Here is a 66,846-nt window from a genome sequence, read left to right on the forward strand (position 1 = left end):
GGCCTAAGGGGTTCTGTGGAGGCCACCCTGTGTTTCCCACTCAAGCAGCCATCAAAGCCTGCTCAGCCCCTGATTTGTCTACCAAGAGGTCAGCATGCTGCTGTGTTCTTGTGAAGTTGCTAGACAGCCCAACATAACTGCCATTTGCCCCTGCTACTTTCAGTCCTCTGCTTGCCCTGGGAGCTCTTCCAAGATTCTTGAGAGCACCTCAGAGATAAGAAACGATCCTTTCAAATGAAATAATTTGACTTTTTTTCTTTTTTTTTTTGCAGATATCATGAGCTGAAGATGAAACTCCATAGCTGATATTCCTTGCCACATCAGCCCGGCTGCCTTTGAAGACACAATTCATTGCAAGCCCGAAAGGTATGATCATAAGACCAAGTAGAAGAAGTCATCAAAGATATAACCAGTGCTCACATCCCTTAATTAGAGGACACATGATGTAGCCCAGCACAGTGCCAACATAAAAGGACTTTGACACAGCACACTCTTTTTATTGCTGGTACTGGCAGAGTCACCATCATTCCCACCACAGCCTGATCATACAGCAATGGGCGCTACCTGGTAATGTATTCTCCTCGGTGTAATTCAGATTCACATTGTAGCTATTCTGAGGGTGAAAAAGCGTTGTCTGTTTTTTTCTCAGTTGCTTTCCTCTCGTTTTTACCATAGAGGCAGCTACTATGAACACCAGGATTATTTCAGAGGGCATAAGGTATGTCTCACAGCGTGAGACCTACTGGGAGGAGGACAAAAGAATGCAGCAAGTACTCAGATGGACGGTGAGATCCATGGCTCACACTATTAGGTAGAATTTAGGCTCTAAATTCTAAAAGCCTGGCAAAGCATCAGAAATTTTATGTAATATTAACTGGGTATTACAAATACATCTTTGTCCAGGGCAAGAGTCTCTAAGGCAATCAAAATATTCCTGTTTATTTCAAGCTATGCTTATTCAATAAGCATTCATACTAGAAATCTCTAGAAATTCTGGTTCACAAGACTTAGTCAATAGTGGCATCTGGGTGCAAAAGCTAAGCAATAAGGAAACAGTAAAAATATAGAAATATTTTCTTAGTGCAAACTCTTAAGATTAATTCCCTTTATGTGGCAACTGGCCTGACAGCAATTTTCATCATGTTGTTCTTCAGTTATATCATTTTTTTACCATTAGCATTTCAAAAATGGGTCATGCTGCTGCTTGACCCAGTCTGTATAGAGGAGCACAGAGAGCCCTGCGTGAACTCTGGCAGGAGCTGGAACTGGGAGTCCCCTCTGTTTTCCTGCTGCAGCCTGACATTTGTGGCCCTCAGACGCTAAGGGAGCTCATCGCAGCAAAGTAAATAGGAACAGACGTTCATAACAATGTTATTAATAAATAACAATGGTATTTTACACAGGCACAAGACGTGGTTGTTGGTTGCAGTCCTGTTTTTGACCCAAGCAGCTGCAAACTCAGATGATGTCACCACATGGCCAAAGAGTGTAAATCCAGAGACATTCATAAATGTTGTAAGTCAGGATAATATTGGATGTCCTCTGTCTGAATGTTTGTAGATATATATAACTGGGTGAGAGAGGGCCATAGAGGGATGCATGGTGTGTGGAGACAGCTGCAGTAGCCATGTGTACTGGTTTTGTTGAGCCACATGGCATTGCACTGTCTCCACACCATCATTAACAAGACCTGAATGAGTCCTCGTCCTCCCTGCAAATTAAGTGCAATTAGTAGAAGCAGGTTAGTTAGAGCCAGCAGCAGTCCCAATTTGGACTGAATCAGACTTCTTCCTTGAAGGCAGGAAGTTCGGCAAGTTTCTCTCTCTTCTCTCTTGTTCAGACATGTGGCATTCACTTGTGCCCCTTGACAAGGCAGGAGCTCTGCCAGGAATTTAAAACCCCACTAGTGAGTCCAAAACCCAACACCAGAAGTACTTGAACAGGCACAGACCCACAAGCACACTGTGCTAAGGGTCTCACACTTGGTCTGGGGGTCTCCACACAGACCCTGCTCCTAGCAGACCCAGCAACACAGCTCTGCAGGCTGCAGACTGAGACAGAGACAATTGCTGAGCAGGGAAATTGCTGAAATTAACTTCCTCCAGCAACCACATGAAAAAGTGGGCACGGCAATGCAGAAGGAGGAGCACTGCTTGATTTCACCAGACTGAAACATCCCAATCTGTTGAATTTTTAGTGCAGATAAAGCTGAGGTGGAGCCCCATGAGCCCCGTGACAAATGACAGGAGGCCTTTCTAGCTGAGCCATCTCAGAATGCTGTGTAGGCCTGTGATCTTATCTGCCTTGACAGCTGACCCAGAGCACAGCATAGTGTGTTTTGCTCCTTTGTGCCAGCTGTCAGAAAACTCTTGTTTTCAGCCCTCACTTTCAGAGGAATCTGCATGCACATGCCACACTCTGGCTTGCTGTATCTCAGCTCTGGGCCCACCTGCCCTGCTGTTCAGATGGGGACCACAGCCAGCAGCACACAGAACATCTTGTCCCACATATACCTCACTTTCCTGCAGTGGAAACCTTTGGGTGACTTTCTGGAAGCACACCTTAGGTGAAAGATTCTTTCCCAACAACAGGTTTCTGAGTTCTTTTGGCTAGAGAGAGAGAGGACAGTAAGGATAGTGATACTCAGTGTGGAGACATCTCTCCACTCTGCTCTTCTTGTTCGGCAAGGGAATCCCTGCTGATGAGAGATGCACTTTGTGTTCACTGAATGTCCTAGCTATGTCAGGCCTCCACCTTGTTCTTTCTTTTCTCAGAGCCAAATGATCTGCTACAGAAGGTACCCCAGCGAGGAGTACGAAATCCTCACTCACGATGGTTACTATATCAGACTGAACAGAATTCCTCATGGGAGAGAATATCCGAGGAACGCAGGTATGGCTCTACTTGGCAAGCAAGCCAGCAAACAGGTGCAACCTCTCAGACATACTGTTTGACATTGGGGTGGCCCTCTATGAAGCCACAAGTTGTGTCCCTTCCAGCTCAGGATATTCTGTGATTCTATGGTTCTATGATTCTAATGAGAAGCTACCTAAGATTCAGGCGAAGGGATCAACCTTACCAGGCCAGTATTTATCAGTAATGCAAAAAATACCAAATCCATGGCCCTTCTCCAATTTGCCATCAAAACTTCAGCAGCCAGCACTGGAAAGTGCGCAAACAGCACAGGAACCTCTTTTGTTATCAACCAGCAACTCAGTTTAAAGGCTCAAAGGATGCAGACATATCTTAAGAAAGCTCCTCGTTGAATTTTTTCCCCTGTAAATCTGTGTCTTCGAGATCTGTACTACCTCAGTGACAAACCTGTAGGTCCCAGTGTATGCGGTTGCCACAATCTGCCTGTGTCTGTGGTGCTGAGCTCATAGGGATGAGCACATGGGACCTGAAAGGTTTGGGACAGACGTCAGCAGCTCTTCAGCCTGATTCAATCACAAGACAATGCCCTCTCTCTAGGCTCTCCAGATGTCCTATAAATGAGTATTTCACGTGCTCTAACAGTGCAACGAGGAGGCCACAGTAGTCTGAATTTGGTAACAGTAGAGGAATTTTCTTTCACATCTAGGCCCCAGACCTGTCATATTTCTTCAGCATGGGCTATTTGCTGAAGGCAGCAACTGGGTTGAAAATCTGACTAACAACAGCCTTGGCTTCATACTAGCAGATGCTGGCCATGATGTGTGGCTGGGGAACAGTCGGGGAACACACTGTTCCCGAAGACACCAGCGTCTTTCCCCTGACCAGACTGAATTCTGGGATTTCAGGTAGGCTGGAGTGGATTACAAAAGCTGGCTAACTCTCCTGTGTGTCACCCACCTCAAGGCAGAGGTGGGTGCCCCCACACGGGCAAGTCAGAGCATCTAGTCCTGTGCATGGCCTCCTCCAGAGCTCCCAGAAGAGCCTGAAGGCAGGGAGGCTGGAAGCAGCTGTGCAGACCTGCCTGGTGACATAATGTCAGCATCTCACTGCAGCCTCCATAGGTCTCCACCCTGCAGAATCCAGGTCTCCCCGTGGATCTCCCCAGGCCATTCCTCCCAGCAAGGTGCCTGCAAGTGGCCATGTCTCTCCCTCTTCAATATGTAGTCTCCAAGAACAGGGACAGTGGGCTAATGAAGGGGCCATGCATGGCCTCCTCCACACACAGGGTGCTCTCTGGGAAGCCAAGACCTGCTTGGCCTCCTCCTGCTCAGGATACCTTTCCCACTCCCAACACAAGAGGTGATTGTCTTAAGTTGCTCTGGGGGATGTTCAGGTTGGATATTAGATTCTCAGAAAGAGTGGCGAGGTTTTGGAACAGTTTGCCTGGAGAGGTGGTGGAGTCACCATCCCTGGAAATGTTCAAGAAATGTGGAGATGTGGCACTGAAGGACATGGTTTGGTTGTCACGGTGGGGATGGACTGATGGTTGGACAAGATGATCTTAGAGGTATTTTCCAACCTTACCAATTTCTATGGTTCTATGTTTCCTCTGAAATAGACAGCACATAAGTCTGGGAAGCGAGTTTTCCTTCTGCTCAGAAACAGTATAAGGAAGTAAGGAGACATTTTAAGCTGCTAATGCCTGCCCAGCACTCGTCTCCAGACTTATAAACATGCTTGCACTAGAAAAGTTAATGAAGTGTGTCTGCTCTTACACTGCATCATGCTAAAAGGCACACAAGCAGGAACTCTTGTATCCAGCATCCTGATCTGCAGAGCCAGATCTAGATCTGCAGAGTTGTGTGTTGCAACTGAAATGCTGTATTGTATTCCTGGCCAGGCTCTGCAGATTCCTAACAATGGTTATAAGCCCTTTTCAATGAAGAATGAGGCCATGGCAAGAGAGATGCCTTTGGACTGTGTGTAGTGTCACCCATTTCAGGGCTCACTTTGGTCATGGGAACTTTCTGATGGGAGTCTACCTTCAGATGTCAAGCCTTTCTGTATACATGCCTTGTAACTCATGCTCTGTCCCTGTATTGCAGTTTCCACGAAATGGCGATGTATGACCTCCCAGCAATGATCAACTTTGTCCTGCAGAAGACTGGCCAGAAGCAACTGTACTATGTGGGCTGCTCTCAGGGTGCAACTATCGGTGTGTTATAAGGGGTTGGGCATCGCCTTTCTAAAACAGGGAAGGTGTTGCCTGGACCACCTTGAAAACATTCATTTTGCTATTTGTAAGCAGAAAGTGCAGGGAGGTACTACCTGTGTGAGCAACAAAGCAGGCATGTGAGAACATCTCAAAAGTCCTCTGTAACACAACTGCAGTGCCATCCATAAAAGAGAAATGGAAAGACCAGCGTGTTCCTACAGGAGTAGGAAAGCATTCAGTGACCACAGTCAGGCCCTAAAAAGCAAGTTCCAGCCTGGAAAGCTGTGTCACACTATTCTGCACCAAACACAAGTGCATTTTGCATGGAGTTCAAGGCTAGTGCACTCCAATCACAGTGCTTTTTTCCACCAGCTAGGCCAGCATGGGTATGAGGAGGGACAGTGGCACCCTTTGGAAGTAGACACTTGGAGGTAACACTACTGTTCTTGTCTCCTTGTGAATGCCGCAGGATGTCCCATTAGTGGTAGTCATTGAAGTGTCTCGTCAGCCACAGGAATAAAAATGTTGTCTCCTTCTGGCTAGCACTAACACTGAACAGAAAGCTCGGAGGCACAGATTCCAGATTCCCAATTCAGACTCACGTCAGATAAACTGACATAGGCAGCAGGTCCATGCAAACCCTTGGGCTAAGTACCAGAACAAAACCCAGCAAGTCTCAGATTGTTTTTCTGTTTTCTCAGCATTCATAGCATTTTCATCCATGCCAGAACTGGCTCAGAAAATCAAAACCTTTTTTGCCCTGTAGTGACGATTAAGCATGCCAAAAGTCCTGTCTTGAAAATGTCATTCCTTCTTAACAGAAAGCCCAATATGCTTCAGGTATGAGATCTATCCCTACTCTAATCCCCTGAATGCTAGCAATGGGACGCAGTCCCCAGGCCATCTGAAGCAGCAGAAAGCAGCTAATTAATTGCTACTGACACAATAGCCTGGGGAAGGGAAATGTAAGCAGTTACCTTCACCCTTTGCTTCCCCAGATCCTACTGGGCCAGACAGATGCCTCACTGAGGATGAGGAAGCTGTGGAGATTTCTTCCCAACCTGTGCAGTCACCCGCTCCTGCACAAGCCCTGTGCCAACCTATTGTTCCTGCTGGGTGGCTTCAACCAGAAGAACCTCAACATGGTGCGTCCATCCATCAGTCCAGCAGGCTGAAAGCGAGGCTCTCAGACAGGTCTGGAGGCGCACGAGTGGCCACCAAGGGCGAATGTATGGTCACTGTGCTGGGCTGGGTATACTTGAGGACCTGCTGAGCATGGGCTCTGGGACAGCACACTGTGGGAACATACCCCCACGGGGACACCTGGTGTCCTTCCTTGAGGATTGCAGACCTCTGGTTTCAGGGAGGATGGCTGCTCTCGGTGGTGGCAAGCCTAACACTGCTGACTCTGCCAGTTGTCATCTCCCAGCCCTGGAGGAAGGGACATTTGGTAGGGCATGGGGAGCACTGAGGCTAAACGTTAATAAAAGCTTGTTCCTTTTTCCAGAGCTGTGTAAAAGCAATTGATTTTTAATGGAAATTATGTTTGTGAACCTGACCCAACTCTCTAGGCAGCACAACTCAGCAAAAGCTGTTGGAAACCTGGCAAACACTGTCCCTGTTCCTATCCACCTCAAGCGATATCTTGAATGTGCTTCCTTGCAGACCCGGCTAGATGTATACACAGCCCACTACCCTGATGGCACATCTGTCAAGAACATAGTACACTGGGCCCAGGTATGTCCTCCAACTGGCTTCACACCTTGGCTGGTCCCTGAACCTGATGTCTCCATGTGTGAGAGGTTAGCACGCATTGTGCTAGCAACTTGTGAAGGAGGAGAGGGATGAAGTTTGCAGAAGGGGTTCAGGATGCAGGCAGAGCTGCTCTGCTCCCCATTATTTGCTCTTTTTCACCACACTGAGATGTGTGCACTGGGCTGCCCTGCTGCAAGCCAGCCCTTCAGAGTCTTTGAGGTGTGGGATCCACATGGTAGCACCCAGGGGCCCTGCCACATGTCTTGCTGCATGCTTATCCACTCCGTCCAGGTGAAGACATCGGGAGAGTTTTAAGCTTTTGACTACAGCAGCAAAAACCAAGCCATCTACCACCAGGTAGGTGTTGCAGCGGTGGTGTCCAGGATGTCTGCATCCAAACCTACAGCCAGGCTCACACCCAGCCTGTCCTGGGACTAGCTGAGCCTGTAGGGTTCCCCAGATGTTTCTCATGCTCCTCCAGGAGAAGCCTCCCTACTACCAGTTGGAGAAGATGCCTGTGCCCACGGCGGTGTGGTCAGGGGGTGAGGACTGGGTAGCTGACCAGAGGGATGTCCTGCTGCTGCCACGCATCACCTGCCTCATCTCCTAAGTGCACATCACCGACTGGAACCACTGGGACTTCATCTGGGGCCTGGACTCCCCTGGGCGCCTCTACAGCTGCATCATGGACGTGATGAAGGGGTCCCAGTAGGGCAGGGCCCAGCTCAGCAGTGTCCCCAGGAAGCTGGGGGGGATGTGAGCAGCCTCTGATAGTGGCACATTGGGGACGGCTGAGCCGAACTTTCCTGGGCAGTGTCGGGGGTGCTGCGAGGGGCCCTGGCCCCTGCTCGCAGCCAGAGGCTCAGGTGGGTTGTGGAGAACCCATCTCCACCGGGGCCGGGTGCCAGCTCCTCTGCTGTGCAGCGGTGCTTCACATGTCCCCGTCTCGCTGGAGATCTTGCAGAAATGTGGCGCTCCCGCCCCCTCCCCCCCCCCGAAAAATCAAACAAACACAACACACAGCACCAGAACTTGAAGGGTATTTTTTTGCGCGTTGTCAGAACTCAGCGCTGAGGAGAGGAGAAGGCCTTCGACAGCGGCAACGCCCGAGCTCGGCGCTGGGGTGAAGGTTCAACAGCAGCGCAGCCCCACGAGATCCGGGGCGGCCTCGCAGCGGAGGCGGGCGGACGCCATGGAGCGCGGCGGCGGCGGCGGGCGGCGGGTGCTGGTGGTGGGCGCGGGGATGGCGGCGCTGGGGGCGGCGCAGCGGCTGAGGGGCCCCGGCAGCGTGCGGTTGCTGGAGGCGGGAGGCCGCGTCGGGGGCCGCGTCTGCAGCATTCCCTTTGGTAGGGAGCGGAGGGCTCGGGGTGAGGGGGGGGATTGGCAGAGGCTCTGGGGTGACGCCGTCCTCCTCCCGCAGCCTCGGGGCTGGCGGAGCTGGGCGCGCACTGGATCCACGGGCCCTCGGAAGGGAATCCTGTCTTCCGCCTGGCTTCCAGCTACGGCCTGCTGGGCCCCGGGGCCGCCGAGGAGGAGAACCAGCGGGTGGAGGCCAACGGACGCCCGCTGCTGCCAGACGTCACGTACGGCAGCTCAGGGAAGGTGCTGAGCCTTGAGCTGGTGAGCGGCACTCACAGGCTCTTCTCTGAGCTGCTGGGCTCGGCCCAGGCTCTCGCGGGCACTGAGGAGCCGCCTTCCACCAGCGTGGGGCAGTACATGAGGGAGGAGATCGCCCGGCTGGCCGCCGGCTGGGATGAGGACGAGGATGACAAGCGGCTGCGGCTGGCCGTCCTCAATGCCTGCCTCAAGCTGGAGTGCTGCATCAGCGGCACCCACAGCATGGACATGGTGGCCTTGGGGTCCTTTGGGGAGTATGTCTCGCTGCCCGGCCTGGATTGCACCTTCCCAGGGTGAGCGGGAGCAACCGGGAATGCCCCAGACAGGGTTACAGGGCTACGAAGGAAGGCAGCTGTGGTCCCATCCTCTCCTACAGTGGCTACAGCAGCCTGCCTGAGTGCATACTGGAGACCCTGCCCAAGGGCACTGTCCTGCTCAACAAGCCAGTGAGAACTATCCAGTGGCAGGGGTCCTTCTATGAGGAGGGGGACGTGGACAGGGATTTCCCTGTCCAGGTGGAGTGCGAGGATGGCGACTCTTTTCTCACTGACCACGTCATCGTCACTGTCCCACTGGGTGAGGCTGGCAGGGCCCCGTCCAACTACTGCACTACCTCACTGTGTCCCTGGGGCACTCAGACTGGTTGCAGTAGAAGGGGCCAGCCTCACCTTCTCTCTGCAGGTTTCCTCAAGGAACGACATCAGGACTTTTTCCAGCCTCCTCTGCCTAAGCAGAAGGCAGAGGCAATTCGCCGCCTGGGCTTTGGCACCAACAACAAGATCTTCCTGGAGTTTGAGAAGCCCTTCTGGGATCCCGAGCAGCAGCTGCTGGAAGTGGTATGGGAGGACGAGTCACCTCTCACCGAGCCCAGCACCGACCTGGAGGCCAGCTGGTTCAAGAAGCTAATTGGCTTTGTGGTCCTCCAGCCGCCAGAGCAGTAGGTGGCCCAGTGCTTTGGCCCTATGCACTGTTATTCTGGGAGTCTTTCAGGGCAGTGTGGTCTGGAGGAGGTAGGGCCCCTGGGTGCACGGCTCTGTCCCCACCCCCCATCATTGTTCCTTCTCCCCGCCAGGCTTGGGCATGTCCTCTGTGGCTTCATCGCTGGCAAGGAGTCAGAGTACATGGAAACACTGAGTGACGGTGAGGTTCTCAGCACCATGACCCACGTCCTCCGCACGCTGACAGGTACCCAATCCCCCACTTCCCCAACACCTCCACAGGAAGGAAGAGGCCCAGACGGCCATGGGCTCTTCCTGGTCCTGACCGGTGCCCCATGGCCCACAGGCAACCCACACCTGCCCGCGCCCCGCAGCATTTTGCGCTCTCGCTGGCGCAGCGCTCCCTACACACGAGGATCCTACAGCTACGTGGCTGTCGGCAGCTCTGGGGAAGACATAGACACACTGGCACAGCCACTGCCTGAAGATGCGTCTGACCCCAGGGTAAGGGCATGGAGGGTAAAGGCGTGGGACTTGGGATGGCTGTGCTTCCAGCAGGAGTTGGGGGGGTGCATGAGCACGTATCTGAGGAGCACAGAGCTCTGCGCAGGGTCACTTGGGTCCCCTGGCGCGGAAAGGCGGCATGGGGGAACACCTCACCTCTTCAAAGCGGGATGGTGGGGCCCACAGAACGCATCCCAGCATCCCTCCGGCACGGGCCACTTCCCCAAGGCCTCAGGTGCTCACAATGAGGGCCGGAGCGTGCTTAGGGACCGCCCCGGGCACGCGTTGCTGCAGGCGGGCCTGGTGCTGGCCCCTGGCCCTGGCCCTGACCCCGACCCCGCAGCCGCTACAGGTGCTGTTCGCGGGGGAGGCCACACACCGCTCCTTCTATTCCACCACGCACGGGGCGCTGCTGTCTGGCTGGCGGGAAGCGGAGCGCCTCAACCAGCTAACGCGGGTCGCGTCCCGGTCGTAATAAAGACGCCTTCCCCACAGAACTCGGCCTCATTTATTGCCCGAGGGCCGCTCCTCTTCTACGGACCGTCAGTACCAGTTGGTGCCGGCAATCATGAAGCGCGTGTCGTCCAGCGGGGCCGTCACGGGGCCTGGCTGTGCGGCGGCGTCCGGGGCGGGGTGCGGGGCGGCGGAAGGCTGCGAGGGAGGCTGCGAGGGAGGCTGCGGGGCCGCAGGGGGTGCGACGGGCCCTTGGCCAGCACCCCCCGCCGAGCCACGAGGTTCCCCACTCGGCTGCGGCTCCGCCATGACGCCGAGAACGCGCGGTGCCAAGGCTGGGTGAGGCCGCGCCCTCTCCCCGTGACGCATCCCCGCCCTTCCCCCACCGCACGCCGATCCACTTCCTCCTTCCGCTTTCGCGGCCGGAAGCGGCGCACCGGAAATGCCATGCGGCGCTGGGCGGGCGCGTTGAGGGCCGCCGCCGCCGCCGCCTCAGGGCCCCGTTCGGGGTCGGGCGGGTTCCGGGCGCGCTTCGATTTCGGCAGCCGCGATGCGGCCTCCTGGTTCCCCGGGCACATGGCCAAAGGTGAGAGCCCGGCAGCGGCGGGGCGGGCCCTTCTCGTCGGTGAGTCCGGCCGCCGCGGTCAGCGGACGTTGTGTTGCAGGGCTGCGGCAGATGCGGGCCTCCCTACGGCGCGCCGACTGCCTCGTCGAAGTACACGATGCTCGCATATCCTTAGACATCGAGCTCTGTGCTGTGCCCCGCTGCCAAGTGCTTCCAGCCCCTTAGCCTCCCGAGCAGCACCAGCCCCCTGCACAGCATCGAGACTGCCTGCCAGCCCCCTGCTTTCTCCAGGACATGCTGTCCCCGTGCTCCACCGCCCTCCGGATGTCCCGGTCTAGGTTCAGTGGCCTCGCGCCCCCCCCCCCGAGCTGCAGCAGCCCCACAACCCCCAAAATGGTGGCACCTGTTTTTTGTAAAGTCTCAGACTGGTCCCCGGCCCTGTTTTCCCCTACCTCTGCCCCTCCACGTGGTTATTTGCATTCTGTTCTGGTCCCTGTACCCATACCCCTTTGTCCTCCAGGTGGTCTGCTCTGAGCCCCTTAACCCTCCAAACCAGCCTTCAGGCCCCTGTTTTATCTATGATTTTCTCCAGCACACAGTTGCTTCAGCCCCCTTTTAACCCCTGTACCAGTGCCCCTTCACCTTGTTCTAAGCCCCTTAACACCACCAGCCCCTCAGCCTCCTGTTTTCCCTTATACTGCAGTTGCTTTCCTTAGCAGCCGCACATCCCGCTGTCAGGCCGTAACCCTGTGCTGCAAGAGGTCCTGGGTATCCGCCCGCATCTTCTGGTGCTGAACAAGATGGATCTGGCTGACCCATACCAGCAGACAGTGAGCACTGGGGGCATGAAGTGGGCTGGAGCCCTGCAGGGCTGCAGTGGGACCATGGTAGTGAGCCACTGTACCCACAGAGAGTCCTGGAGCAACTGAGGCAGCAGGGGTGCTCACATGTCATCTTCACTGAGTGTCAACAGGACAGCAATGTCAAAAAGGTACTGTGCTGCTGCTGTGTCCTCACTTGGTCCTGAGGCCATGGCGAGAGCCTCCTCCCCACTTTCCACAGATTGTGCCTCTGGTTGCCAAGCTAGTCAGCAGCAGCCCACGCTACCACCGGGCTGAGGTGAGGAAGGGCAGGGAGGCTGCAGCCTGGGGATGTCCCCTGGTGGAATGCAGCCCCTGCACATGTCCTCCTTGCTTTCAGAATGCTGAGTACAGCATCATGGTGATCGGTGTGCCCAACGTGGGCAAGTCATCACTTATCAACTCCTTGCGGAGGTTGCACCTCAAAAAGGGTACACTCGAGTTTCTGTGGCATTTGGAGGTTCCTGCTCCAGGCATCATACACCACCCTCACTCTCTCCTTTTCCTCAAAGGAAAAGCCACAGCAGTGGGTGGTGAGCCAGGTGTCACCAAGGCGGTGCTGACCCGGATCCAGGTACTATCCCTGATTGTGGGTGCTGGCTGTGGGGTGTGGGTTTTCTCCCATGAGGCACCTCGTTGCTTTGCAGTGAGGCCTTGGCTAAGAGCCCCTGCTGAGCCTGTGGTGTTGGTGGTGGGGGCCGCAGGTTTGTGAGATGCCCCTGGTGTACCTACTGGACACACCAGGTGTGCTGCCCCCGAAGCTGGTCGATGTGGAGACAGGGATGAAGCTGGCATTGTGTGGTACGGGGCTGTGGAGCTGGACAGTCTGGGGCAGGCTGTGTGGAGAAAGCTGACAAGGCTGGGGGCTTCCCTCTGGCAGGAGCCATCCATGACCACCTGGTGGGTGAGGACATTATGGCTGACTACCTCCTGTATGTGCTGAACCGTCAGCAGCAGTTCGGGTGAGTGGAAAGCAGGGCATGGCTGGGGCACTCTGAGATGGGGGTGGGAGACCCAACTTCTCTGCAGGTACATGGAGCGCTATGGGTTGCCTGAGGCCAGTGATAACATCAGGCATGTGCTGAAGTACGTGGCGCTCACCCTGGGCAAGACGCAGAAAGTGAAGGTGCTGACAGGCACGGGTGAGTGTGGGTTTTGGGGATCACTGGGCTATGAGCTCTGCTGAGGATTGTGGCAACCCCCTCTTTACCTTCTACAGGGAATGTCAATATGATGATGCTCAACTACTCGGCTGCTGCCTACGAGTTCCTGCGGGCCTTCCGTGCTGGGCACCTGGGTAGGGTGACACTGGACTGAGGGTCCCGGAGTACAGCAGGGCATCACACATCTCCTCCAGCTCCAGGTGGTGGCATGGTATGATTAAAGCTGTGTTGTACCTGGATGGGTCACCTCGTTGAGAACTGCTGCATCCCCCCCCTGTTGGGACTGGTGGGAAGGGGAAGGGGGAGGCACAGCCTTCCAGGGAAGCTCAAACCCTGCAGGTGCCATCCGTAGCCCCAGGTAAAAACACGGAGGTCTCGGTGATAGGTGTTACAGCTGTCCCTGTGCCTGCAGCTGGGCCATGTCTAGCCACACGCAGTGTCACCCAGCTTTATTTCCACGACGCTGCTGAATCGCTGAGTAACACAAGGGTCTCCGTAGGTGCCATCAGTGCTGCAGGATGGCAGCGAGGGGACAGATCCAGGGCATGGCCCAGCCCCATGCCACCTGTCCTGGTGCCACCGATGTCCAGGCTGTCCTGTTGCCCTCGTGGTACTCCGTCTCTGCCCGGGCCTGGTGCAGTGCGGCCCCAGCTGCTGCCCCAGCTGCTGCTGCTGCTGCAGCCACACGCAGGGCCCCGCCGTAGCGCGGTAGGCCCCTGTGCCGGCTGCGGGCAGCCCCCCGTGCCATGCCACGGGCAGCCCCCCGGGAACCCCCACGCCCCCCTTTGGCGGCAGTTGGTTGGCAGAAGGTGGCAGCAAGCAGCAGCAGCACCCAGCAGCAGGCCACACGCTGCCTCATCCTGCTGACCTGCACACAGGGAAGGCTCTGCTGTGGGCAGGTGCCCACCTTGCTACATGCATGCACGATGCATCTGTGTGCACCAACCCCAGCCTGTGCATGAACGCACGGAGTCCGTATGAGTGCTGTGTATGGCAGAGCCATGCACACGCCTGGCTCACAGCACACCCATATGTGCTGCGCAGTGCAGTCACATCATGCATGGGCTGCACACGTCACATGCACTGACATGGGTTGTACAGGCATGCAGGCAGCCAGTAGGTCTCCCTATGCCTTGCACGTGCACCTGTGCATGGACGCATGGTGCACGCATGCAGCCCTGGTCACAGCCTGCATGTACGTCAGTTGTATGTGTGCCACGTGCACCAACACAGGGATTACATGTGTGCCACATTCACAACGTGCACGCTGATTGCACTGACACATGGATTACACACATATGTCATATGCACCAACATATGCATTACATACACGGGCGTGGATGGCACGTGTGTGTCACGTGCATCAACATACATGGTACATGCACTGACATGAGTTGCACAGACACGTGCAAGCCACGGTGCTGTCACCAGGCCTGCACGTGCACCTGCCCCCAGAGCACAGTGCTCACACATGCTGTGCCGCCCTGCACGCATTGCACATCCACATGCACTCCCTGTTGTGCACGGTGCAGCTACAAGCACAAGCTCCGGCGCACCCGTGCATGGCCAGCGCGCGGCTGTACGCACCTCTCCGCGCGGGGACCGCGCATCCGCGCAACGATCCCCTGCACCTCCGTCCACCACGTCCCGCGTGGGTGCCTCTGCTCCGCGCTCTCTGGCCCGGGGCTGCCGCCGGCTCCGCTCCTCTCCGCTCGGAGCGGTGGGCACGGGGTCGCGTGCCCGACTGCGCGCCCACAGGCGACGTGAAGCGCGGCCACGCGTGGGGAGCGGCGGGGCGGGGCCCGCGTCGACCAATGGCACACGCACGCTGCGGGGCGCGGCAGCGCCGACCAATGGGCGCCGGGCGGGGCGGGGCGGGGCCGGGCCGGGCGGGGCGGGGGTTGTGGGCGTGGCCGCGCAGCTCTGCGCCTCGCGGCGAAATGGCGGCCTCGCTGCGCGCCCTCGTCCGCCGCGGCGTCGGTGTCTGCGCCGGTGCCGCACTCCGCCCCCTTGTGGCGGGGCGGGGGTACAGCGACGGTGAGCGACGGGTCGCCGGGAGCGGGCACCGGGAGGGGAGCGCTGCTGGGTTGGGGGGGGGGTGCCGGGGTCCGGGAGCGGGCGGCGGGCCGGGGCAGGACACCGGCACCGGGCGAGGGGCACCAGGAGCCGCCCCCACGGAGTGAAGGTCGCCCCAAAATGGCGCGCGGTCACCTGGCTGCGCAGGGCCCCCGTTCCGCTTCCTGCAGGTGCAGAAGGCCGGGGCGGGCGGCTCTGTGGGGCTGATCCGGCTGCAACGGCCCGAGGCGCTCAACGCGCTCTGTGAGGGACTGATGGCGGAGATGAAGCGCGCACTCAACACCTTCGAGGCTGACGGGCAGGTGGGAGCTATTGTCATTACCGGCAGTGAGAAGGCCTTTGCAGGTACGGTCCCAACTCCTTATGGTCCTATCAACGGGGCTTCCAACGCAGCCCTTTGGGGGGCGGGGCCCTGTGCAGCACTTCAGGGACCCCCACTTTGTTCTTGCAGCTGGCGCCGACATTAAGGAGATGCAGAACAAAACCTTCCAGGAGTGCTATGGCGGTGGCTTCCTGGCTGGCTGGGACTGCGTAGCCACCGTCCGCAAGCCCACCATCGCTGCCGTTAACGGCTATGCTGTGAGTGCCCCTTCTGTGTCCCCGTGCCCCCACACCTGTGCTGCTGCTACACCAGAACCCCGCTGTGCTTGTAGCTGGGCGGTGGCTGTGAACTGGCCATGATGTGCGACATCATCTACGCTGGAGAGAAGGCACAATTTGGACAGCCCGAGATCCTGCTGGGAACAATCCCAGGTGAGCATGGAGCTTCACGTCCACAGCAGGTTGGTGAAAGCCACGTGCCTGCTCCCATGCCCACCACTCCATCCCCAGGTGCTGGCGGGACGCAGAGACTGACCAGGGCGGTGGGCAAGTCACTGGCCATGGAGATGGTTCTGACTGGGGAGCGGATCTCGGCAGCAGAAGCCAAGGCAGCAGGTAGGGATGTGGGTGAGGCTGGGGGCACAGTGGGGACCCCCACACCACCTCCCTGCTTGCCCCCAGGCCTGGTCAGCAAAGTCTTCCCCACGGACAAGCTGCTGGATGCGGCCATTGGCTGTGCTGAGAAGATCGCTGCCAACTCCAAGCTGGTGGCAGCTATGGCCAAGGAGTCTGTCAATGCTGGTACAGGGTCGGGGTGGGGATGAACCCAGGGGCCTGGGAAGCTGGGTTCCAGGCTGCACAGTGTCCTCATCTTTTCTCCATCTCCTTGTCCACTTTTCCAGCCTTTGAAACAACACTGACAGAGGGGAATAGGACAGAGAAGCGCCTCTTCTATGCCACTTTTGCCACCGTGAGTACAGGGCTGGCCCTGGGAGCACAGGGAGCGTGGGGCTGTGGGACACCCCAACCCGTTCTTTGCTACCAGGATGACCGCAAAGAAGGGATGAGTGCGTTCGTGGAGAAGCGCAAGGCCAACTTCACCGACAGCTGAGCTGTGGGACCCACAGACAGTTCCCTTTGCTGCCCTTCACCCACGTGCCTCAAAATGAAGGATGGGCCTATCAACACTGCAGAGGGAGCCAACACCCAGCACTGAATGATGCCCACACCGGGCAAGATCCCCAGCAGGGTTTTGGCTCGTTATTGCTATTAAAAAGCTTTCTTGGTGCTGCCGGTGCATCAGCGTCCTTCTTGGGAGCCTCCAAACTGAGAAGCACTGGAGATAGCTTGAGAGCCCTTCCTGGAGCCAGGCCTTTCCATGGGCTGAACTGAGGCTGTGGTGACAGTCTGAGCCCCCTGGCATGCTGGGTTCCCCTATTCCTGTCAGAAACCAAGCACCCCCCAGTCTGCTTAACAAGGAGGTTTATTGGGGGCCCATGGGGAAGGCAGGGCTGCAGCTCTGCTCAGCTGTGGTGGAGGTGGTCACGATCCACCTCGGGGCCACTCTCCACCTCTGCTGACAGAACCAGGCGTTCTCTGCGGGGCTGAGTGTCGGTCTTGGCTTCGGCCGCAGGGTGGTAGAGATGGTCACGGTCCTGCTCTGGCCCCACCTGGACCCGAGCAGGGTCTGAAGGAAACAGAGGCCATGAAGCAGCATCCTTGGCAAGCTTGGCTTCCTCTGCCACCTGTGAGGGCTGGATGCTGTAAGAAAGCAGAGGTGGCCCATGGGGTAGCAGGTCATGAAGGCTGGACCCATGCTGGCAGTGCTTGCTGAGGGCTGAGTGGGGGCATTTGGATTTAAAATGGGGACTGCTTGGGTGGTCATCTCACAAGTGGCATGAGCACCATGGCAGCACTGCTGCAAGGGAAGCAAAGGCAGCTTTGAAGCAAAGCAAAACCAGAGCCACGCAGCTTGGAGGGTTTGGGTGACTTGAGGGGAAATGCATGAGCAGAGAGCCCCTTAGCTGCTGGGAATTCAGAGCAGCAAGGATGATGCATGCCCTCAAAGGACCCAGTGTTTGCCCGCTGCTTTCCCCAGCGCAATCCTGGCCACAGTGCAGCACCCAGTGGTGTGGGCAGTGTGGCTGTAGCCCCTCTTACATCTCCTTAGCCAGGTTCTGCTCCACGTCCACGTCCTGCCTGAGGCCACCAAGAGCCTGCAGGAGAGAAGGGCAAGATGAGGGTCAGCCCTGTGCCCGACCCTGTCCCCAGCCCCCAACTGCAGGGGACACCGCTGTGGGCTCACCTGTGTGCCTCCAGCGATGAGCAGCAGGAGAGCAGCACCCAGCAGCATGGCCGCACCGTGTGGACCCATGGTGCCTCTGCCTGTGCACAGCCCTTGCACTGCCCTTTGCCCATGGGTGTGGTGTGGCCACGCATGCGATGTGGTTGCGTGGGGGAGTGGTGTGGGTCGGGTGGGTGCACCCCATCATGCACGTCATGTACACTACTCAGTGTGTTGCAGCAGTTGAGTTAGCAACTGCTGAGGGCTGCAGGGCTGTGAACTCATTCCTCAACACCAAGGAAGCCAAACTAGGTCAGCTGAAATGAACTGAAAGGATAGCAGTCATGCAGCACCACTGCTATCAGGTTGCTGAGCACTTGCCCAGCTCCTGTTGTTGGCACTCCTGCCCCCCTGTGCTGGGCAAAGCAGGGTTTCTCTTCAGCACAAGGTTTCTTCAGTTCCTGCAACTGAAGGAAAATGGATGGATTTGGTGCTTTCAGGCTACAGTTCCTTCACTGATCCATTTTTGCCCTGTGAGACGAGTCTTAATGCATGAATGTTTCACAGCATGCCAAGGAGGGCTACAGAGACAGAGGAGGATCTAGAGGGCAAGGCGTGTGAGGAGCTGCTGAGGTATCTGGGTCTGCTGGGCCCAGCACAGAGCAGAGGAGCTGAGGGGAGCTCTCATGGTGGCTGCAGCTCCTCATAGGGAGTGGAGGGGCAGCGCTGAGCTCTGCTCTCTCTGACAGCAACAGGGCCTGAGCTCGACTAACTGTTTCAAGCAGAACAAGGCGTTTTAAAACCCACAAATAAATCTGTAAAAGCTGTTCCCTGCTCACATTTGCAAAGATTTTTCAAAGCCTTTTTTATCCCTTGTTCCTTCCGGTGAGGATGGACAGAAAATAGAAGAAGCAATTACAAATCCAAAACTTCTTGGGTCAATGCCATACCAACAGCCTCTTGTGATTCCTTTTTCTTTCTTTTTTTTTTTTTTTTTTTGTGGACCATTTTCTGAATGTCACAGTTTAAGGGGACCACAAGGACAGGTGGCTGTGAGCTCTGTGCTTTGCTGTCCATGGTGGGAACATCTATAAGAGGGTACACGTGCCTCAGGTGGAGCTTTCCTCCCAGGAGAACAGGGCTAAACAGGAAGCAAAAGGCACAGGGGGAAATACCCTCCATCATCATTTGACTTGGGGGTGTTTTGGGGGGATCTCAAAGACTCGCTCTTGTCTGCCTGGCTCCACCTATGTCTCTGGGCAGCAGCTGATCAGATACAGAAACTCAACAGTAGAGAAGCAGACAAATTTATCTCTAGTTTGATTTCAGGGGAAATCAGAGAGGAAAGCTTTTGTGTCTTGATAAGGATAAATACAAGCCAGGCTCTTCTCTGAATTCCTGTCAAAGGGATGGAGTACACAGACATGAAGGGACTGTGGCAAAGCACCTCCTGAGGCATTTACATATCCCAAACTGCACCACCCCACTTTTCTCCTTTTCACTTTCCCATTATGGAGCAGATCCTTGCATGCAACAGCAAACATTCCTGCTTGGACACAGTGCCTTCCATAACAATTGCTGATGTCTTCTTGTCTGTCCTATGCAAATCTGCTGCGCTGACATTCAGATTTTCTTACGTGGGCCTTTAAATCCTCGGGTGGCGCCTTGTCCGAAGCAGACTGTGGATGGGATCCTGGAACAGAGACACAAGTGAACAAGCACTTGTGAGATCTTTGCCCTCTGTTATCAGCAGAAGTCCTACTGTGACCACTCACCTAGCAGCAACAGTCATGCTTTGAAAAACAAAGCTGACTTAGCCCAGGAATGCAAGGCAATAGTGTTGGGAGATAAAAGAGTAATCTTTTGGGGGACTCGGTACCAATGCAAAATTGACTAATCTCTCCAAGATACAAGCTGCAAGTGCAAAGGTCTGGCTGCACCCCAATTTGCTTGGACAAGCTCTCTGCATTGGCCCGTCTCCCAGGACACATACTGTACTCATCCCGTAGCACCCCACCTCCCCCTGGCGCACTGGGATGTTTTGCACCTTGCATGATTTTAGGCTCCCAGAGTCTACATCACCTATGCCCACTTCAAAATACAGGGGAGATGCTGGTCATCTTTTCCACCGATGGGCACATTTATGTGCTGGTAGCCTCTCATGTTTCTTTACAATGGGGTGTCAAGCGTTAGAAAACACAACATGCTGCTGGGAAGTTACGGCGTTATTTTTGCAGAAGTGAAGGATTGCAGAGAGCAGAAGCAGCAAGAAAAGTGTGACCTTTCAGCAACCAGGAGGGTCATGTCAAATTCAAGACAGCATTTCTTTCTGGCATATAAACTGTTACTCCTGAAAAAGCAGTTCAGTTTAAAATGTCCCCTTGGCGGCTCCTTGGCATCATTGTGACCCCATGGACAAGGAAAGGGGCAAGTTTCTGTTGGATAGACCATGTGGCATTTCAGGTACAACAAACTCAAAGTACAAGCATCCATTTGCCAACTGGGATGGTTCAAGGAAAGCCATGATGTCCTGAGAGGCCATTAAAGTGATCAATAAATGAAACTGATTCAGGTGCTACTTCAGCAATCTTTTAATCACATACTACCTCATGCAGGTTTTATGGTACAGTCAGCTTCCTGGGAAAGCCAAGTAGGATGGGAAAGCAACACAAAGCATGAAATACGTGTGTTTGTGGTTTGGGGCTTGGACTCCAACAGTTTATCTTCAGACCAGTGTCACTGTGCAGTACCCTGGGAACGGGCTGGCAGAGAAACAGCAACCTGCTGACAAAGCTCTGCAGTGATTGCTCACACTTCACGCTCTTTTGTTTTTTAAAAGGGCTTTTCAAAAATAAATAGAAATATCATCTTTTCTGTCCCCAGCACAAGACACCCAGAGTGGTGTTGCACTACGCAATTAAGACAATATAGTCCCAGCCCCAGAAACTGTTGCCTGTGCAAGCATTCAGCTCAGACCTGGATTTATAGAGATGTTTCCCTGGTACCAAAGCACTGGCTGCAGGCTGAGGGACTTCCACGCTCTCACTGGGCACTACTTCCATGTGCTCTGCCTGGAGTTGCTCCGACGTCTCCACACTGACATCCATCAGCACGCTCGCATCATGATTTGTGGGACAGCTCACATGCTTGGCACCACTGCAGAAACAAAATGTGACATCCCTTCTCAGCAGCTGACACGCGAGCACGGAGCAAAAGAAATTAAAGGGATTTAAAGAGGTCACATCAGGCCTGGGTGAATTACTGCATGAAAGAGGCACCAAGATTTGGCTGCACAAAACTCCTGCCACAGAGCGAAAGCTGGTGGAGAGATAAGCAAAAGTACTCAGTATTAACGCGTTATAGTACACAGCTCAGTTCCTAACTGTTGCTCTTTAACCCATAAAGCTGAATGTATTAATGGGCTCCCAAATGAGGCTGGACAGAACCTTCGGTCCAGCCCTCTGCTGTAGATAGCTGATGGCACGAGCAGGTTACCTGAGCAAGCTCTGGGACTCCCCATCCAGGCATCTGTGGTAGGGCTGCACCACTTTGCTGGGCAAGGAATTTTCTCACCACCACATCCTCCGTGTAACTGAAGACTGTTAAACATCAGTGCCTTTATTATCTGTCTATGTCCTGGTTATACTAGTATTCCTTAACATGGCATCATGTGAAAGGCTGCTAGGTGCAGAAACGCAGTGCACTGTGAAGCTGTGTTCCTGCTTTTTTTTTTTTTAAGCAGTCTCGGGTAAGTTCTGACTCTCCAAGAGGAAGGCACACTGAGATGTACTACATTTCCCAAGAGCCTCCACAGGATCCCCGATTCTGAGTGATGGGGCTTCTGGGTTCTGGAAGCGCAGCAAGCAGCACAGTCATACCCTTCTCTCTCCCATTTGAGTTATATGTTGCATCTCTCTTTGTTATTATTATCTTACATTCTTTTACCACTTGTGGTAAACTTGTTCTCTCTCCTTATCTTAATTGGGTTGTTTTTCTTCCCTTCTCCCAAAAGAGGAGAAAGGGGCTCCCTCGTCCTGTTGTGCTTGAAACCACAAAAGTATAGCAGAAGCAGAACTTGAAAAAAGTAGAACAGGAGACATGGACCTGCTACAGAACGACCAGAGGAGGGCCACAAAACTGATCCAAGGGATGGAACACGTCCCCTATCAGGCTGAGAGAACTGGGGCTATGCAGCTTGGAGAAGAGAAGGCTCTGGGGAGACCTGAGAGCGGCCTGTCAGTATCTAAAGGAGCTGTAAGAAAGAAGAAGGTAGACTCTTTAGCAGGGTCTCTACGATAGGACAATGGTTTCAAACTAAAATAGGGGAGATTTAGATGAGATAGAAGGAAAAAAGTTTTTTACAATAAAGGTACTGAAGCATGTTACAGGTTGCCCAGAAAGGTGCTGGTGGTGCCCTGCCCCTGGAGACATTCAAGGCCAGGCTGGACAGGGCTCTGAGCACCTGACAGAGCTGCATGTGTCTCTATTACAGGAAGTTGGACCAGACAGCCTTTAAAGGTCCCTTCCAATTCAGATGATTCCAAGACACAACTCTACGAATGAGTGGCCAGAAAAGAAAGCTATCTGCCAGGTTTACAGAGCCTCCCTATGCTCTACTCACACTTTTTGGGAGCAGGAACATTGCAAATACTTGCAGGGAAAGCAGGAAACACACACAGTGACAGAGATGTGCTGGACTTGAAACTGCACAGAGGGAGAGAATGAAGACACGCTTCAACATTAGGGGAAGGTAAAACATTGTCACACAAAGTCCCACTGTTTACCTAGTCCTACAAGAAGCAGAAAACTTCACTACTGGGCTCTTAAGACAGCAACTTGCTTACTCCAGAAAAGAGTGGGACACACAGACAAACACGGTATCACTTCTCCATGGGAAACACAGCTGTGCAGAAGTTCCGCAGTTACCTCTTCGCTTTCCTTGGTCTATCAAATCGGAAATCAGAAGGGTATAAGTGAACAGTGACCAAGTGATCCTTCCGGTCTCGGCTGCTCTTGAACTTCTCTGCACAGCCTTCTACCAAGCACTTGTACTGAAAGAAAGGAAAGAAGACATCCCCTGGGAAGGGCGAACAGACAGCATGCAGGGCAGCTGGGGCCAGGCCACGCCCTCACCATATTCTGCTTCTCAGCCATGATCTGGAAGAGCGAGTCGTGCCACTCAGAGATGTGGATGTCCAGGAGATGCCCCGAGGGGAAGGATCGCCTGCAGAAGGAGCAGACATTCCGGTGCAGCGTATTGTAGTGGTGCTCGTAGCCTTCTAGCGTGTCGAACACTTGAGAGCAGCCGGAGATGTGGCAGCAAAACTCAGACACCCTGTGAGGAAGGAGAGCACGGAACGGCATCCTCAGTTTGTGACCGCTTATACGTTCAGGCGTCAGAAAAAGGCTCCGCCCCAGAGGGCAGCGGGCATGGCACAGGCTGCCTATGGTCACGGCCCGAGCTGCAGGGGCTCAGGGAGCGCGTGGACAGCGCTCTCAGACGGAAGGTTTGGGTCTCTGTGAGCAGGCAGGGCGGGCCGCCCGCCGCTCCCCGCGCCGGCAGCTCCAGGAGGCGGGGGCGGGGGCTCCGCGGGGCTGAGCTCCCGTTCCACGCGGCTCACCTGGGCCTCTCCACCTCCTCGGCGCGGCCCGTGAGGGCCTCCCGCAGGTACAGGTGCCTCTGCACGTCGCCATCCTGCAGTGGGGGGATACGGCAGCAGTGCGGCACCCCCGCCGCCGCGCCGCCCGCCTCGCCTCGCCTCACCTCACCTCACCTCGAGCAGCGGGTGCTGCGGGCCCAGGCGCAGGCGGCGCGGGGCGAAAGCGAAGGGCGGCCGCAGCGGGGCCGAGGCAGGAGGCGGGACGGGAGGCAGCGGCGGGCGCTCCCGCAAGCGGCGGCGGAGGAGGACAGGCGGCACCATAGGCCGGGCCCGCGCAGGCGTCCACTGCACTTCCGGGCGGCGGCGGCGGCGGCGGCGGCGGCGGCGGCTTCCGTTCGGGTAGGAGGGACGGGAGCGGGCCGGAGCTGGCGGGGTGCGGCGGGAGGACGGGAGCGGGCCGGGGCTGGCGGGGAGCGGCGGGAGGACGGGAGCGGGGATCCCCACAGCTGCTCCAGCAGCTTCTGGGCGACTTCGGTCCGTCGTCCCGTGGGGCAGCGTTCATCATGCTAGGCCTCTCTAATAACATGGTGTCTGAAAGGCGAAGCTCTGCTGCTGTCCACACTTAGGAGACCGTAGCTGGGTTGAAGCAGGCACAGGAGGAGTTTTTCTTGCAGCTCCCCTTACACAAGTTTCTTTGTTCCCATCCATGCCCTGTGGGCTTACAGTTCAGCTGGGAAGCACCGTTCTCATGCTTAAACCAAAACGCTGACTTGATTCCCTGCCTTTCTTCCGGTGTCCTAAGCCGCAGTAGGTCTGTTTACACTCAGATGGGAGTATGAGTGAGTTCCGCATCCACCACGATGTCAACGAGCTGCTCGGCCTGCTGCGTGTGCGTGGTGGCGAGGGGGCTGAAGTGTACATCGACCTGCTGCAGAAGAACCGCACGCCCTATGTCACCACCTCTGTGTCTGCACACAGCGCTAAGGTGGGACAGAGTGGTGGCCCTGCAGTGATGTCTGCTCAGGGCCTCGCCAGCAGGTGTTGAGCTTCTTTTCCTAGAGCTGTCACAAGCGTTGTACCAGTGATGTTTGTTGGGTCTAGGGGAAATGTTAATAGGAACTTATTTTGTGCCTGGCATGGTTGATTCAATTCTTAATTATAGGAGTTGTCCACTGGAGAAGTAAGACGTGAAAAAAACAGTAGCTGTGTAAAATGTGATTGTATTCATTCTCAGTAAGTTTGCGGGTGACACCAAGCTGGGAGGAGGCACTGATCGGGCTGATGGTAGAAAGGCCCTCCCGGGGGTGTCTGGACTGGCTGGATTACTGGGCTGAAGACTGTTGTGTGAGCTTTAACTGGACCGAGCCCTGGGTCCTGGGCAGAGTGGGTGGTAAGCTAGTGGAGATAAACAATCTGGGGGTGTTCGTTGACCATCAGCTGAACAGGAGCCAACAGTATGCCTCGGTGACCAAGAAGGCCAGTGGCATCCTGACTTGTATGAGAAATCTTGCAGCTAGCAGGAGCAGAGAAGTAATTGTTCCTCTGTAATTGACACTAGTGGGGCTGCTCTTCAGTGCTGTGTTCGGTTTTGGACCCCAATGTCCAAGAAAGACATTGAGGCCCTAGAGCGTGTCCAGAGAAGGGAAGTGGAGCTGTGAGGGGTTTGGAGCACAAGTCTTATAGGGAGCAGATGAGGGAATTGGGATTGTTTAGGCTGGAGCAGAGGAGGCTCAGGGGAGACCTTATCACTCTACAACTCCATGAAAGGACGTTATGATGAGGTGGATGTTGGCTTCTGCTCGCAGGTAATAGCAAAAAGGTGAGAGGTAGTGCATTTAAGTTGTGCCAGGGAAGGTTCAGTTTGGATATTAAGAAAAACAACTTCTCAGAATGAGTGGTGATTTATTGGAACAGACAGCCCAGGGAGGTGGTGGAGTCACTGTCCCTGAAGGTATTCAAGAAGTGTGGAGGTGTTACACTGAGGAACATGGTTTAGTGGGCATTAATGGTGATGATGGGTTTATGGTTGGACTAGATGATTGTAGAGGTATTTTCTAACCTTTATGGTTCTATGAAGAATATCTGCCTTTTTTTTTTTTTTCCCTCACTGAATATCACCCAAGATAGCAAGGATTTAAAGCCTGATACTCTCATGACCAGGCATCCTCCAGAAAAGTAGTGTCCGTAAGACTGCCTTTCATTGCTGCCCTACAAATCAGTCCATCTTAATTCTCAGTATGAGGCCAGTGCCATGTTGTTCAGTCCAAAACCTATTCCCTGAAGTGTTTTGAAGGCGGCAGCAGCTCACAACTTATCTCCTTCCTTGCAAAATGCTCCACTCTGGAATGTTGGTATGATAGTGTGCCTTAAACATTAAATATTGATGTGGTCTTTTACAGGTAAAAATAGCAGAGTTTTCTAGAACTCCCGAAGATTTTTTAAAGAAATATGATGAGCTGAAGTCTAAAAACACAAGACATCTGGATTCTTTGGTGTACCTACTGTCAAAACTCATAGAAGACAAAGAGGTTTGTTTCTGTGTAAGAATGGAGTGTGTAATAACTACTTGGCAGTAGCAACATTGCAATGATTTTAAATATACTATTTGTTGGAACTATTTGTTGGAATGCATTGACGTCAACAGATGACATCTAGTTCTAGCATTTACTTAGTTTTGTTAACACCATTGAAAATTATACTATTCTTGATTTAGACCACTGTAAGACATGAGACAGGAACAGAAATACCCGTGGTCTGAGTAGCACACCTATCTTATGGTCGGATGTGTTTTCCTATACTGTATGCTGAGCAGTGTTCTCCAAATCTCTTCTGTTTTGCATATATATAGACACTCCAGTATTTGCAGCAGAATGCTAAAGAAAGGGCGGAACTCACAGCAAACATGGCAGCTGGTGGCAGCACAGATTTTTCCATTCCCTCATGTACTTCCAAGATATCTCTGCAGGAGTTGGAGGAGTTGCGCACGCAGCTTGGCACTGTCACAGCCAGCTCCAGCACACAACAGGTACTGCCTCTTGCCTTACCTTATGTGTAAGATCTTTCCCTGCTGCTCATATGTACATAATGCTCATGTGTAGCTGTGCTCTTAACTTTCACTATCTAGGGGAATTATGAATGTTCCTATCCATACAGATAATCTGAATTTGCTCTCAAAATGTGCTAGTCACATTATATTAAGTCGTTGTGCTGTTCTTCATAAGAATGGCCTTTTCTATTGAAGTCAGGTAAGGTGAGTTGAGTTTAGGCCACAGCAGTTCGCACTGGGGGGTAGTGATGTGATTTCATTTTCCCTTTTCAAACCACCTCCTTAACCCGTGCAGATGTTTCCTTTTCCTCCTGCACAGTGCTTGCACAGGGGCTTAGCAGCCTCTATGGCTCATCCCATCCTTGCTGAAAGCTCTGTTCTCCCAGGTACTTGAGTGAATTTGAAGTTGTTCCCCAAGTGGATGCAACTGTTTTGTTTACTTAGCTATTGGGATGAGTGTTCCTGAAATAAGTGCTGCAAAACCCTTGTTGAGCAGTGATGGAGCTACACTGATTTTCACATACTGTTCATATCAGGCTTTTTGCTTGTCTCATCCAAATCCTTCATGGATGATCTGAGTCAAGCAGTTGATTCGGATCCTGAAGGGATCCACGTTTCCAGTGGGAGAGTAGATCTTTTACAGAGGATTTATGTATGGAGTTGCTCAGAGAGGAGAGAAGAGGAAGTGGTATTCTCTAGGATGTTCAAATACAGTTTGATTTCCTTGCATGGTTTTCCTTTGAGGCCTGCAGCCAAAGGAACTGAAATGGCAGTGCAAGCCAGTGACCACTGTGCTTCAGGATGTAATGCTTATGTGTACTTGTTTCCTTCCCACATTCCTCTCACCTCTGAGACCTTCTATGAGAAGAAAATAAAATGACCCTGTGCAGATCTCACTTCATATACGTGTGGACCTTAAGAAATGCAATGCTATAGGCTTGGGGCAGAATGGCTTGAAGACTGTAGAGAGAAAAAGGAGCTGGGGGTGTTGGTTGATGCTCGGCTTAACATGAGCCGGCAGTGTGCCCAGGTGGCCAAGAAGGCCAACGGCATCCTGGCCTGTATTAGAAATAGTGTAGCCAGCAGGAGCAGGGAGGTGATCATCCCCCTGTACTCAGCTCTGGTGCGGCCGCACCTCGAGTACTGTGTTCAGTTTTGGGCCCCTCACTACAAAAGAAGGACATGGAGGCCCTGGAGCGTGTTCAGAGAAGGGCAACAAAACTGGTGAGGGGTCTGGAGCACAAGTCTTAGGAGGAGCGGCTGAGGGAGCTGGCATTGTTTAGTCTGGAGAAGACGAGGCTCAGAGGAGACCTTATTGCACTCTGCCACTTCCTGAAGGGGGGTTGTGGTGAGGAGGGGGTGGGCCTCTTCTCCCTGATAAATAATGACAGGATGAGAGGGAATGGCCACAAGTTGCGCCGGGGAAGATTTAGATTAGACCTGAGGAAGCATTTCTTTTCTGAAAGAGTGGTCAGGCACTGGAATGGCCTGCCTAGGGAGGTGGTTGAGGCACCATCCCTAGCGCTGTTCAAGAAGCGTTTAGATGAGGTGCTAAGGGATTTGATTTAGTAGTTCAGTGGGTAGGGATGGTGATAGGAGGATGGTTGGACTAGATGATCTTGTAGGTCCTGTCCAACCTAATGTATCTGTGAGTCTATGAAATGGCTTTCATAAGCACATCCCCCATATTTTTGCACTTGTGTCAGTTTATGGAGGTTATACATCGCACAGACCTCTCCAACTGAAAATGAGTCTTTCACCGTATTTATTTTACTGACAGAGATCCAGAGCAAGGAATTAAGACTGTTGTGGTCTTGCAAGAGCTTGCTTCCTTCACAGTCAGAGCAAAACCACCACCGTTTTCCACCAATGTATTATCTGGATGGCATTTCATGTGCAGCTATTCCACGGGTACTGTGCAGGAACTGATTTCAGAGGTGGCCATTAGCCTGTTTGCAAGTGCTCCTTGGATAAGATGTTGCTGCTTTCTGCTTCTGGAAGTAATTTGATGGCTTTTACATTGAGAACTACTAAGGTGCCCGGTGCTTGTACGTGTCCTAGTTTTATTCCTGTGTGTATGCTGCAGCACCAAGGCTGGTGCGTGGGATATGGCAAGACATTATTTAATGCACCCTCCAAAAAGAGGAAGGGCAACTATATTAAAAAATCACCCCTGCAGCACTGAGACCAATAGACTACATGAAATGGAGGGACTAAAACCGACACTGTTCTACTGAAATACCAATTATTCCACTTTCTGTTCTCAAATTATCGGCTTACAGTCAATTTTTAAAACTGAAAAATTATTGCCCTTTCAATCATCTCTTTTTTCATTCTACCCTCCCCTTTTTTTTTCTTTTTTTTTTTTCTCAACAGCCCCTTGAGCTTACACGGGAAATGCTTCGAGATAAGCACAAGAAGAAGAATGCAGGTCAGCCTGTTCCAGTGTTTCCATCCTGGGTGTATGAGAGGCCTACGCTTACTGACGATTTCTTAATTGGCACTGCTTTAAGTACTGACACAACGGTACCTATAGGTATGTGATACATAGTGAAAATTATGTTAACACAGTACGTTTTGTACTTGTTCAGAAGTGCCATTCAGATTCTGTCATAATTAGGATGAAAGCAAAACTTGCCTCCCTGAAATCTGCCAAGAAGATCAGGATTCAAAAAAAACCAACAAACCAATATGCAGCCAGACAGAGTGTTTCTCCCATGATAAATTCCAACTCCACTGTTAGTCCATAAGATCTAATCTGCTTTGAGTTTCCCAGTCCTTCCACAAAATCCTACTGCAGGAGCAACCCATCTGCATTCTCAGCTGAAAAATCTGCAGTTGCACCTGTCAGGGGAGCATTCATCAATCTATGCAGCTCATTCTCCTCTCCAGTAAGGCCGTGACAACCTCCCTGATTTGTTCCTAGCTGGAGCAAAAGGGGACTGATCTCACTCTGTATTGCAGCTTTAAGCAGAGCTTTGCATAGTTTGTGATTTGTAAATTAGATACAGGAAAGCCAGCAGCTGTGCTAGGGGTTCACGTTTCTATTTCCCAAGAAGGTAGCAGCACCTGCATGAAGCTACAGCTTCTTCCTGGCATGGATTTGTGCCTTGACTAAGGGGCACATGAAAGTAGTGATCACAAGTAGTTTCATTCTTGAGTGTTCCCCCGTTGTCAAATGATTTGTCTAGCTGCATGGGAGTGTTAAGCATGTCTGATGCTTGCATTTAAGGTCTGTGCTTTCCTTCCAGGCTTTTGAACCACATGACAGAGATCCTCAGTCACGTTTCAGTCAGATGTTGTTTTTTGGTGTTTTTTTTTTTTTTTCTTCCAGGGATCAACAAATTCTGTAGTGCCCAGAAATCACTGTTAAGATCAGACACCTTTCAACAGTGTTAAGTGCTGCACCAGCACATGCAGTGCTACAGTGGAGAGGGATTGTTAGCTGGTTTTGTGAGATAAGGCTAGCTATAGTGAGCATTGTAGCCATTGTGGTCCCCAGCCTTTTGATGGACTTTATTAAATTTCAGTTTGAGTCCCTTGCGCTTCTTTGTAGCTGCTTTCTAGTTCACTGCACCAGTCAGATACCTTATAGCTTGCAGACCACCTTCAACTTTGGCTGGACTAGCATTTTGTTGTCTGTATTTTAACTTTATTCTTTGAATTTTAGTATTTCAGTGGAGAGGAGGTAGGAGAATTGTTTGCAAGGCTGAAACTCAGGTCCAGTGTACGTGAGCCCGTTTGGATGGAAAAGCCAACAGTGCAAGTGATGTACTCTTAGCCACAGTTGATGGATATATGGCTCTGTCTGCTTGCTTTGCTTTGGGTTTAAGTGAGCAAAGGCTTATGTTTTCCTGGACAGCAAGATTTAAGATTTTGGAGTTGACAGGAACTCAGTTCTATTTCTCTGTATCTTGGTTCAGATGTGTATGATCTTCCTTTGTTCTCTTTGAATGGTAGTATGTCATCCTTGTAGACTTCAAGTGCTAGGTTGTGAAGGCTAGGTTGTGATTCTGTTGTCTCTTTGAAAACAGGTACTCTGCCTTTAGCATCCCAAGAATCCATGATTGTGGAAGACCTGCTATATGTTTTGATTGGTGTGGATGGAAGATATATCACAGCACAGCCTCTTGTTGGCAGTCAGAACCGAGCATTTTCAGTCGATCCAAACTTGGACTTGTCCATCAAAGAGCTGGTGACCAGGATTCTTCCCGTAGCAGCAGGTTACTCTGCTGTCACCAGGTACAAAGTTGACCTTTCCTCCCAGTGGAGGATATTTAGCTTCCAGCATCAAGCTGCAGAATATAAAATCTGTCATTCTGCAGATGATGACTTCCAAGCTAAACTTAAGCCTATAGGGATATAAAATAAAGAGTGACAATTTATTTGAAATGTTTTTGGCTCCATATGTTTTTGCTGGTATTCTCCTATGTGGTGCCACTTCACATTTTCCTTCACCTTGCCTTTGCTTTGTCCAACCTCTGACTTGGTGCGTTCGGGCAAAGTTAAAATGCTGTGGTTTTCTCCCTCCTTTTTGCTTTTTGTTCTCCTCTGGGCATCCAGGACTAAGACAGCCCTTGTGTGCAGGAGAGCCTACAGCTTCCTAGTTCCTGGTGGCTAAGTAATTGTTGAAAGGTCTTAGTGTAAGGTACACCTCATTAACAGCAGAAGTTTGTAATATGGATGCTGCATTTGATTTGATGTCTCCGGAAGATCAGCAAAGAGGAAGAAGCACTTTTAGGAAGGGATTTGTCCAGTCTCTTTTACCTGACTGATTCTAGATGATATGGCTTGCATTCAGAAGCCTCTGCCCACTAAATAAGATGCCTAGAGCCAGCTAGGTCTGATCAGGTGGCATATAGTTGGAAGCTGGTAGCAATGCTCTCCTCAGTGTTTGCTTCCATGATACTGCGTCCTTTTGAGAGATTCTCCTGCCCTCTAGTCCTAATCCTAAGGTTGTGTAAAGGCAATTGCCTTGACAAAAATAAGAGCAAATACTTTTTCTTTTTAAAGTGAATTTGCAAGTAATCCTAGATCCTCTGCAATTTCAGGGGAAATGTTTTCTCACAGCTTTCTATATTAAGAAGTGTGGTGGTGAGAAATAGACAGGGGGCAGAGAGCAAATGTGGAACCTAAAACTCCAGCTGACAACTGATTTGTTTTCCAATTCAGTGTCTTCTTGTCTTGTGCTTCTATAGTGTCCTGAAGTTAAAATTCCTGAAAACGTTGGAAATTACCTTGCCTAAAAGAGATTCCATTTCGCATTTTACAGGTTTATAGAGGAGAAGTTTTCCTTTGAGTATGGACAGGTAAATCATGCCCTGGCTGCTGCTATGAGGACTTTGATCAAGGAATACATGATACTAATTACTCAGCTGGAACATCTTCAGAGACAGGGACTTCTCTCACTGCAGAAGCTCTGGTTTTATATCCAGCCCACAATGAGGACCCTGGAGATTCTTTCTTCACTTGGTACGTTTGAAAAATGCAGTCATTATGTTTAGACAGGTACATGACAGTGGCTTCTGAAAACTAGACAGATTAACAATACCGATGGGTTGTGTGTCATTCTAACTTTGTTATATCAAATAAGGAGGACTAAGAGGAGGATTGTGCTTGTCAGACCTCTGCCATTTTTGAGAGCGGTAGGTTCTCTGAGTCATGTCCAGTGTTGTTATACCTCAGAGTAAAAGTACTGTGCTGCTTGAAGAGGGACAGTATAACCCATCTGTGGGTGTATGTGGCATGCACGTCCCACAGGAGTGCCTCCTGTCAGATAACCACTCATACAGGAGTGGAGTGGATGCAGTCCTTTCATAAATACCATTTTAATACACTTCCTCGTATTATTTCCTCAGTAGTTTTTTTTTGTTTTTTTTTTTTTAATTAAACTCTTTGACATGAGCATACTCTTGCCTTTCTCTCTACTCAGCCCAGAAACTTTATCTGGATGCAAAAATCTGTTCTATGTAGAATCTGGAAATGGATGATCCACCTTGGTATTTACGTTTCCGGAAATATTCACGTTTTTGGAACACTGCAGTTAGCCATGTACTTTAAGTTTTACTTCAGTCCCAAGCTCATGACCCTAAGTCCAGGTGTTTCAAGTGGTATGTGTGGAAAAGAGATGTGATCTGGAGATAAAAGATTTCTCAAGCAAGTCGTTGAGGTGTGGGACTGTTTCATTAGCATCTTGGAAAAAAAAAAAAGACTGTGTATGGTGTAGAAGCCACCAGATAGCTTATGTCTACCCGAGTTCAGTTGTCCTTGATGCGCGTATCTAAATGCAGAGTCTTGTGTGTCTTACATCTGTATTTTTTAATTTCAGCCACTTCTGTGGATAAAGGTGAGTGTATGGGAGGGTCAACTCTGAGCTTACTCCACGATAAGACTTCCAGCTACACAGGAGACAGCCAGGCCCAAGAGCTGTGTCTGTATCTAACCAAGGCAGCCAGCGTGCCCTATTTTGAAATTCTGGAGAAGTGGATATATCGAGGCATCATTAATGACCCATACAGGTAAAGAACAGTTACAGTTGTGTTCCCCTCTCACACCTGCATACTATTCAGCAGAGGGGTGAGCTCTGTTTTCATAGGATCCTCTTCTCATAACTCACTGAATTGATGTTCCTGTACTTCACTAGTATGATGTTCTGATTCAAGCTGACAATGCCCACTGAAGTTTCTTGGCATTTAAAGAATCATTTAAAGCATTTTCTGCATTTATGCAACATTCCTGTTGTCCACATTTTCAGAATAGGATACAAAATGAAGTTAAAATAGCATAATAGAATGCCTGTCTGATGGTGAGGAAGCAAAGGCCACTTTCCTTTCCAGTACACTGATAGCCAAATAACACTTAGACTTGATTTCTGGGCCCTATAAAATTCTGTTTCTGTTGTAATTGATTGTGGATTAGCACAAACACACCAAAAATGCAGTTTGTTGTAGTACAAACTGATTTCAGTTCTTGATTGGAATATATCTTCATGAGACCTTACTTCTGATGCATCATATTCCCATTGGCTATATTAATATGTCAGAAAAGTAATCCCCATTGTTCCACTTCCTGCTTCTAAACATCTGCTTTAACTGTCCAGTGAGTTTATGGTGGAGGAACACGAGTTGCAGAAGGAGAAGATTCAGGAGGACTATAATGACAAGTACTGGGATCAGAGATACACTGTTGTTCAGCAGCAGATTCCCTCTTTCTTGCAGAAAATGGCTGACAAAATACTAAGCACAGGTAGGTAAAGATATATTTCTGATTTAAGAGGAGTCTGGGATGATAGCCACCATTCTTTTTGTAAAGATGAATGGAACTTTGTCATGCTTTGCCAGTTTATGGGTCATCCAGCTACAGCTTCTCAGAGAAACAGAAAAATTAAAAGCAACTTCAGATGATATATGTGAAAAAGAAAATGTGAGAAGGAGTCCAGAAGTTAGAGGAACTTTGTCTTTCTGCTCTGGTACGTCTGTACCGTTTTGTCACAGCTAGATGGAGCTAGATGTCTGAGGTTTGAACCTTTGAGTCTTCATGTGGGCACTTAAAGGCAGTGTGCCACCTGCTGGTTATCGTTGCTCCCTGCTGCAAGTACAGACTCCTCAAAAGCTGTTTCTGAAGTGCAACGCCAGGTTTTCAAAGTTTCTGGCTATCTACAAAGGTGTTTTACCACCACTGGCAAACAGAAAACATTTCTAAATCACTCCTAAATCACTTATCAGTAGCCTAATTTAAATTCTGTATCATCTTCTGAATGGCATTTAAGCCCTTTCCAGTTTTAGGTAGAACTTAATGTAAAACTTCACAATATAGCTTCCGTTTGTATATTCCATTTGGTAGCAGTGATTTGCAGGCTTCTCTCTTGGCAACACATATAGTTGGCACAAACGTGTGTTACTGTTTCCTTTTCAGGAAAATACCTGAATGTTGTGCGAGAATGTGGGCGTGACATTACCTGCCCTGTGGCTAAAGAGATCATCTATACTTCAAAAGAGCGAGCATATGTAGAACAAATAGAAAAAGCATATAACTATGCTAGCAAAGTTCTTCTGGATTTCCTAATGGAGGAGAAAGAGCTTGTGGCTCACCTAAGGTTTGGTTTATTTTATTAAACGTAGGTTAAATTGATTGATTCTGATTGCGAATGTCAGATTTTAAAGTTAGCTTTCTTTTCCTGGGACGTTCGCTGTCTTTCTGTTACAAATGTTGACCTGAAAAAAAGAAAAAAAAAGAATCGTTATCTCCTGAACTACAAAATAATAATAATAAAAAAAAGAAACATAAAATCATAGGATGTTGTATGGGAGAGACCTTTAGGGGTTTCTCATCCAACTTCCTACTGGAAGGCTACCACCAAAACTAAGTCTTGGCTAAACTGGCCACTAGACTTTGTCTGACTTTATCTGACTCAGTCTTGAAATCCTCTGCAACCGCAATGGTTTAAGGCTGTGCTAGTCCTATTTTGCTCTAAAAATAGCTGTGATTGGGTATGGTCTCTGGCAAGATGCGGACTTCATTCTCCAGCTTTCCTGGGAGCTATTTCCAATCCCATTGCAGTTGGGTCTCTCTGAGGCCTGTTGAAAATTGCAGTTGGTGTATCATACTGTAGCAAAAGTCAACACAAGCGCGTGGACTGCTTCAGAAGTCAGCTCAGGTACTTGGACAGGGGAGTCTGTGCTTTTCTTTGGGATGGCTGGATGGATCTGGACTCTGGAAGTTGGGTTGTTGTCCAGGATAGCAGTGTAATCCATTGCCTAGCAGTGCAGCACATACCTTTATTCTCGAGGTATGTTTTTATGAGAGCAAAAGAACAACTGCACCAAAACATGGTGAGGGAAGTGACTGGAAGGAGGGGAGCACATGTTTAAAAAAACAAAAACGAAAAAAGCTTCCAGTTAGGTTATTTTTTGTCTGCTAAAAAAGCAAGTTAAAAACCATGTTTTTTGAAAACATAATCACTGATCTTCATTTTCTTGAGCAGATCTATAAAACATTATTTCCTGATGGATCAAGGGGACTTCTTTGTTCACTTCATGGATCTCACAGAAGAGGAACTAAAGAAGCCTGTAGATGAGATCATAACTACTAGGCTAGAAGCATTGCTTGAGTTGGCCTTGCAAATGAGCACAGCCAACACAGATCCCTTTAAGGATAATTTAAAGGTAAAAAAGGGTGTAAGCGGAAGGCTTGCCAGGTACTGAGAAAATCCCTGTTCCAATGAGAAGCTGATGAAAATGCAGTGGAAGAAAGAAGAATTGATAGCTATATTCCTGTAGACCTTCTGTGGGTTAAGTCTGTTTATTTCACGGATATTAGCAATGGGAAGCTCTGATCACGTGCAAGGGGCTGCATTTTCTTGTTGATGTCTGAGCACAGAGGAAGTGCTTTTGAGTGGCATCAGGATGAGATGAAAGCAGTAATGTGTCTCTCACAGACATTCTCAGCTTGGATGCCCATTTCGGAGTACAAGAAAATCCTTGATTATCAAGTTCTGACTATTAATGATTGTTGCAGCTCAGTTGAAAGCCTTTACAAATGCGAACCAGCACACAAGCTGTGCTTGGGGAGGTTGAGATGACTTTACAGACAGCACAGCAGCACTGCTCTGCTGTCTGCTGCAACCCCGTTCAGAGGGTGCCGCTCCTCCTTGCTCCATAGGTTGCTCTAATGACTTGAGAGTAACTGATAACGTGCAGTTCTTCTGCCACTTGACTGTTGCTCCGTTGTAGTAGTTGTGAGTACCCTGTGGCTTCATTGTTTTCCTGCTCTCTATAGATTGACTTGATGCCCCATGACCTCATTACGCAGCTTTTGAGAGTACTGGCCATAGAAACGAAACAGGAAAAGGCCATTATTGGTGCAGATCCCACGGAGCTTCCTCTCAGCGGCCTGGAAGCATTTTCCTTCGATTACATTGTTAAGTGGCCTCTGTCTCTGATTATAAACAGGTAAAGTACCCACCCACCAAAAGAGAAAAAAGGCAGCTTTTGTGCAGCTTTAAAACACATTTCCAAACAGCAAAATGCTGCAAAGCGTTTTCTGTCTTTAAAGCGGTACTAAAAGTTGTCAGCAAGTAGAAAATGCTTTAGGGTTATTGACTTCCACTTGCTCCACCGGTAGACTGGGGCTTGTCTTCTCAGTACAGCCATTCCAGATGACGCTTAAGATATGCATGGAAAGTTGATTTTACATGATAGAAAGACATAGATGGAGGGACACTTTGTGAGCCCAGTCTCTGTTTTGAATCTCTGTGAAGATTTTTTATTTGAAAGTGAATTCTCATTTAAGAGTTTCCATGTTTGCAGTCAGACGTTTCTCAGATGTGAAGGGGCAGAAAAAATCTTTCCGGTAGCCGTGGTTGCAAAGCTGATGGATAGTACTGGCTGCTGCTAGAATTACTGTAGCAGGCCATTTTGCAGTAAATTGAGTTATGCAGTTTATTTTTCTGTAGTGCCTTGCCTCTCTACAGAAACAGGGCACTGATAGACTGTGAGCCAGGGAAATGGGACAGGCAGTGTTAGGTGAGAAAGTGACGTGTTGGTTGCTAAATGCCAGCAATATCCCCTCTCTTCCTCGCAGTGGAACTTTTGTAATGACACGGTGTATCTGAAATTGTGTCTCTTTCTTTTAAAAAGGGTATATTAATTTTGATGGTAACTATGGGATTGGAAATACTAAGTGGTAAAGTTTAACAGACTGTATTGGCTGGAGCTCTGTGGACACCTACACTGAAGTGTCTTGAGCACAGACCTGCATCCAGTCCCCAAGGCTATAAGTAAGCACCCCCATCTGCTTCTGACAGTGCATTGCAGGCAGGGTAATGCTGCCTGTAGCTTGGTTGCCGTTTTTCTTAATCTTTTTGGAGAACCCTGGTGAACTTTTTTGTCAGAGTTAGCAGCCTTGGTGCAGCAGGGACACAACTGCAGGCTTTCAGACCTCTGTCCCAGCATGTGAGTGATCTTTCTGCAGGTTGCTCGAAGGGATCAGAAAAGGAGTTTGGTGAAGTACCTGGTGGCAGGAAGTGTGAAGGAGGGACTCTTTGGGGAGGAATTATTTGGGATGATTAAAAAAGCTTTTTTTTTTTCATCTGTTAGAATTGTTTTAGTGAAGATCCGTGTACGTCTGAAGGTGTGAGGAGCATGTGTTAGGACTCTTTGCCTCGAAGCAGCCTCAGCCTTTGCTGCTTAGTCTGTCAATCAGAAAAGAGCTTAATCTGAATGTTTTTTTCCTTTCTTTCCAGGAAAGCACTGACGAGATACCAGATGCTTTTCAGACACATGTTCTATTGCAAACATGTGGAAAGGCAGTTGTGCAACGTTTGGATCAGCAATAAGACAGCCAAGCAGTCCTCCCTACATTCAGCTAAATGGTATGGCTTCTTTTCCTGCTGAGGCTTTGGTTTTTCTTCTTCCTAGTTATATGCGTTGTGTCATGAATCAGATTATTTTGATATGGAACAGATCGTTGCAAGTTTCTGACAGGCGGAGGGAGGTCAGACATAACATTTTAGGATTCAGTAGGAAGTGTCTGCTTAGTTGTCTGTGGGCTGCTTGACTTGTTCCTCTTTGGTGGCTCAGGATTTGGAAAAGGCATCATAGGAACACAAAGTGTCCTGAGTTGGAAAAAACTCACAAGGATCTTTGAGTCCAACTCCCAGCTCCACACAGGACCACTCAAAGTCCAAACCGTATATCTGAGAATGCTCCTTGAGCTCTGGCAGCTTGGGGCTGTGGCCTCTGTCTGGAAGAGCTTGTTCCATGCCCACTACCCTCAGTCTCAGTTGGTCTCACTGGAGCACAGGACAGGCCTGTGGCACTGCAAGGAAATTCCTTCTGTCTTGTCAGTGGCACTCGCTTCTCACAAGGTACCTTCAGCTACCTTGGTTCTGACCTCAGCCGGAGCGTGCTCTTGTTCTCTTGACAGCATAGAGGAATCAGTGGAAGAGACCTGGGGGGATTTGTAGTGCAAGCCCCTGCTCACAGAATGACTGTCACCAGTGGACAGGGCACCTGAGGCTGAAACCAAGACGGGGTTGTCCCCGCCTCTTTGATGGCTTATCCCAGTTTGTTGAAGGCAATTCTTTGTTTGGTATCACAACCTGAAACCTTGACAGGAGTTCTATGTAATTCCACCATTCTAATTTTAAAGTGAAGTTGCATGAAGTATCTTAGATAGCAGGTGGCTTTTTGAAATCCAGGGACCCCTGAACATACCAATGCAGTGCATAAGATAATTTCAAGTACTCATTTAACAAGTGAGTGTTTATGTGCTGGAAAGAAACACGAAGCATTTTGCTTGTTATATTTCACACTGCTAGCAAATGTGTCTGACTAGTTAAAGTAATAAAGTGGCTTTAATACAGTCCATTTATGGTTGAACGTGAGCAAATTTCAAATTAACTGTCTAGTGCACAGTAGGTTCAAAACTCTGAATCTTGTAGTTGAGGGGAAAGTCGTTGTCATACATGGAACATAAAGCTATTGCAGAGCATCTCTGACTGTAGCCACTTTCAGACTGCAACAGTGAATTTGCCAGGACAGAAGTAGTTAGCTCTGCTTTGCTTGGCTGTACAAGCTTGGTTCTCTGTGGCATTTGCTAGCATGGAGTTGTGTGGGTGTGATTTCTCCCCTAGGTTTGCTGGTGCTTTCACACTGCGGCAGCGGATGCTGAATTTTGTACAGAATATCCAGTATTACATGACGTTTGAAGTGATGGAGCCCGCATGGCACATTCTTGAGCAGAACTTGAAACTGGTGAGTGTGTGTGCTTGAGAGAAGTTAGAACAGAAAATCTTATATTACCAAATTTAATGTAGGGAAAAGATGCTTTGTTTCAGTTACCATGAAATGTTTTGTTGGATGAACCGTTGTTCTTATCACACTACAAACAGCGCTGCACTTCTGCATAACCTTTCTGCTTTGTTAGTCATGCATCCCTTTCCTCTGCTGAACTCTCCTGTCTGTGTCCCCAAGTTCCATGCTCTCTTCATCCTGTTATGGAAAGGTAGCATTCTGCTGAACACCTCTGCACATAGAGAAGAAAGAACTGGATAAGGAAGAAGGATGTGAGGTGCAAAGATCGCAAGCAGGTCCAGACGTCTTTCTTTGATTCCTTGGCTGACTTACATCTCTTTTTCTCTTCTTGGAACTGCCAAAGATTAGGCCTTTGAGGCAGGAAGAGGCCTTTGCACTTTATTTTTTGTGTTAGGACTATTTGCTATAAAAAACGGTGTTTCCTCTTCCGATGGTTGTTTTACTGGTCTGCTTCCACTGTACCAGGCAAGACTGGAGACCTTTTCCACCCTTGTGATGTCTGGGAGAGGCTGAGATCATTTCGTGCTGTTTTTTATGCCTGACAAGGCAAAATATTCTGGCAAAATATGCCTGACCTCTCCTTTCATAGAGGTGTAATGTTCTGGGCTAAGAGATTTTCTAAGTGTGTAACACAGTACTCCTGGTTCATTAGTCAAAATAAAGTCAGTGACTGCTCCAGAAGTTAACTCTTTTCTCTAGCACAAGCTCCAGGTAACAGTTTTTATCTCCTGATGGGCACGTGAGATACCTTCATCACCTCAAGGAGAAGCACATTCCCAGTGAGTGTCCTACCTCCCCGTTTTAAGCCAAGAACGAGAAGTCTCCAGAAGAATAGGAGCTGACATTCCAGAGCAGTCTGTGAAAGAAGCCCACAGACCTTCTGAAATGTGATGTAATCAATTCAGATTAGAAGGTCCCAGACAACAGATAAAAAGTCAGTCTCTGGGAGACAAAAGACTCATCTCTCTTGGGTGAATGCATCTGTCCTTTCCCTTTTTACCTGGCTGGAGCAGAGGTCGGGACTTCGGAGTTATCAGTTGACAGGTGAAATTCATTAGGCAAGTGAAGGATGATGCTTGTTTACTGGCAGGTCTAAGTGAAAGCTACAGCAACACTGCAGATACCTTGCCATCAGCTTGGCCCAGCCTACAGCTGTGTTGTTCATCAGGAACACATGCCGCAGAGCATTAGCTGAAGTTGCCTGGCTGTGGCTGGTTTCTAGCACACAAACAGCCTCTTTGGACAAGACTCTGTGGGAGGAAAAAGCTAAAGAGCAAAAGAGGATGGCATCTTAAGTTACTTCGGTACTGTTTACTAAAACAAGGCAAGAGACCTAGGCTGCCTGCACTGTGTTACGTAGCAAATGGCTCCACTGGGTTCTGCGTGGTCATGGTGTGTGATAATTTATTCTTTGATTCTGAAGTTGAACAGATACGTTGGCCGTGCTGGTCTAGTGCTTTGGTGTCCTGGTTTGCTTTTTCATTAATGCACTATGCTCCAACAGGCTTCTAATATTGATGACGTTCTGAGCCACCACACAAGCTTCCTGGACAACTGCCTGAAGGACTGCATGCTGACCAACACTGAGCTGCTGAAGATCTTCTCCAAACTGATGTCTGTCTGTGTCATGTTCACAAACTGCATGCAGGTATATACGGTCTCTCCGTTTTTATCATGCCAGCAGCTCTGTTTATTATGCCTGATAAGGGGGTATCTGGGCAAAATGTGCCTGACCTCTCCTTTCGTAGAGATAAAATGTTCTGAGCTAAAGGTTTTTCTCTCTTTTAACACGATCCGTCTCTTGCTCTCAATACACTTGGATGAGCTGCTTTTCCCACCCACCAACAGGCTTTATGAGCTCAGACTTTCCTCCACGCGGTTCCTATGGCTGTTCCCTCCGCGTGATTCTATGTGCTCTTCTTTTTCACTGTTGGAATCAGGTTTCTGTGAACCTGATTGCCTCTCTTCATCCATTCTTGCAGCAGAGTTTGAGGTGAAAGCTGTAGGGCCAGCTAGGTTTTTGTTCCTGCAAAGACCAGCTGAGGACTAGCCATGAAGACTAATCTCCTTAGCCAGTGTATCAAGGAGCCCATTTTAAAAACAAAACAAAACCAGACACCTTCCTTTGGGCATATTAATGCTGTAAATTTAATCTCAGAGTTAGCTTTTGTGGGGATTAACTAGCTTCAGGGCTAGGAGGGTTGCATCGATCTCATGCATTGCTGTTGTGGAAGAGAGAGGTTTTAACCACGGCCCCAACCCTCTGCCCTTTCCAGAGGTTTACCCAAAGCATGAAGCTGGATAGCGAGATGGACCGTCTCACCCTAGAACATGGCACGATGCTGGGCCCACCAACAGAGGAAGAGCGTGCTGAAGAGACTGCCAAGAAGAAGCTGACTAACAAGGTGGGGCACTGGGTATACTGATGGGCTCCCTAAATGCTACCTGAGGCTGCAGCTTGATTGGGGTGGCTCTCCTGCCTCCTACAGGTAGACGTTTCAGGTTTCCAGCACACCTCTGGCCCTGAAAGCAGAATCTTTGTAAAAATGTTGGGCATTTCTGAGGATACAGTGGAGTGCTCTCAAGTCTTCTCTGAGGACCCTGTCTCCCACGGCTGTCGCTGCAATTGTTTATCAGTTCTTAGCTGCATTTTCAGCTGTGTGCATGAAGGTGAACGAGCCAGTGAGCTGTAGAGTCTGACAGCCCTTCTCTTCTGTGTATGAGATATTTGCTTTGTCTGTATTTTTCCCTGTATAGACACACACTTACTAAGCTATTTGTTACGCTCTGCATATATATTTGAGGATTATTCTAGTGGGGTCTGTCTATTCCGGTGTCCTCCCAGATGGGCAAGGCAAGGTTTTTAACCCCTGAGGATCTTATAGCTGTTTTGAAAATGTTACTTCAGTGCCTGAGTTACCACTAAGTTTTATGGCAGTATTTTTTACCAGGTTTTGAAAAACAGATGGGATCGTTGCATCTCCTTGATAAACACCTTTGTCTAATAGCTTTTAGCAGAGCATGCTGACAACCTCCATCTAACATCTGGCTTTGAAGCAACTATCAGCAAGTTTGATAGTAATTTCTCAACACATCTGCTGGATCTGTTGGACCGGCTGAGTGTCTACAGCACCAATGACTGCGAGCACAGCATGCTTAACATCGTCTACAGGTGAGCCAGAGGTTTTCTCTCAGTAGCTTCCCATCCTGTGGTGCTCAGGTTCAGCCCAGGAGCAGTGGTCGCTATTTTATAGCTGTGTGTGTCTGCCTCGTGAGAGGAAAGACTGAAATTGGAAGAAATGTCACTTTATGTTTCAGGCCGTGCCTTTAAAAATAGTCTTCTGAATTTTGCAAGATTTTTCTGTTCTAATGCAAGTGTTAGTTCACATTGCTTTGTGAAGCATTCCAGCAGGAGGTCGGGCTTTTGGGTGTCACTGCAGGCAGTACAGGGCATGGCCAACATAGTGCTGATGGCCACGTTGCCTGCTCTTTTCATAGAAGGGCATCAAGTCTCATGAGGAACGTGCGGAGATCCTTCTGTTGGTGGCATCATCCAGCTCAGTCCCAGGCTGGAGCTGGTTCTCACTGTGCTCAGAAATGCAGAACAATATCGAGTCCCTGACCATCCTTTCCACGAGGGAACAGAAGAAGTCTTGCAGCCTTCCATCACATTGTATCACGTCATGCCAGAGATTACACCAGTGCCTTTTCTGGCAGTAGCTCAGGTGTCCTCCCACCAACACTGTTCCTTAACTTAGCATGAGGTTCACCTTTTTTGTCATTGACTGTCCACCTCTCTAAACTGTTTATGGTTCCATGGGACGGTGGAAGCTCTCTCTTGTGGTGCTGCACCATGGAGACTGGTGTTGCATCCCATTTGATGTTGCTGTGGCTAGGAGTTGACCCATGGAGAAGCTGTGCACGCAGTGCTCCCAAATACTGCAAACTTGTTCTTCACGAGTTCTTCCTGCTTCTGAAGAAAAGAGAAGTACAGTGATTCAGCAGGATGTAATAAAAAAAATGCTTCTGTTGTCTGTTTGCACAAAGGATGGTGACCTAAGACTGCATCAGGCTGTTCAGAGCAGGGCCTGAGGCCTCTGCCCCCAGGCGCTTCCTGCACATGTCTGCAGAAGGGCTGCAGGGGAAATACTCTGTCTTTTTGCTGCCAGGACATGCATCGCTATTATGTCTCCCAGTCAGGACCACGCAAATCTTCACTGAGGTGTTGGGCACAGATGGACCTTGAGTTACAGAGCAGGTGCCCCCATTTCATCATCTGAAATACTGTGTGTTAGCAGGACACGCAGCAGAATGTGTCCTTCCATTTCCAGGGGCTGCTCAGTAGTGTTTTTAAGAAGCAGAAGCACCAAGGTGGATGGCCAGACATGACACTTAGCTCTCCTTCGCTCTGTAGGAATTATCGGATCCAGTCCGGGACACTGTAGCAACAGGAACCAGAACAAAGACTGCCATCTAAAAGAACGTATTTGAGAGAGAGAGAATAGACTGTAGGATTTGCTGGTCTTGTCTCACAAACTGTAACCACAGATCTTCAGCACGCTGAGTGTGCTCGGGTGTCTTTTCTTCATCAGCAGTGCTGACAAGAGAGCTCGTGGCTGCAGAAAGTGCCCGCAGTCACTGCCCAGTTGGGAAAAGAAGCAGCATCAGAGCAGAGGGGTCTGTCACGTGGATGGCTTTGAATCCAAATGCCCTAAAATCTTCACTCATTAAGTGCTGCTAGCACTCTTCAGATATCCTTTCAACAACTTGGGAGGCAACTGCAAGGCTGATTTGGAGGCAGACCGCTGGGATGTATAGGAGGATGGGGAAAACAGCAAATGTGTGCTTCAGCCACAGAATGAGATACTGAGTGCAAGGGGGGTTTGGGAAGCACCTTAGGAGTTATCATAGATAATTTAATCTTAAAAACAGAGTTGGAAAGGAACAGGATGTAAATGGATCCCAATTGTGTAAGCCCTTAAGTTGGAATCAAAATTCAGTCAATAATCCTGCCTCAGTGTCATGTGTCCTTTGAATAAACATTGAAAGGACAAAAGATGTAAACTGCTGAGCCGGGAGAAAGCAGATGATAAATTCCATCTGTCGAGGCTGTTTTCCCCAGTCACAAAAAATATCTAGGAACAACTTGTTGCCATTTCTGTAAGATTGTTAAGCAACACGAAACTCAAATGTTGTGCCTATTCCTTAAGTATTCGAACACGTACTGGACAAATAGGAGAGTAATTTCTGTATAGTTTGCAGGCTGCTGGCCTGTCGCCTGCTGCTGCTAGGGTGCATGTTTCTCCTAGGATCACAGAGTGGCTCGGGTTGGAAGGGACCTCAAAAATCATCTGGTTCCACTCCCCCTGCTCTGGGAAGGGTCGCCGGGCTCTGGTTCAGGCTGCACAGGGCCCCATCCAGCCTGGCCTTAAAGGTGCCAGGGATGGGGCATCCTCAGCTTCTCTGGGTAGCCTGTGCCAGGGCCTCACTGCTCTCTGAGTGAAGAATTTCTTCCTAACCTAAACCTCCCCTCTTTCAGTTTAAAAATTCCCCTTTGTCCTATCGTTATCTGCCCTTCGAGTACTGGAAGAAATATTCTCAGTTTCGTGGTTTCACGATGCAGAGATGTGCCTGGGGAAGGGCACAGCAGAGTGGGACTGGGTGGTTCTGTGCCACTCGAAACACTGCCTGTGTTACGAAGGAGACAGGCTGATGCTCTCGGTGGTGCCGTGTGCCGCGAAGGCACGTTGACCCAGTCGGGGCCATGGGGCAAGCAGGCCGACTCCTTCCTGTGCTTTGTCTCACAGGTTGGACTTCAACGGGTTCTACACGGAGCGCCTGGAGCACATGTCCGCAGAGCGGAGCCAGAGGGCCGCCCCGCCGCCTGCCTGCACCGCCGCGCCTGCTCCACGAAGGCAGTGCCTGCAGGGAGCGAGCGAACTGGAAACAGAGCGCAGGGAGACGGGGGGGACGCTGGGTCCCCTGGAACGAATGTGATGGACCTGGTCTTTTGAGACGCCAAGTGAAGTGGGTTTCTTTTTGTTCTTTAGTACGTTGTTGAACGGCGTCTCTATGTGCTGCAAAATAAAAACTAAAGAAAAGAAAAATTAGAGCTGTCCTGTTGGTGCGTGGCATGTGCTGTTGTTAGGTGACCAGAGCATGGTCTGGCCTAGCGGGAGCCCGGCAGGGGCTGCTGGTGGGGGGCAGTCTGATCTCTGCTCAGCCCAATGGCTGCTCTGCTCCAGCAGCAGCTTTGAAGCTCCGTGGGTTCCTGTTGAATCTGAGTGCCGTTGCTCCTTGAACGCCCAGTGAGGTTTTATGTGTTCTCATTTACACACACATCCTTATGTCAAAAGGTGCTGTCCTGCCTCCAGTGTTCCCAGCACGAGGCACACCAACACAACATCAGCTGCCCCAGAACTGTGCTCCCTGTCATAAATGCTCAGAGTCCAATCGGAGACTTTGGAATATTTTATTGCAATCAAAAGGTGAAAAGCAGTCAGCAAGCAGCGCTGGGTGTGCTGGGGAGTCTCCGCTCCACCGACGACGCACACCAAGAAGATGGTTCTCTTTTCTTCTATACAGTGTCTTATTTAAAATCCCCTGAAGTCCCCTCCTCCTTTCGGTTAATCATTTTATTCTTCTACGCTTGCGTGGCTAGTCGCTAGGCGGTCGCACATTCCTTCAGGTGGTCTTTGGGCTGAAGTCTGTCTTCCTTCTTCAATGCCCTCTGATTCATCCCTCCGGGCTCGGCCTTGCAAGGATTGTGTTTGAGGTGCTTACCTCTGCCACCCCTTGATTTGAGGAATGCCACTCCGGCTCCACCTTGCAAGGTTTTGTGTTTGAAATGCAGATAGAGTTCTGTTCTCAGTTTATCCTTCCATGCCTTATAAGGAAATTTTACTCCTTCAAGCAATTTTCTCTGCCGATCGTGGTTAAGGCTAGTTTACAGTTATGGTATCAGCATCCCTGACATTTGTCTTTTGACACAAATCACATCCACATGTTTTACACAGTTTACTAAGAGTCAAGGTCCCTACCATGTTGTGGTCATTCTGCACAAGCCAGCTCCTGACCTCCACATCTTCCACCAGTCCTTCTCCATTTGTGAACAGCAGGTCTAGCATGGCACACCCCCTTTTAGGCTCTCTTACAATGGAAACTCATGGAAAAGATTGCTAAAAAAACCAAAATAATGTTAAAAGGTTACAATCACATGGGGCCACATTACTAGCTGTCCAAGGCCACCTGCAGCCCACATGCTGAACACACCTGATTTAGAACGTCCGTATCGTCTGTTCATCATTACTTCCCACACAAACATGTATGCCTTGTCATCACCACTGTTCCCTGTCCGTTAACAAATATGGACATACAACACTCCCAACCTGTGGGCCTCTCAAAGTGCCCAGAGAACTAGCAATGAATACAGGCCTCAGCCACCAAAGTGAGAAGTTTCAAAGTGAGACTGTGTTTTTGCAGTGGAATTTTCCAGTATTTCTGTATGTAGCATAGGATAAGTTGCCAAACACAGTAAAGTTGAGACTGGGGCATTCCGACCTAGGTAAAATTGGCACAGTCACGAGGTAAGGTAATTATATAGGGTAGAGGAGAGCCCGGTACAGGACAGTTCTAGCGTGTAGTTTACTGAAAATATTGTCCTCTTATCATCATAGAAGGTACAGAACATACCTGAAGAATATGGGATTGGCAACAGACACAGTACGGAAATGCAACGTAGCATTCAGAAGATTGAGAGCCTGAGACGCTCAACCAATGAGTGCCAGGAGGGGCTTTACCTGCGTCAGACCCAGGGTATATAATGGAATGGATTTCACTGACGAGCTGCACGATTTCTCTCTTGTCAGGAGGCGGTGTGCACCCATTATTGCAATAATGAATAAATTGCTGCTATCGTTGAGATCTTTGCCTAAACGGAAATTCTTGACTTAGAGCTGACCTTAGCTGACCTTCTTAATCACCAGATAACAAAGTGGGAGATGTAATGCTACTGGGAAATAAGCAAATGCTGTTCCAGACTGCTTCAAAATACCGATTTCCGGGGAGAAAAGATAACACTGCCCTTGTATGTAATGTTGATGCAGCAGTTCTTTTGACATGAGTAAGAAAAAGAAGGACTGATAATTAGGCATCTAAAGGAGTGCTAAAAATATTCCAGAAGATGAAGAAGCTATTCTGTGTATGTAAGATGAAAAGGAGTTTTAATATGGTGACAATAATTCTGTAAAGATTTTTTTTTTAAGTGCAAAGGATGCAGAAAGATGAGGAGTGGTCTATGCAAAGAATAAGTTTGAAAAATTGGAGGGTTTTTTTTGAAGGATCAGGGCGCTGAGGCCTGTCCGATTGATTGTTGGAGCAGAAAAACAAGCCACCTCCTTTTCACGTAAAATGAGATGAGTGGAAAGGATTTGCCTGTGTCAGACAGAGCCAGAACGCTCCCAACTGTTGTTCAACACCCCACCAAACCAAATGTGTGAACACAGCGGTGCTGAAAACACCGTGTTTCGTTGTAGTACGTCTAGCCTCGGTGTTTACAGGCTGGCCAAAGTCAAACAAAGCTGTGGCGCTAACAAAGTACGGAGCTGGGCCTGCCTTGTGACAGCAGCTAGCAATGGCAGAACAGAAATTTTACGGCCGGTAATTTTTAATGCTCTCATAATCGACTTGGATGCAGGACTTGGAAGGCACACTAAGCAGGTTTGTGGGTAACACTAACTTGGGATGAGCTACTGACTCCCTTATGACATCTTGCTGAGAGATCTTGTCAAACTGGAGGGCTGGGCAAGCGGCAACAGCATTCATAGAATCACCAAGGCTGGAAACAACCTACAAGATCATGCAGTCCAACCGTCCACCTATCACCAGTAGCTCTCACTAAACCATGCCCCTCAACACAAGGGCTAAACGCTCCTTCACACCTCCAGGGTTGGAGCGGGCCGCGCCCCGGGGCTCCCTACTCCCCCCTCCCCTCTTCCCCCCGCCGGCTCTGTGCCGCCGCACATACAGTTTCAGTAGGTGGCTGGGTGTAAACAATTAGTATCGCTAGGCCCAACCTGGCGGGCCATTATCAATAGCTTGAACCATATGCAGGCAGAGCGTCAGATTGCAGCAGCGGCTGTCCAAGCCCTGTCTGCTCCCTCCACGCCAACTACATCTCCAACAACTACGATAAACCTGTTAGACTTTCCATCACCAGGCATAGGGCACCCCGTTTGTTCAACAGCAGCCCAAGTAAAAGCGGCATTGGAATCTTCCTCTGTAGAGGGCAGAGAGGGGGCTCAATCTGCTGAAATGACTGGTTCTGAACGAGTAAAGGAGCAGGATAGCCCTGATTCGGAAGCGCTCAAACTCACTCGGCGGGAAAGGGCAAATTCTTCCGACTGTTCCCCATGCCCCCCCCTCCACCCCCGCCTCCGCCCCTTAGCACGGAAAGCAGCTCCTGCCGGGACTCAATCTCGGATTCCAACCTCATCCCCGCCCGGGTAGCAGGGAACTCGACACCTTTTGCTGCACCCCTGCCTCCTTCCCCCCCCCTCCACCCCGCGCCGTAGCCGCTCGCCTTCTCCTCCCCCCCCTCCACCCCGCGCCGTAGCCGCTCGCCTTCTCCTCCCCCCCCCTCCACCCCGCGCCGTAGCCGCTCGCCTTCTCCTCCCCACCCCTCCACCCCGCGCCGTTGCCGCTCGTCGCTCCCCCCCCACCCTCCCCCCGCAAGCTGCCCCTCTCCGCACCCCCCCCCCCTCCGCAAGCCGCTGTCATGCCACCCTCGGAAACTGAGCCTGACGGAGAGATTCATACAAATCAGGCGCAGTCAGAAGAGGATATTAAATCCCTAACAGAACGGCTTCGGCAACCGGAGCTTAAGATTGCAACACCTGCAGCGCCGGGGTCTCAAATGGCCATTCCATCCGCTCCACTATTGCCGATACCACCGGCAGGGCCCCGGCCAGCAGTTTCTCGTTGGTCTGGAGTTATACGGGACGCGATATTAGATGGGGAATGGCAAGCAGCCTCCCGTGTACTGTGTCCAGTCATCTATGATCAGGCTGGTACGGCTCGATGGGAGTCGCACGACTGGAAGCTATTGCAGCAGGCGAGAAAGACTGTTACTGAATACGGTTTAAAATCTGAGGCGTCTAAACAAATTATTCAGTGGATTTTTACTGCAGATGTTTTGTTACCACTCGATGTCAAAAATATTGCGCGTCTGCTACTAACCCCTTCTGAACTGCTTTTATTCAATCAGGAATGGGCAGATCGGGCAGGTAAAGTCACGGCGACAACTCGTCAGCCCAACGATCCCCTTTATGGTCTTACCACTGATATGCCGATAGGTGCTGGGCAGTACAGTAGTGGGGAGGTTCAGCTCACATTCCCAAGGAATTTTCATCAGTTATCTGCCCAACTAGCGCTAGAAGCTATTTTTGCTATACCAGCTGGAAAGAGAGAGCCAGCTTTCGCTTCTGTGCGCCAAGGGGTAACCGAGCCTTTTACACGTTTTGTTGATCGTATGTGGATTGCAATTCGTGATAGTGAATTACCAGAGGAGACAAAACAGCAATTATTTCGAGTAATGGTTCATGATAATGCTAATGCGGCTACCAAGTCAATTCTTGCGACCCTTCCACAAGGTGTGTCGGTAGAGGTTATGTTACAACGCACAGCGAGAACAGAACAGAGACAACAAGCATTACATATTGCCGCTGCTGTGCAAGCAGCAATAGGCAAAGGTGGGAAAGAATCACAAATTTGGGAAACCATTAAATGCTATAAGTGCGGATCGCTTGGACATATGAGGCGTCAGTGTACAAAACAGGTGTGGTGTGATAAATGTAACCAACCTACACACGATTCCAAAACCTGTAGGAAGCAGGGAAGCGGGAAGCACAGCGCGAAACCCCGTCGCGCAGGGACACAAATATCGGGGCCAAGGGAACAGGATATCTCGATATCCACCGTCCGCAAACCCGAGGAAGCCTTGGAGTGGATGTGGCAACAGCAGTAGATGTTCATCTAACAGAAACACAAGTGCAAAAGGTCCCATTAGATGCTGTGGGGCCACTATCTACCACTTGTAAACTACATGCGATACTAATGGGACGGTCCTCTCTCGGAGTATCACATGTAGTTCTAATACCAGGGGTAATTGATGCTGATTATAAAGGGGTGATTTACGCTATGGTTTTTACAGTTAATCCTCCAATCTTTATCCCTAAAGGGACTCGAATCGGGCAACTTATCCCCATTCCGGCCACTCCTCAGAATCCTGGAATGGACTGTGAGCGTTCAGGTGCTTTCGGTTCCACAGGGGCAACGGTCTGCTTAGTCGCTGATCTAGGGGAGCGACCTACCACCAGTGTCACGTTATGCTATCAATTAAAACAGATTCAGGTAACAGCATTGCTCGATTCTGGAGCTGACATTTCGATTGTGGCAACAGACAAGTGGCCCTTGGATTGGCCGACAAGGGTAGTAGCTGGAGTTAGCGGGGTGGGCGGTGCAGCTGAAACTAAACAGGCTGTTAATCCTGTAACAGTAAAAATAGTACATGAGAGACCAGTGCCATGCTTGGTGCATGTAGCCCCTCTGCCTGGAGGATTACAAATGTTGCTTGGACGAGACATACTCAGTCAATTGGGTGTGCAACTAACAAATCAAAATTTAGAATAGTGGCCACTGTTGCGCCGCCACCGATTCCTCTTAGTTGGAAAACTGACGAGCCAGTATGGGTGGAACAGTGGCCTATGACAAAAGAGCGCATTGAAATAACACAACAATTGGTTCAAGAACAAATGATGGCAGGGCATATTCGTCCCTCTACAAGTCCCTGGAATACTCCGATCTTTGTAATCCTTAAAAAATCTGGAAAATGGCGTTCACTACATGATCTCCGAAAAATTAGTGATCAGATGGAGACTATGGGAACCTTACAACCTGGTATGCCATCCCTATGTATGTTGCCCAGAAACTGGCATATACTAATCATAGACCTTAAGGATTGCTTTTTTACGATTCCTATAGCAGAGCAAGATTGTAAACGTTTTGCCTTCTCAGTACCTGCCGTAAACAAAATGCAACCTGCACAGAGATACGAATGGGTTGTTTTGCCGCAAGGCATGAAAAATTCTCCAACGCTGTGTCAACTTTTTGTAGCTACGGCATTGGTACCAATCAGGCAGCAAAATCCCAATACTATTATCTATCATTATATGGATGATATCCTTTTTTGCCAGCAGGAACCATTCACAAAACAATGGGAAAAAAATCATTGTTGAACATCTTAAGGAATTCGGCCTTAAGGTAGCTCCTGAGAAGGTTCAACGGTCAAGTCCTTATTTGTATCTTGGTTGGTCTTTGTCTGACGCAATGATTCGACCGCAAGTTGCAGAGCTGGATGTGAATGTACACAATGGAACTAATTTACAAACAGTTCTGGGCCATATACAGTGGTTACGACCTACAGTAGGGATTACGAATCGTCACTTAGAACCATTGGTACAATTACTTAGGAGAAAACGTTCCGCCAATTCTAAAATTACCTTGACTAAGGAAGCTACTGATACATTGCAGGAAATCAGCAAAATAATCAAAGCAGGAATATCTTATCGGTATTGTCCAGACCTTAGGTTATCGGTTGTTATCTATGTCCAAAGTACTCATGCCTTTGCAGTTGTTTGTCAATGGCCAAAAGAAAAGGGGGGCGTGGGGGATATTAGGCAGCAATGTCTACAATGTCTAAGAAGGATGCCATTGACAAACAAAGAGAAAGGCAATGACAGATTACCTATATCTAATAAGCTGAGAGAACGTCATTCACCACAAAATTTTTTTCTTTTAGAATGGGTGTTTCCTACTGTTCAACCAAAGTCATCACTTTTGACACGAACAGAGATGGCAGCTTTACTCATCATTCAAGGTCGAGAGCGTGTGGTTGCTATTTCAGGGAGAGAGCCTAATGACATCAGTCTGCCGTTTGCAAAAGTTTGGTTAGAATGGACACTACGACATTCAACACCACTAATTAGTGCCCTGGAGGGGTATGGCGGTGTTGTACATACGTTGAGGCCTCCTGCAAAGATAGCTCAATTTTTAGAGAAAACGCAGTGGGTAAAGCCCCCATTACAATCAGATCAACCAGTTAGGGGGAGGACAGTTTATACTGATGCAGGAAAGAAGACAAAGAAAGCAGTGTGTACATGGTGGGATGGTACATGGAAGCACCGTTATGTGCCCATAAAGGCTGCTGATTCTCTACAAATTGCAGAGTTGAAGGCCGTCCTATGGGCATTTGAGAATTGGTGCGATGAGCCCCTAAATCTGGTCACCGATTCCCTGTATGTTGCCGGCATCTGTAAAAGAATTGAGGACTCCTATTTGAGGGAGTCGAGAAATGAGGAGTTAGCGTCGCAGTTTATCAGATTACGCAATCTACTAAGAGCAAGACAGCACCCATATTGTGTGATCCACATTAGAAGTCATCTCACAGAATTCGGTTTAGGGGAAGGAAACATGTTAGCAGACAAATTGGTGACTACGGTTCCAGTGAATTTGTTTGAGGCAGCCAAAATATCTCATGAAGCTTTTCACCAAAATGCAAAAGGATTGCAGACGCAGTTTCATATCAGTCAGGCTGATGCAAGACTGATTGTGCAAACATGTCCACAATGCAGTCATCATAATGGAGGTCTTGGTATAGGGACTAACCCCAGAGGCTTAAAGGCTTTAGAAATCTGGCAGAGTGATATTACCCATATTGTAGAATTTGGCCGTTTAAAATATGTACATGTCAGTACTGATACTTTTTCAGGGATGTTGTGGGCTACTGCTGAGACGGGAGAATCAGCAAAACATGTAATTCGGCATTGGAGAGCAAGCTTTGCAATTATGGGTGTACCTAATACTATCAAGACAGATAATGGACCAGCCTATCGATCAAAATCCATTCAAGACTTTTTGCAGAAATGGGGTGTGCAGCATTTATTTGGTATCCCACACTCTCCCACAGGTCAAGCGATTATTGAACGAGCACATGCTACTTTAAAAATGCAGATATCTAAGGTACCGACAACTCTAAATATCCATGAGCGTTTGTATCAAGCTCTCTTTGCTTTGAACTTCTTATTTATTCGAGGGGATGCCACTAATCCCCCTGTTGTAATACATCACTCTGGTATTAGCTTACGATCAATCCAAAGATCGCCCAAAGTTCCATATAGGGATCCGACAACAGGAGAATGGTATGGACCAGCCACACTAATCTTCTCCGGAAGGGGTTATTCTTGTGTTTCTACAGATCAGAATGGACCAATTTGGATTCCTGCTCGCTGTGTTCGCCCTTGGCATGACCAGAAATAACTACATTGCATGGATCAACGGGAAAACATGAGTACCTTACATGGATTCCGGCTTGATACCATTTGGCCTTATCTCAAGGCAGAAAATAGCATCCAACCCTCTTAAGGACCGGGGTTGTGTGCTTCTTTCTTATTGTTTTTTTCTTTTTTTTGCAGATTGTTGTACTTTTTGATAACTTATGTATGCCATAGTATGTGATGAAGAACAGCTGGATTAGCCATTGAATGGTATCTCACTAATAACACTGATCATGGTATGACAAAAAGGGGTGATTTTTCTGTGTTACCAATATAGCCTTAAGAATCAGAATTATTAGGCATTATCTAGGTTGCTGTGTGCTTTTTCTATTTTAGTAGTGAATCGAGTGTGAATTAGATAGGATTTGATGTTACTAATGTTGTAATCTGTGGAAATAGCACTTTTAATGTATTTAGAACGCACAGTTATGTTGTTAGCCTATCAATTAGCTCTTTTCTAATTTGTTAAAACAAACCTGAAAAAGAATCCCAGGCAAAGGAATGATCTTGGGAAGGAACAAAGTATTCTGATAGCATTAGGACAATTGATATTTATGACTGTAAATATTTTTAGATAGAGCTAATCTTGATAGTTTATTCTGCTTTGCAAGCAGGTGTTCCTTTTGGATTCTGCATCATGCACTGGCCACGCATATGCAGTGTACAAATGGAAAAAACTTTGCAAACTCTGAGAAGAATTAGAATTGGAGGAAATCTGTGGTGGGTGAGAGAGGAAAAGTGCACCTTGAAGCAGGGGACGCCTTGCTAGCACTGCCTTTCACATCCACCGCTGGTATGTTCCTTTTCTCTATTCTTTCTGGTGATTTGTCATTTCTTAAGGGTTAATAGCTAGAAATACACTTTTTAAAGGAGTTTCTGCTTCGTGCTTGCTCCCATCTGAAAATAAATGTCTGCATGTGTCTGAGTGTATGTTGACTTAAACTTTAACCCTTTGTGCTACTCTGAATGTGCAGTTTGCTTGCTCCTGTTCTTGAGATGTCCTGTTTCTCAGATCCAGTATATCCTGAAACAGCACCACTCGAGTTTTAATCACAGTCACCAAGTTAGGATGTTAGCTAGCAAAGGAAAATTATACCACCAGTGATGCTCTAGCAGATTTACCCACTGATATTGATTCTGTTTGACAGGCAACTTAACAAAGTTGTGCCACCACTGATCTTCCATTATTAACCAAAGGTATGATGGTGAAGATTTTAAGGGCACATGCTATACGAATCTTAGGGAACATTAGAAAACCACTATATCAAAGTATACAAAAATTAAAAGATTCTTCCTAATCAATTACTGAATCACATAGAATGATACCTTCAGGGACTCTTTTTCAGGTTGCAGGAACTTAAGCCGTAGGTAGAATATATGTTTGTTCTTTTGTTAATAAGTTTAATAGTATTTCTTATCATTATGATATGATTGCCTTGTATCTTTTCTTACATTCAGCGTGTTAACTATTGAAACCTTGACTAAGTTGTGATAACCTAAGTGAACCTTTCAATGCTGTTACAAAGTTTTACACAAAACGAAGAGAGCTGAAGGTCAGGTGATTGGGATGCTGTGTACAAGGTGTAGTTATGTTACTAATGCGGTTTGTGATTTTGCAGTAAATTTATACTTGACATTGTAAAACGCTTACTGTCCAAACTACCGTCTGCTGTTTTGTTAGCGCAAAAAGAAAAAGGGGGAATTGTGGAGAACTGGCTTGGGAAAGGAGGTTGCGTGCGCTTATCTTTGTAGCAGTGCGAACAAAACAGCATGTTCAGATCACTGAATTTTGAGAAGTAGTGCACCGTTGACCAGGCAACGATGAGGGAGTAAGTTTGCGGTGGAACCAGATGGCCCTGGTATGTGTGGGAAAAGAAGAACTAATTGGACACCACTTATCTTGCAAGGACAGAGCAAGAACCACTGCTTAACCACTGCTTATTCTAAAAATAGCATATGTTCAAGGGGTATAAAAGTATGTAACCTGCGCAATAAAGTTGGCTCAGCTGCATAATCATATTGATGTCTCTCTGAGTCCTTGCACCGGCATCTTAAGAAGATCGTTCCGGCGCGGCTGTGGGTCATCCTCCTGGGGTCACCGCAACATCGGATTACCGGCAGCATGTGTTGATCGGCTTTGGGCACTTTGTAAGGATACTTCTGGAACTAGTCCTCTGCTATCCCACAGAGTCACAGAATGGCTTGTATTGGAAGGTGCCCAAATTCCAACTACTGCCACCCAACCGCATCAGGCTGCCCATGGCCTCATCCAGCCTGGCCTTGGGCACCTCCAGGGATGGGGCATCTACAGTTTCTTTGGGCAGCCTGTGCTTCGCTTCACCACCCTCCGAGTAAACAGTTCCCTCCTAACATCTAAGATAAATCTTCACTCTTTCAGTTTAAAGCCGTTCCCCTCTCCCCTTCCCTTGCTTGCTTATTGCTTTTCACCTTTTGATTGTAATAAAATATTCCAAAGTCTCCGATTGGACTCTGAGCGTTTATGACAGAAGGATCGCCTGCAGAAGGAGCAGACATTCCGGTGCAGCGTATTGTAGTGGTGCTCGTAGCCTTCTAGCGTGTCGAACACTTGAGAGCAGCCGGAGATGTGGCAGCAAAACTCAGACACCCTGTGAGGAAGGAGAGCACGGAACGGCATCCTCAGTTTGTGACCGCTTAGAAGCGTTCAGGCGTCATAAAAAGGCTCCGCCCCAGAGGGCAGCGGGCATGGCACAGGTTGCCTAGGGTCACGGCCCGAGCTGCAGGGGCTCAGGGAGCGCGTGGACAGCGCTCTCAGACGGAAGGTTTGGGTCTCTGTGAGCAGGCAGGGCGGGCCGCCCGCCGCTCCCCGCGCCGGCAGCTCCAGGAGGCGGGGGCGGGGGCTCCGCGGGGCTGAGCTCTCGTTCCACGCGGCTCACCCGGGCCTCTCCACCTCCTCGGCGCGGCCCGTGAGGGCCTCCCGCAGGTACGGGTGCCTCTGCACGTCGCCATCCTGCAGTGGGGGGATACGGCAGCAGTGCGGCACCCCCGCCGCCGCGCCGCCCGCCTCGCCTCGCCTCGCCAGCTGGGAAGCACCATTCTCATGCTTAAACCAAAACGCTGACTTGATTCCCTGCCTTTCTTCCTGTGTCCTAAGCCGCAGTAGGTCTGTTCACACTCAGATGGGAGTATGAGTGAGTTCCGCATCCACCACGATGTCAGCGAGCTGCTCGGCCTGCTGCGTGTGCGTGGTGGCGAGGGGGCTGAAGTGTACATTGACCTGCTGCAGAAGTCAATTTACAGTCAATTTTTAAAACTAAAAAATTATTGCCCTTTCAATCATCTCTTTTTTCGTTCTACTCTCCCCTTTTTTTACTCCAGCAAACATGGCAGCTGGTGGCAGCTCAGATTCTTCCATTCCCTCATGTACTTCCAAGATATCTCTGCAGGAGTTGGAGGAGTTGCGCACGCAGCTTGGCACTGTCACAGACAGCGCCAGCACACAACAGGTACTGCCTCTTGCCTTACCTTATGTGTAAGATCTTTCCCTGCTGCTCATATGTACGTAATGCTCATGTGTAGCTGTGCTCTTAACTTTCACTATCTAGGGGAATTATGAATGTTCCTATCCATACAGATAATCTGAATTTGCTCTCAAAATGTGCTAGTCACATTATATTAAGTCGTTGTGCTGTTCTTCATAAGAATGGCCTTTTCTATTGAAGTCAGGTAAGGTGAGTTGAGTTTAGGCCACAGCAGTTCGCACTGGGGGGTAGTGATGTGATTTCATTTTCCCTTTTCAAACCACCTCCTTAACCCGTGCAGATGTTTCCTTTTCCTCCTGCACAGTGCTTGCACAGGGGCTTAGCAGCCTCTATGGCTCATCCCATCCTTGCTGAAAGCTCTGTTCTCCCAGGTACTTGAGTGAATTTGAAGTTGTTCCCCAAGTGGATGCAACTGTTTTGTTTACTTAGCTATTGGGATGAGTGTTCCTGAAATAAGTGCTGCAAAACCCTTGTTGAGCAGTGATGGAGCTACACTGATTTTCACATACTGTTCGTATCAGGCTTTTTGCTTGTCTCATCCAAATCCTTCATGGATGATCTGAGTCAAGCAGTTGATTCGGATCCTGAAGGGATCCACGTTTCCAGTGGGAGAGTAGATCTTTTACAGAGGATTTATGTATGGAGTTGCTCAGAGAGGAGAGAAGAGGAAGTGGTATTCTCTAGGATGTTCAAATACAGTTTGATTTCCTTGCATGGTTTTCCTTTGAGGCCTGCAGCCAAAGGAACTGAAATGGCAGTGCAAGCCAGTGACCACTGTGCTTCAGGATGTAATGCTTATGTGTACTTGTTTCCTTCCCACATTCCTCTCACCTCTGAGACCTTCTATGAGAAGAAAATAAAATGACCCTGTGCAGATCTCACTTCATATACGTGTGGACCTTAAGAAATGCAATGCTATAGGCTTGGGGCAGAATGGCTTGAAGACTGTAGAGAGAAAAAGGAGCTGGGGGTGTTGGTTGATGCTCGGCTTAACATGAGCCGGCAGTGTGCCCAGGTGGCCAAGAAGGCCAACGGCATCCTGGCCTGTATTAGAAATAGTGTAGCCAGCAGGAGCAGGGAGGTGATCATCCCCCTGTACTCAGCTCTGGTGCGGCCGCACCTCGAGTACTGTGTTCAGTTTCGGGCCCCTCACTACAAGAAGGACATTGAGGCCCTGGAGCATGTTCAGAGAAGGGCAACAAAACTGGTGAGGGGTCTGGAGCACAAGTCTTATGAGGAGCGGCTGAGGGAGCTGGCATTGTTTAGTCTGGAGAAGACGAGGCTCAGAGGAGACCTTATTGCACTCTGCCACTTCCTGAAGGGGGGTTGTGGTGAGGAGGAGGTGGGCCTCTTCTCCCTGATAAAATAATGACAGGACAAGAGGGAATGGCCACATGTTGCGCCGGGGAAGATTTAGATTAGACCTGAGGAAACATTTTTTCTCTGCAAGAGTGGTCAGGCACTGGAATGGCCTGCCTAGGGAGGTGGTTGAGGCACCATCCCTAGCACTGTTCAAGAAGCATTTAGATGAGGTGCTAAGGGATTTGATTTAGTAGTTCAGTGGGTAGGGATGGTGATAGGAGGATGGTTGGACTAGATGATCTTGTAGGTCCTGTCCAACCTAATGTATCTATGAGTCTATGAAATGGCTTTCATAAGCACATCCCCCATATTTTTGCACTTGTGTCAGTTTATGGAGGTTATACATCGCACAGACCTCTCCAACTGAAAATGAGTCTTTCACCGTATTTATTTTACTGACAGAGATCCAGAGCAAGGAATTAAGACTGTTGTGGTCTTGCAAGAGCTTGCTTCCTTCACAGTCAGAGCAAAACCACCATCGTTTTCCACCAATGTATTATCTGGATGGCATTTCATGTGCAGCTATTCCACGGGTACTGTGCAGGAACTGATTTCAGAGGTGGCCATTAGCCTGTTTGCAAGTGCTCCTTGGATAAGATGTTGCTGCTTTCTGCTTCTGGAAGTAATTTGATGGCTTTTACATTGAGAACTACTAAGGTGCCCGGTGCTTGTACGTGTCCTAGTTTTATTCCTGTGTGTATGCTGCAGCACCAAGGCTGGTGCGTGGGATATGGCAAGACATTATTTAATGCACCCTCCAAAAAGAGGAAGGGCAACTATATTAAAAAATCACCCCTGCAGCACTGAGACCAATAGACTACATGAAATGGGGGGACTAAAACCGACACTGTTCTACTGAAATACCAATTATTCCACTTTCTGTTCTCAAATTATCGGCTTACAGTCAATTTTTAAAACTGAAAAATTATTGCCCTTTCAATCATCTCTTTTTTCATTCTACCCTCCCCCCTTTTTTTTTTCTCAACAGCCCCTTGAGCTTACACGGGAAATGCTTCGAGATAAGCACAACAAGAAGAATGCAGGTCAGCCTGTTCCAGTGTTTCCATCCTGGGTGTATGAGAGGCCTACGCTTACTGACGATTTCTTAATTGGCACTGCTTTAAGTACTGACACAACGGTACCTATAGGTATGTGATACATACTGAAAATTATGTTAACACAGTACGTTTTGTACTTGTTCAGAAGTGCCATTCAGATTCTGTCATAATTAGGATGAAAGCAAAACTTGCCTCCCTGAAATCTGCCAAGAAGATCAGGATTCAAAAAAAAAAACCAACAAACCAATATGCAGCCAGACAGAGTGTTTCTCCCATGATAAATTCCAACTCCACTATTAGTCCATAAGATCTAATCCGCTTTGAGTTTCCCAGTCCTTCCACAAAGTCCTACTGCAGGAGCAACCCATCTGCATTCTCAGCTGAAAAATCTGCAGTTGCACCTGTCAGGGGAGCATTCATCAATCTATGCAGCTCATTCTCCTCTCCAGTAAGGCCGTGACAACCTCCCTGATTTGTTCCTAGCTGGAGCAAAAGGGGACTGATCTCACTCTGTATTGCAGCTTTAAGCAGAGCTTTGCATAGTTTGTGATTTGTAAATTAGATACAGGAAAGCCAGCAGCTGTGCTAGGGGTTCACGTTTCTATTTCCCAAGAAGGTAGCAGCACCTGCATGAAGCTACAGCTTCTTCCTGGCATGGATTTGTGCCTTGACTAAGGGGCACATGAAAGTAGTGATCACAAGTAGTTTCATTCTTGAGTGTTCCCCCGTTGTCAAATGATTTGTCTAGCTGCATGGGAGTGTTAAGCATGTCTGATGCTTGCATTTAAGGTCTGTGCTTTCCTTCCAGGCTTTTGAACCACATGACAGAGATCCTCGGAGTCACGTTTCAGTCAGATGTTGTTTTTTGGTGTTTTTTTTTTTTTTTTCTTCCAGGGATCAACAAATTCTGTAGTGCCCAGAAATCACTGTTAAGATCAGACACCTTTCAACAGTGTTAAGTGCTGCACCAGCACATGCAGTGCTACAGTGGAGAGGGATTGTTAGCTGGTTTTGTGAGATAAGGCTAGCTATAGTGAGCATTGTAGCCATTGTGGTCCCCAGCCTTTTGATGGACTTTATTAAATTTCAGTTTGAGTCCCTTGCGCTTCTTTGTAGCTGCTTTCTAGTTCACTGCACCAGTCAGATACCTTATAGCTTGCAGACCACCTTCAACTTTGGCTGGACTAGCATTTTGTTGTCTGTATTTTAACTTTATTCTTTGAATTTTAGTATTTCAGTGGAGAGGAGGTAGGAGAATTGTTTGCAAGGCTGGAACTCAGGTCCAGTGTACGTGAGCCCGTTTGGATGGAAAAGCCAACAGTGCAAGTGACGTACTCTTAGCCACAGTTGATGGATATATGGCTCTGTCTGCTTGCTTTGCTTTGGGTTTAAGTGAGCAAAGGCTTATGTTTTCCTGGACAGCAAGTTTTAAGATTTTGGAGTTGACAGGAACTCAGTTCTGTTCTCTGTATCTTGGTTCAGATGTGTATGATCTTCCTTTGTTCTCTTTGAATGGTAGTATGTCATCCTTGTAGACTTCAAGTGCTAGGTTGTGAAGGCTAGGTTGTGATTCTGTTGTCTCTTTGAAAACAGGTACTCTGCCTTTAGCATCCCAAGAATCCATGATTGTGGAAGACCTGCTATATGTTTTGATTGGTGTGGATGGAAGATATATCACAGCACAGCCTCTTGTTGGCAGTCAGAACCGAGCATTTTCAGTCGATCCAAACTTGGACTTGTCCATCAAAGAGCTGGTGACCAGGATTCTTCCCATAGCAGCAGGTTACTCTGCTGTCACCAGGTACAAAGTTGACCTTTCCTCCCAGTGGAGGATATTTAGCTTCCAGCATCAAGCTGCAGAATATAAAATCTGTCATTCTGCAGATGATGACTTCCAAGCTAAACTTAAGCCTATAGGGATATAAAATAAAGAGTGACAATTTATTTGAAATGTTTTTGGCTCCATATGTTTTTGCTGGTATTCTCCTATGTGGTGCCACTTCACATTTTCCTTCACCTTGCCTTTGCTTTGTCCAACCTCTGACTTGGTGCGTTCAGGCAAAGTTAAAATGCTGTGGTTTTCTCCCTCCTTTTTGCTTTTTGTTCTCCTCTGGGCATCCAGGACTAAGACAGCCCTTGTGTGCAGGAGAGCCTACAGCTTCCTAGTTCCTGGTGGCTAAGTAATTGTTGAAAGGTCTTAGTGTAAGGTACACCTCATTAACAGCAGAAGTTTGTAATATGGATGCTGCATTTGATTTGATGTCTCCGGAAGATCAGCAAAGAGGAAGAAGCACTTTTAGGAAGGGATTTGTCCAGTCTCTTTTACCTGACTGATTCTAGATGATATGGCTTGCATTCAGAAGCCTCTGCCCACTAAATAAGATGCCTAGAGCCAGCTAAGTCTGATCAGGTGGCATATAGTTGGAAGCTGGTAGCAATGCTCTCCTCAGTGTTTGCTTCCATGATACTGCGTCCTTTTGAGAGATTCTCCTGCCCTCTAGTCCTAATCCTAAGGTTGTGTAAAGGCAATTGCCTTGACAAAAATAAGAGCAAATACTTTTTCTTTTTAAAGTGAATTTGCAAGTAATCCTAGATCCTCTGCAATTTCAGGGGAAATGTTTTCTCACAGCTTTCTATATTAAGAAGTGTGGTGGTGAGAAATAGACAGGGGGCAGAGAGCAAATGTGGAACCTAAAACTCCAGCTGACAACTGATTTGTTTTCCAATTCAGTGTCTTCTTGTCTTGTGCTTCTATAGTGTCCTGAAGTTAAAATTCCTGAAAACGTTGGAAATTACCTTGCCTAAAAGAGATTCCATTTCGCATTTTACAGGTTTATAGAGGAGAAGTTTTCCTTTGAGTATGGACAGGTAAATCATGCTCTGGCTGCTGCTATGAGGACTTTGATCAAGGAATACATGATACTAATTACTCAGCTGGAACATCTTCAGAGACAGGGACTTCTCTCACTGCAGAAGCTCTGGTTTTATATCCAGCCCACAATGAGGACCCTGGAGATTCTTTCTTCACTTGGTACGTTTGAAAAATACAGTCATTATGTTTAGACAGGTACATGACAGTGGCTTCTGAAAACTAGACAGATTAACAATACCCATGGGTTATGTGTCATTCTAACTTTGTTATATCAAATAAGGAGGACTAGGAGGAGGATTGTGCTTGTCAGACCTCTGCCATTTTTGAGAGCGGTAGGTTCTCTGAGTCATGTCCAGTGTTGTTATACCTCAGAGTAAAAGTATTGTGCTGCTTGAAGAGGGACAGTATAACCCATCTGTGGGTGTATGTGGCATGCACGTCCCACAGGAGTGCCCCCTGTCAGATAACCACTCATACAGGAGTGGAATGGATGCAGTCCTTTCATAAATACCATTTTAATACCCTTCCTCGTATTGTTTCCTCAGTAGTTTTTTTTTGTTTTTTTTTTTTTAATTAAACTCTTTGACATGAGCATACTCTTGCCTTTCTCTCTACTCAGCCCAGAAACTTTATCTGGATGCAAAAATCTGTTCTATGTAGAATCTGGAAATGGATGATCCACCTTGGTATTTACGTTTCCTGAAATATTCACGTTTTTGGAACACTGCAGTTAGCCATGTACTTTAAGTTTTACTTCAGTCCCAAGCTCGTGACCCTAAGTCCAGGTGTTTCAAGTGGTATGTGTGGAAAAGAGATGTGATCTGGAGATAAAAGATTTCTCAAGCAAGTCGTTGAGGTGTGGGACTGTTTCATTAGCATCTTGGAAAAAAAAAAAGTCTGTGTATGGTGTAGAAGCCACCAGATAGCTTATGTCTACCCGAGTTCAGTTGTCCTTGATGCGCGTATCTAAATGCAGAGTCTTGTGTGTCTTACATCTGTATTTTTTAATTTCAGCCACTTCTGTGGATAAAGGTGAGTGTATGGGAGGGTCAACTCTGAACTTACTCCACGATAAGACTTCCAGCTACACAGGAGACAGCCAGGCCCAAGAGCTGTGTCTGTATCTAACCAAGGCAGCCAGCGTGCCCTATTTTGAAATTCTGGAGAAGTGGATATATCGAGGCATCATTAATGACCCATACAGGTAAAGAACAGTTACAGTTGTGTTCCCCTCTCACACCTGCATACTATTCAGCAGAGGGGTGAGCTCTGTTTTCATAGGATCCTCTTCTCATAACTCACTGAATTGATGTTCCTGTACTTCACTAGTATGATGTTCTGATTCAAGCTGACAATGCCCACTGAAGTTTCTTGGCATTTAAAGAATCATTTAAAGCATTTTCTGCATTTATGCAACATTCCTGTTGTCCACATTTTCAGAATAGGATACAAAATGAAGTTAAAATAGCATAATAGAATGCCTGTCTGATGGTGAGGAAGCAAAGGCCACTTTCCTTTCCAGTACACTGATAGCCAAATAACACTTAGACTTGATTTCTGGGCCCTATAAAATTCTGTTTCTGTTGTAATTGATTGTGGATTAGCACAAACACACCAAAAATGCAGTTTGTCGTAGTACAAACTGATTTCAGTTCTTGATTGGAATATATCTTCATGAGACCTTACTTCTGATGCATCATATTCCCATTGGCTATATTAATATGTCAGAAAAGTAATCCCCATTGTTCCACTTCCTGCTTCTAAACATCTGCTTTAACTGTCCAGTGAGTTTATGGTGGAGGAACACGAGTTGCAGAAGGAGAAGATTCAGGAGGACTATAATGACAAGTACTGGGATCAGAGATACACTGTTGTTCAGCAGCAGATTCCCTCTTTCTTGCAGAAAATGGCTGACAAAATACTAAGCACAGGTAGGTAAAGATATCTTTCTGATTTAAGAGGAGTCTGGGATGATAGCCACCATTCTTTTTGTAAAGATGAATGGAACTTTGTCATGCTTTGCCAGTTTATGGGTCATCCAGCTACAGCTTCTCAGAGAAACAGAAAAATTAAAAGCAACTTCAGATGATATACGTGAAAAAGAAAATGTGAGAAGGAGTCCAGAAGTTAGAGGAACTTTGTCTTTCTGCTCTGGTACGTCTGTACCGTTTTGTCACAGCTAGATGGAGCTAGATGTCTGAGGTTTGAACCTTTGAGTCTTCATCTGGGCACTTAAAGGCAGTGTGCCACCTGCTGGTTATCGTTGCTCCCTGCTGCAAGTACAGACTCCTCAAAAGCTGTTTCTGAAGTGCAACGCCAGGTTTTCAAAGTTTCTGGCTATCTACAAAGGTGTTTTACCACCACTGGGAAACAGAAAACATTTCTAAATCACTCCTAAATCACTTGTCAGTAGCCTAATTTAAATTCTGTATCATCTTCTGAATGGCATTTAAGCCCTTTCCAGTTTTAGGTAGAACTTAATGTAAAACTTCACAATATAGCTTCCGTTTGTATATTCCATTTGGTAGCAGTGATTTGCAGGCTTCTCTCTTGGCAACACATATAGTTGGCACAAACGTGTGTTACTGTTTCCTTTTCAGGAAAATACCTGAATGTTGTGCGAGAATGTGGGCGTGACATTACCTGCCCTGTGGCTAAAGAGATCATCTATACTTCAAAAGAGCGAGCATATGTAGAACAAATAGAAAAAGCATATAACTATGCTAGCAAAGTTCTTCTGGATTTCCTAATGGAGGAGAAAGAGCTTGTGGCTCACCTAAGGTTTGGTTTATTTTATTAAACGTAGGTTAAATTGATTGATTCTGATTGCGAATGTCAGATTTTAAAGTTAGCTTTCTTTTCCTGGGACGTTCGCTGTCTTTCTGTTACAAATGTTGACCTGAAAAAAAGAAAAAAAAAGAATCGTTATCTCCTGAACTACAAAATAATAATAATAAAAAAAAGAAACATAAAATCATAGGATGTTGTATGGGAGAGACCTTTGGGGGTTTCTCATCCAACTTCCTACTGGAAGGCTACCACCAAAACTAAGTCTTGGCTAAACTGGCCACTAGACTTTGTCTGACTTTATCTGACTCAGTCTTGAAATCCTCTGCAACCGCAATGGTTTAAGGCTGTGCTAGTCCTATTTTGCTCTAAAAATAGCTGTGATTGGGTATGGTCTCTGGCAAGATGCGGACTTCATTCTCCAGCTTTCCTGGGAGCTATTTCCAATCCCATTGCAGTTGGGTCTCTCTGAGGCCTGTTGAAAATTGCAGTTGGTGTATCATACTGTAGCAAAAGTCAACACAAGCGCGTGGACTGCTTCAGAAGTCAGCTCAGGTACTTGGACAGGGGAGTCTGTGCTTTTCTTTGGGATGGCTGGATGGATCTGGACTCTGGAAGTTGGGTTGTTGTCCAGGATAGCAGTGTAATCCATTGCCTAGCAGTGCAGCGCATACCTTTATTCTCGAGGTATGTTTTTATGAGAGCAAAAGAACAACTGCACCAAAACATGGTGAGGGAAGTGACTGGAAGGAGGGGAGCACATGTTTAAAAAAACAAAAACGAAAAAAGCTTCCAGTTAGGTTATTTTTTGTCTGCTAAAAAAGCAAGTTAAAAACCATGTTTTTTGAAAACATAATCACTGATCTTCATTTTCTTGAGCAGATCTATAAAACATTATTTCCTGATGGATCAAGGGGACTTCTTTGTTCACTTCATGGATCTCACAGAAGAGGAACTAAAGAAGCCTGTAGATGAGATCATAACTACTAGGCTAGAAGCATTGCTTGAGTTGGCCTTGCAAATGAGCACAGCCAACACAGATCCCTTTAAGGATAATTTAAAGGTAAAAAAGGGTGTAAGCGGAAGGCTTGCCAGGTACTGAGAAAATCCCTGTTCCAATGAGAAGCCGATGAAAATGCAGTGGAAGAAAGAAGAATTGATAGCTATATTCCTGTAGACCTTCTGTGGGTTAAGTCTGTTTATTTCACGGATATTAGCAATGGGAAGCTCTGATCACGTGCAAGGGGCTGCATTTTCTTGTTGATGTCTGAGCACAGAGGAAGTGCTTTTGAGTGGCATCAGGATGAGATGAAAGCAGTAATGTGTCTCTCACAGACATTCTCAGCTTGGATGCCCATTTCGGAGTACAAGAAAATCCTTGATTATAAGTTCTGACTATTAATGATTGTTGCAGCTCTGTTGAAAGCCTTTACAAATGCGAACCAGCACACAAGCTGTGCTTGGGGAGGTTGAGATGACTTTACAGACAGCACAGCAGCACTGCTCTGCTGTCTGCTGCAACCCCGTTCAGAGGGTGCCGCTCCTCCTTGCTCCATAGGTTGCTCTAATGACTTGAGAGTAACTGATAACGTGCAGTTCTTCTGCCACTTGACTGTTGCTCCGTTGTAGTAGTTGTGAGTACCCTGTGGCTTCATTGTTTTCCTGCTCTCTATAGATTGACTTGATGCCCCATGACCTCATTACGCAGCTTTTGAGAGTACTGGCCATAGAAACGAAACAGGAAAAGGCCATTATTGGTGCAGATCCCAC

At 48.6% G+C, this 66,846-nt stretch overlaps 7 protein-coding genes and 1 pseudogene across 10 annotated transcripts in view; 6 read left to right on the forward strand and 2 right to left on the reverse strand.

The window, feature by feature from the left end:
• The first annotated feature begins 778 nt into the window (after positions 1–778).
• On the forward strand, positions 779–7,556 carry LOC136055232 (lysosomal acid lipase/cholesteryl ester hydrolase-like; annotated as a pseudogene).
• Positions 7,557–8,036: 480 nt separating this feature from the next.
• On the forward strand, positions 8,037–10,394 carry PAOX (polyamine oxidase). 2 transcript variants are annotated; one of them, XM_065746925.1, is made up of 7 exons: positions 8,037–8,190; positions 8,265–8,754; positions 8,838–9,037; positions 9,143–9,398; positions 9,534–9,646; positions 9,746–9,903; positions 10,247–10,394. In XM_065746925.1, the coding sequence occupies exons 1-7, from the start codon at positions 8,037–8,039 to the stop codon at positions 10,376–10,378; spliced, it is 1,503 nt and encodes a 500-aa protein (XP_065602997.1). In that variant the 3' UTR covers positions 10,379–10,394. The 2 variants fall into 2 exon arrangements, with proteins under 2 accessions (XP_065602997.1, XP_065602998.1); XM_065746926.1 differs by having other exon boundaries at positions 9,774–9,903.
• A 349-nt stretch (positions 10,395–10,743) lies between these two features.
• On the forward strand, positions 10,744–13,183 carry MTG1 (mitochondrial ribosome associated GTPase 1). Of its 3 annotated transcripts, XM_065746932.1 has the most exons (11): positions 10,744–10,942; positions 11,022–11,085; positions 11,646–11,751; positions 11,832–11,912; positions 11,984–12,040; positions 12,122–12,212; positions 12,294–12,355; positions 12,486–12,582; positions 12,662–12,743; positions 12,811–12,923; positions 13,001–13,183. In XM_065746932.1, the coding sequence occupies exons 1-11, from the start codon at positions 10,804–10,806 to the stop codon at positions 13,096–13,098; spliced, it is 990 nt and encodes a 329-aa protein (XP_065603004.1). In that variant the 5' UTR covers positions 10,744–10,803; the 3' UTR covers positions 13,099–13,183. The 3 variants fall into 3 exon arrangements, with proteins under 3 accessions (XP_065603004.1, XP_065603002.1, XP_065603003.1); XM_065746930.1 differs by having other exon boundaries at positions 11,984–12,212; XM_065746931.1 differs by having other exon boundaries at positions 12,122–12,355.
• Positions 13,184–14,855: 1,672 nt separating this feature from the next.
• ECHS1 (enoyl-CoA hydratase, short chain 1) lies at positions 14,856–16,634 on the forward strand. Its single transcript, XM_065746936.1, has 8 exons — positions 14,856–14,981; positions 15,168–15,365; positions 15,472–15,599; positions 15,674–15,773; positions 15,852–15,956; positions 16,023–16,142; positions 16,244–16,311; positions 16,387–16,634. The coding sequence occupies exons 1-8, from the start codon at positions 14,885–14,887 to the stop codon at positions 16,450–16,452; spliced, it is 882 nt and encodes a 293-aa protein (XP_065603008.1). The 5' UTR covers positions 14,856–14,884; the 3' UTR covers positions 16,453–16,634.
• A 172-nt stretch (positions 16,635–16,806) lies between these two features.
• Positions 16,807–18,267, reverse strand: LOC136055223 (proline-rich acidic protein 1-like). Its single transcript, XM_065746938.1, has 3 exons — positions 17,647–18,267; positions 17,502–17,557; positions 16,807–17,102 (listed from the first exon to the last, which is right to left on the reverse strand). The coding sequence occupies exons 1-3, from the start codon at positions 17,713–17,715 to the stop codon at positions 16,865–16,867; spliced, it is 363 nt and encodes a 120-aa protein (XP_065603010.1). The 5' UTR covers positions 17,716–18,267; the 3' UTR covers positions 16,807–16,864.
• Positions 18,268–19,219: 952 nt separating this feature from the next.
• ZNF511 (zinc finger protein 511) lies at positions 19,220–23,546 on the reverse strand. Its single transcript, XM_065746951.1, has 6 exons — positions 23,400–23,546; positions 23,247–23,320; positions 22,759–22,960; positions 22,552–22,676; positions 20,602–20,781; positions 19,220–19,318 (listed from the first exon to the last, which is right to left on the reverse strand). The coding sequence occupies exons 1-6, from the start codon at positions 23,544–23,546 to the stop codon at positions 19,249–19,251; spliced, it is 798 nt and encodes a 265-aa protein (XP_065603023.1). The 3' UTR covers positions 19,220–19,248.
• A 456-nt stretch (positions 23,547–24,002) lies between these two features.
• TUBGCP2 (tubulin gamma complex component 2) lies at positions 24,003–45,194 on the forward strand. The gene is made up of 17 exons (XM_065746078.1): positions 24,003–24,210; positions 25,625–25,753; positions 26,074–26,250; positions 28,648–28,807; positions 30,306–30,513; positions 31,544–31,743; positions 32,600–32,789; positions 33,371–33,516; positions 34,186–34,366; positions 35,255–35,435; positions 36,049–36,221; positions 37,514–37,642; positions 38,906–39,026; positions 40,591–40,734; positions 41,363–41,491; positions 42,095–42,258; positions 44,894–45,194. The coding sequence occupies exons 1-17, from the start codon at positions 24,061–24,063 to the stop codon at positions 45,081–45,083; spliced, it is 2,772 nt and encodes a 923-aa protein (XP_065602150.1). The 5' UTR covers positions 24,003–24,060; the 3' UTR covers positions 45,084–45,194.
• A 14,153-nt stretch (positions 45,195–59,347) lies between these two features.
• LOC136054719 (gamma-tubulin complex component 2-like) overlaps positions 59,348–66,846 on the forward strand; it is a 16,552-nt gene continuing 9,053 nt past the window's right edge. The window contains exons 1-8 of the mRNA XM_065746080.1: positions 59,348–59,507; positions 61,011–61,218; positions 62,249–62,448; positions 63,304–63,493; positions 64,075–64,220; positions 64,890–65,070; positions 65,959–66,139; positions 66,752–66,846. The exon at positions 66,752–66,846 is cut by the window's right edge and continues 78 nt beyond it. Of these exons, the coding sequence (XP_065602152.1) occupies positions 59,369–59,507; positions 61,011–61,218; positions 62,249–62,448; positions 63,304–63,493; positions 64,075–64,220; positions 64,890–65,070; positions 65,959–66,139; positions 66,752–66,846 (1,340 nt within the window). The 5' untranslated portion in view covers positions 59,348–59,368. The remainder of the gene's footprint in view (positions 59,508–61,010; positions 61,219–62,248; positions 62,449–63,303; positions 63,494–64,074; positions 64,221–64,889; positions 65,071–65,958; positions 66,140–66,751) is intronic.

The sequence above is a fragment of the Cyrtonyx montezumae genome, unplaced genomic scaffold (genome assembly GCF_038088225.1).
Source record: "Cyrtonyx montezumae isolate F1298 unplaced genomic scaffold, pur_monq_1.0 scaffold_4, whole genome shotgun sequence".
Classification (NCBI taxonomy): domain Eukaryota; kingdom Metazoa; phylum Chordata; class Aves; order Galliformes; family Odontophoridae; genus Cyrtonyx; species Cyrtonyx montezumae.

What these genes read in the sequence shown, in the direction of transcription:
- PAOX (XM_065746925.1), top strand. Translation starts at nt 8,037, where the DNA reads ATGGAGCGCGGCGGCGGCGGCGGGCGGCGGGTGCTGGTGGTGGGCGCG. An exon ending in CGTCTGCAGCATTCCCTTTG is followed by an intron (nt 8,191 to 8,264) that starts GTAGGGAGCGGA and finishes CTCCTCCCGCAG; the next exon opens with CCTCGGGGCTGGCGGAGCTG. An exon ending in CTGGATTGCACCTTCCCAGG is followed by an intron (nt 8,755 to 8,837) that starts GTGAGCGGGAGC and finishes CCTCTCCTACAG; the next exon opens with TGGCTACAGCAGCCTGCCTG.
- MTG1 (XM_065746930.1), top strand. Translation starts at nt 10,804, where the DNA reads ATGCGGCGCTGGGCGGGCGCGTTGAGGGCCGCCGCCGCCGCCGCCTCA. An exon ending in GTCGAAGTACACGATGCTCG is followed by an intron (nt 11,086 to 11,645) that starts CATATCCTTAGA and finishes TTAGCAGCCGCA; the next exon opens with CATCCCGCTGTCAGGCCGTA. An exon ending in AACCGTCAGCAGCAGTTCGG is followed by an intron (nt 12,744 to 12,810) that starts GTGAGTGGAAAG and finishes ACTTCTCTGCAG; the next exon opens with GTACATGGAGCGCTATGGGT.
- ECHS1 (XM_065746936.1), top strand. Translation starts at nt 14,885, where the DNA reads ATGGCGGCCTCGCTGCGCGCCCTCGTCCGCCGCGGCGTCGGTGTCTGC. An exon ending in CAGTGAGAAGGCCTTTGCAG is followed by an intron (nt 15,366 to 15,471) that starts GTACGGTCCCAA and finishes TTGTTCTTGCAG; the next exon opens with CTGGCGCCGACATTAAGGAG. An exon ending in CCTGCTGGGAACAATCCCAG is followed by an intron (nt 15,774 to 15,851) that starts GTGAGCATGGAG and finishes CTCCATCCCCAG; the next exon opens with GTGCTGGCGGGACGCAGAGA.
- LOC136055223 (XM_065746938.1), bottom strand. Translation starts at nt 17,715, where the DNA reads ATGGGTCCACACGGTGCGGCCATGCTGCTGGGTGCTGCTCTCCTGCTG. An exon ending in TCATCGCTGGAGGCACACAG is followed by an intron (nt 17,558 to 17,646) that starts GTGAGCCCACAG and finishes TCTCTCCTGCAG; the next exon opens with GCTCTTGGTGGCCTCAGGCA. An exon ending in CAGAACCTGGCTAAGGAGAT is followed by an intron (nt 17,103 to 17,501) that starts GTAAGAGGGGCT and finishes GCTTTCTTACAG; the next exon opens with CATCCAGCCCTCACAGGTGG.
- ZNF511 (XM_065746951.1), bottom strand. Translation starts at nt 23,546, where the DNA reads ATGGTGCCGCCTGTCCTCCTCCGCCGCCGCTTGCGGGAGCGCCCGCCG. An exon ending in GAGGAGGTGGAGAGGCCCAG is followed by an intron (nt 22,961 to 23,246) that starts GTGAGCCGCGTG and finishes CCTTCCTCACAG; the next exon opens with GGTGTCTGAGTTTTGCTGCC. An exon ending in TGGCTGAGAAGCAGAATATG is followed by an intron (nt 22,677 to 22,758) that starts GTGAGGGCGTGG and finishes CCTTTCTTTCAG; the next exon opens with TACAAGTGCTTGGTAGAAGG.
- TUBGCP2 (XM_065746078.1), top strand. Translation starts at nt 24,061, where the DNA reads ATGAGTGAGTTCCGCATCCACCACGATGTCAACGAGCTGCTCGGCCTG. An exon ending in TGTCTGCACACAGCGCTAAG is followed by an intron (nt 24,211 to 25,624) that starts GTGGGACAGAGT and finishes GGTCTTTTACAG; the next exon opens with GTAAAAATAGCAGAGTTTTC. An exon ending in TGTTCACAAACTGCATGCAG is followed by an intron (nt 40,735 to 41,362) that starts GTATATACGGTC and finishes TGCCCTTTCCAG; the next exon opens with AGGTTTACCCAAAGCATGAA.